This window comes from Triturus cristatus, chromosome 11 (genome assembly GCF_964204655.1).
Source record: "Triturus cristatus chromosome 11, aTriCri1.1, whole genome shotgun sequence".
NCBI classification, from domain to species: Eukaryota; Metazoa; Chordata; class Amphibia; order Caudata; family Salamandridae; genus Triturus; species Triturus cristatus.
Window position 1 is genome coordinate 581,287,068 of NC_140594.1, and position 72,089 is coordinate 581,359,156.

A 72,089-nucleotide genomic window follows, 5' to 3' on the forward strand; every position below is an offset into this window, starting at 1 on the left:
TGGTTGCAGAGGACTCCCAGCAGTGGACAGAGATATGGGGGGGGTGTACATCATCATCAGATGACCACACCTACATGGAGGTATGGACGCATCTTTAACTTTGGACTATGATTTTAGAGCTATTACAACACATCACTGACAGCAGTGTCCCACTCCCAGGACAATGGATGTCTTTCACACACTGCATGACACACCACATGTGGGTGTGAGGACTTATAACACATGCATACCCACCCATGGCGGATGCAGCACTATACACACCCTGATTTCATGTCAACAGACTGTATAGTCATGTAACTGCATACAAAACAAAGATATCCAAAGGGAACACACACTGTCACGCACATCCCAGGACTGATAGGAATGTTCAGGTGCTGGTCCAGCCACCAAGATGTTGTCTCTCATGGAAGGAATAGGGTTGAATTCCACCAGATACAATGCCCACAATTGTCAGTCAGCTGCCCAAATACCCTGCATAACAAGTACCATTTGTGTGGTAGGCCGTGATTACACACATGCAAAGTGCTGAAAAGGGCCAATTTGTCCCTGAAGGCATTCCTACATACACAAAACACAAGTACAGTGACTAGCAAGGATGGCACAGACGATTCAGCAGGAGACATCGGTGAGCAGGCATGGCCATTGTTTAAGGGATCCGTCACCAACAAAGGAAATGTGGACACAGGTCAGCACAACAATTGTGCAACTGTTTGCAGGGAAGATGTCAGGTGCCACAGAGGAAGGAACACTCCTTGGGACAATGTCTCCAAACTAAATGAACACACACTACCATTGAGTCTTTGCAGAGACATTGTGATGGCACACAGATACCATGGTGCACCTCATGACCATCATACAAAAACATTTCTCAGAACACTAACACATTACCAGAACACCAACTCCAGGAGCCTCATCACCAACATCAAGTACCTGAAATGCAATAGTGTTGAGAGTAAAAAAAAAGGCTTTATTCAGCACCAAAAATAAATAAATTCAAAAGAGACTATGTACAAAGGCCAATGGCCAGTCCATTTCTCAAGTCCAAGGGTGGACGTAGGGGACCGTGTCCACCCCTACCTTGCCTGCACAAAGGAACCTCAAGGTTTGTCGACCGGGAGGGGGGCATCATCTGTGGCAGGACCAAGCACCACAGGGACAGGAGGGGGATGGGTAGGTGTGGTGGGTGCAGGGGCGGACGTCTCCACCACAGGGGGTGGGGCAGCGCCAAAGGTGGAGGTGAACTCGGCGCTGCACACTGCTGCTAGGGCCTCCATCCTAACCCCTGCACCTGAAGATACCTCAGGGCCAACGGAGGGTGTGGTGGGCGAGGGATGGGTACAGCGCTCTTGGGGGAGGGGGTGGACATGGTGGGGGACTCAACTCCTGTGCCCGGGGACTTCCTCGCCCGCTTGTGGGGTGGTGGCTCAGTGGGGGCGAGGCCCAGATCAACCATATAGGTCTCCTTGGGTGAGAGTTTGGCAGGGGAGCTAAGGGGAGTGGTTTTGGTGGAACAGGGTTGTGAGGACTGCGGACTGCGACTGTGGCTGCGTGTATGTCGTCGGCCCCCAGACCCTGAGGGTGTGCCTAAATCCCCCTGAGTGTGCGTGCCAGGAGGTGTGCGCTGTGCCTTACTTGGGGGTGTGCTGGATGTGTCTGGTGGGGTGCGTGCCCGTGACTGTCTGGGTGTGCGTTGGGCAGGCATGGGAGAGGGCAGTGTGGATGGGTCCGGGGTAGGGGGGAACAGAGCGCTGCAGGAGAGAAACTGCTGCCGTCACGGAAGAGTCCATGGACCGCAGAAACCTGCGTTGGTCAGACATCGTTGCTGACATGCCCTCCATGAACGACACCATCTGTGTGAGCAGTTTAGTGTGTCCATGGAGGACATTCAGCACCGATGCCTGCCCAACCTGCAACTGCCGCAGTATGTCAGCAGGCCCTTCACTGAGGGCAGCAGGGGTGACAGGGGCAGGGGGTGCGGTGCCTGGGCCGAAGGAGACAGGTGGGACTCTGCACGGACAGAAGGGACGGGAGCAACTGGGAGGGCGGGGATGGTAATGGAGGAGGCGGGAACAGATGTGGGGATGCTGTCAGTTGGTGTTGCAGCCTCCGCCTCCTCAGGGAGGTCAGCCTCGGACCCGTCGGCATCGTAGCTGCTCTTTCCTCCAGACAGGTCCTCCGACTGACTCCCCTCGCCCTCCGTGCCACTGGCTCCTTCTGACTCCCCAGCACTGGTGGCATTGTCGCTGGGTCCCTCCTCCAGGTCCATGGAGGTGTCTCCCTCGGTTGCGGATGATTATGCTGTGGGCAAGGAGAAGAAATCGAAATGCATCAGTCACCTGTATACATCTGACACATGAGCACAAGAGCAATTGGTCACAGTGCATATCAGGCAATGCATCATGAGTAACAGCTAGATAACTCCGCACATATGTAAGCCCTGTACTGCCCAGTTGGTAGACCCACTATGCCACTTGGACACAAGGAAAAAAGAGAACACAAAAGGCTACAACTTGAATGAGAAATAGACTGAGAAGCTAGTATCTGTGAAGCGGTGAGCACAGCAATACAATGAAGTCATGCCACCTCTTGTTTACCTTGAAAGAAACAGTAGTGGTGCACCCAACGTAAACTGACACACCTCAATACTCAAGGTGTCACCACACTCAGAGACCTGTAAGTACTTTGGAACACAAAAAGAAAAATGTTGGTACCTTGGCACTCACAATACTTTACACAATCTACATGTTTGGAATGTGCCAATTCGCCATTTCGTGAAAAGAACACTCATGTGCCTGCATGAAATATGTTGCACAAGGCAGTGCACACAAAAGTACATTTACACTGTCATTGAAGAAGCCGGCACCTTTTCTAAGAAGCCTCTGTTAGAAATTAATGGTGTTGCAGAAAGTACATATACATGGGCCCACGGAGGTCTTGATGTCTTGAGACTCGTCAGTTTGTATCACCAACAACAAAGGAGTCTCACAAAACCAAGAGCACTGTGGGAACATGTATATGGAGAATCTGCAATAACATTTAATTCTTACAGTGGCTTCTTAGAAAATGTGCCAGTGTGTTCCATGAAAGTGGAAATGTCGTTTGTTGTGCACTTCCTTGGGAGACTTTTTTCATGCAGGCACATCAGTGTTCTTAACACAAATCATCAAATTTCCACATTTAAAACATGAAGAACTGTCGACAAGTGCTGTGAGTGCCAAGGTACAATTTTTTTAGAGTAACAACTTGAATTATGTCAGTTGTCACATGGCCATCCGTCACCTGATTACACAGTTGGCTACACATATGACCTACTGCCTGTCATCTTGAGTGGCACACATGTCCACACCCAGGACAATGCATAAGCTAATGGGCCGCAATTGTGTTGATAAAAAGCCTAGCTGTACTGTGGGACACCCTCATGGCAAGCCAGAATGTACACACAGATGTCAGCACACAAAGTCCAAACAGCGTTGCATCTGAACCGCACACAGGTGCTAAAAATGTATGAGCAGGAATCATGTATTTAAAAAACTGACACAGGCTGCAAAGCACGAACATTAAGCACTGGCCAGCATCACAGGGGCACTGCACGGTGATTCTTTGTACAGCCAAGTCTCACACACAAGTCAGACCTGGCAATGAAAAATCGGGGTTGCACATGTATGCCTCTTCCGCACACCCCACCCCATGCCTGAGTCAATGTGATTGATACAGATCAAGAAGTGACACCTCTTATTCAGGGTTACAATAACTGTGCTGGAAAAATAGCTTCATTTACACAACATCACCTCGTGGGGCTGGCAACACATATTTGTGACAAACAACCATCAACAGATTGTTGTGAATAGCTACACAGGCACTGCCCAGTGTGAGTATGCACAAGCAAAATGGTGTATCCCTGTCCAGTGGACACATGTAGCACACATTGCTAAATACTAACTAGGCCAGGGAACAATGCCACAAAGGCAGACCTATGCTGAACCCACAGAGAATGTGCACAGTGTTGGATGACACACATGATTAGGAGGCCAGGGTGTCTCAGGGGACTGTAGTGGGCACACTGCTCCGTGGTCCTGGAATGAGCTGACTGTACCATGTTCAACCGTCATGGCAATATGTATATCTCCCACTCATGCACATCATGTCTGAGGCAACACATTGGTCATGTATGCTGCAAGGGTGTTCTGTTGAAAGCTCACACTCCTATGTTGAGAATCATCATCAGTGACAACAAATATGGACCTCCAACATAGTGAACAGGTCATGGCACAGGCAAGGTACCAACACAAGTCACAGACCACCCTCCCACATGATGCAGAAAGCAATGTGCACTTAGAGTTACTGGCACCCTGGATGACCATGTGCAAATGTGATTACACACAGACCAGGGACACATGTCAAGGAGGGGTAGGGATGAAAAAGAGCACCAGGTGACATTGGGGAACAGAAAAAGCACTGCACATATAAACTCTGGGAGTGTATCCAGGCTACAGAGCACTTCCAAAAGCTGGCGACACATAACAAGACAAACAGCCATGTACCTACCCCCTCCTTGCTGCAGTCTCTCCTGTAACTGCCTATCGAGATCAGAGAATACCACTGCCAGGACATGTTTCATGTGGGGGGTCAGGCATCGGCGGCCGCCGTGGGGGCGAGGACTGTCGAGCCCCAGCTGGACCCGGGCGATCCGCCGGGTCCAGCACCGGATGTCCTGCCACATCTTGCGGACCTGTGGCAGCTGCCGACTACGCTCCCCCTCAGATCTCACGGCCCTGACGATGTCTTTCCAGATCACCCCCTTCTCAGAGGCAGTTACCTGCCAGGATGACAAAGTGACACAACATCAATACACCTGCTCCATGTCCCAGAGACACACATTTGAACATCATTGAAATGTTGAACAGGGCATAGGATGCAGACAGGAATTACATCATACACAATAAGAAATTGGCCTGTGTTCAAGCCCCAATGCACTACATGGCATTGAAAGTCAACAGGTTGGCATGAGGGGTGCGACACACTCACTGATCATGCCACACACTGTGCAGCACATGCAACAGCAGGCTGAAGGCCAGCACGTGCCAAGCAGTCACATGTCTCACTCCACTGACGCAGGAGTGGGTGGTGAGCGCACTCGTTTTTAAGTGTACTGAAATTACAGTCTCAGCTTTCGTCTTCGCAAGTACACATGTTATGTTTGATTACTTTGTATTTAGACATCTTTATTTAGACGAACAAACTGACAACGGACATTTCCTTGGAATACTACACAAATACGCTCCGCTTTCCCACAATCTTCTCATTATTATTTAAGGGACACATTCTTTATTGAGGTATTTTCATTGAAGATAACCCCTTTTTTGGATTATCTTATCACACTTTCCCACAGTACTTCATTAACACAGACCCCGATTTTCTATGTCGGTTCTTCGAGCCGACAGCACCTTAGTCCTTTTTTAGTGTTTATTAAACACGTCGTCACGCACGATATCCCGGTTTTTAAAAAAGACCAGGAAGTACACTTCCGAATGAGAGTGGTTGCGGATACAGACGCTGTCTATCAATCTTTCGGCTCGGTAAGGTTGCTATACTCAATCTAATCTTCTGAATTTACCGACACTAGTATTACATTCTGGTAATTGGTCGTACTATTTCATTTCATTTTTTCAGACCCCTTACGGGCTTCGGTCGACACCAACTCTGTTACGAGTTCTCTAAACGTTATTTGGCTTCGCTTCAACACGTACTATCCAAAATAGGTGAGCTATGTTCTTTGGCTATACGTTTACCAGCTACCGTTCATTACTGCTCATATTTTTCAAACCTATTCAGTTAACATTCAGTTCTCATCAACCTTATAGATTTCGATTATCAACGTGAAACGAATGCAAAGTAACACAAACACAAATCAGGTATGATATGGAATTTCAATGCTTTTAAATAGAACCCTGCATAATATGAGGGATCAGTTCTCTTTATCTCTTCTTATACTGTTTCTGTAGAGACTGAACACGTGAACTCCAGAAACTTGATTACATTTCTAAAGGTATCGTATACCATTTTTCAGCCACACTAGTCACTTTGGTGTGGGGAGCACATTCCACCATAAGCTCTAACGTAATTCTGTGGTCTTGCAACACGCAGATCCTGAAATTCTCCTTTCTTTCTTACAGCTTACCCCTGACGAAGGGACTCAGGCGTCCCGAAATGCATTGGGTGTTTAAAAAGCTTTTTTGGTTCTTAATTTTTGTTTAAACAAGTGTTTATCTGAACACATATTCATTGATGATGTTCATTGTATAAAATATGGAAATGTAAATTGAAAGATTGCATATGATTTTTGAGAATTGTATATGGAAATTGCATAAAACGAATGAAAGAATTTCACAGCAGTGCACATTGTAGTCCTAGTAATTTCTGCACTAGGCCACATCTTTCAGTCACTCCACTGACGCACCATCAGCATACTAGACAGACACACCCAAGCACAGATCACTCGCCTGTCATTGACAACAGCGGATGCATCCTCACTCTGCACATGTGCCACTTGCCAGTAGGGTGTCACAGGTGTCATGCTAGCTCTGCAAGTCAGACACACAGCACGGCTTACTTGTCACATCAGATGGGTTGATCTGTTGCCTCCTCCATGCAGCTGTGGTGCAACACTTCACATAGACACTCACCCACATGACAAGGAACATTCACACACATCAATGTCCATGAGGTCGTACACATCATTTGGACACTCTCACCACAGGGCCACACAACTCATACACATCTGTGGGTACAGTCACCTGTCACACCGGGGGGACCACTGAATCACCTCAGGACAATAGGAAAAAAAAACAACAAGGATTTGCCAGGCTGAAAGTGTCATGCACTATGCAGTGAAAGTCACAGTAAGCACAATGCTAGTGAGGAGTGCACACAGGAACTACATCATGCTCTGCATGAGAGACATCAGCATGTCCACCCCCCTGGGACCCACTCTAAACAACATTGCATGTCTGTCCCACCTGGACGCAATATTGACAGTCACACAACAGGTGCATAGGCAAAGGTAGTGGACTCAGCACTCACCTGCTCCCCTGGTCTCCCATACAGCTTGGTGTACTGTGGGAGGAGGACGTCCAGCAAGGCCCGATTCTCCTCCTGGGTGAATGGCTGGGCCCTCTCCACAGTACGTGACATGGTCCAGAGGAAGCAGAGACAGCAGCATTGCGGTCGACTGGAAAATTGTGCAGGCAAGTGCCCTCTCATGGGTTCTGGCTGCCTTATATCTGTCTTGCTGAGGGGCATTCATTTAGAGGAGTACATAGTGATTGGTCAGACTCCTTCGCATCCTACGTTTACTCCAATCCCTTTAAACATACACCAATGACTTTAAACATACACCAATTCGCATCGTTCAGATTTTGAGCATCATGTCAAGTCAACAACCACACTTTGCAACATTGTATTTGGTGGCCAACTGACTGTTCCAGGACACATGATCGACACTTTTCAACTGAAAACTCTGTCTCCATGACAACCAGCATGCATTTAGGGCCCCCTATGTAATTTAGAAATCCACACACTGGTACAGTGCGTTTCACACGTACCCCTACGGCACAAGTACAATGGTGAAACGAAGCATACACATGCGATGATAGCGGGTGTACGCTGCGTTTCACACGTACCCCTACGGCACAAGTACAATGGTGAAACGAAGCGTACACACGCGATGATAGCGGGTGTACGGTGCGTTTCACACGTACCCCTACGGCACAAGTACAATGGTGAAACAAAACGTACACACGCAATGACAGCGGGTGTACGGTGCGTTTCACACGTACGGGTACGCACTGGTTCACACATACGGGTACGCACTAGTAGTACAGTGCGTTTGACACCTACGGGTACACACTAGTTTACACGTACGGGTACGCACTAGTAGTACAGTGCGTTTGACACCTACGGGTACGCACTAGTTCACACGTACGGGTACGCACTAGTAGTACAGTGCGTTTGACGCCTACGGGTACGCACTGGTTCACATGTATGGGTACGCACTAGTAGTACAGTGCGTTTGACACCTACGGGTACGCATTTCACAGGCTTACAATGGGAATACAGGCGCACACATGCCAGGAATGGAGGGCTATGAGTCGCACAAGGATGTCCATCAAGTACTTGTCATTGCATACTGTCATGTGCAGGCCCTAGGTGTGGCAGCCAGTGATATTGCACAGGTCATCTCATCTAGTTGCACAATTGATGTGTGATGACCTGTGTACACATGTCATGTGTGATGGGGCACTATGTGGCACACATCACCTTGCCACTTGCCACGTGTGTCTGTAGTCCAACTGTGTCATGCACAGCAGCAATGGGATGGCACAGTCATCACCACCCGCACCTGTCTCCTGATGCAAGGGACAGGGACACTCCATCGATCTGCGTGCCCCTTTGTGACTATGTCAGGTGTGTGTCATGTGTTCCCATGAGCTTGATGTCAGTGTTCCGTCAACTGCATATACTGTTGGTGCATCCAACATGGGTCTGTGTGGAGATGGGCATGGGACACATCTATGCACACCATGCCACATGTGGATTTCCACCGCTGTAGGGTCTGTGTGCATCGGACATCATATTTTCCCAGTCATACATGTCTGCGTTGTCTCAATGGCTGTGTATTTCTCTTGTCACAGGTACCCCTTCATCGCTATGTGTTTGATATGTACATTTGACATTCCTTGTGACCTGTGCGTGTGCCTTGCAGTCAGCTGTGTGGATGAGATGACATCCTTCCAATACAGCTATGTGGTTGTGTGTCACTCCGGTGATATCTGAGGCTCTTCACTCAGACTGGCCACCAACTCATTTCAGGGCATGTCATGTAGACTTGACAATCAACAGGTGTATCTGGCTTTTTGTAGGAGTGCCAGCAAGCTGGCATATGTGTCCTGTATGTATTGCACACACCCGACTCCATAGTTACCTGATGTGTATTAGCAGTGTAGCACGTGCTATGTTCATTGACATTAATATTGGCAGACTCTCAATCTTCATTCTTACAAACAATGTCTTGCAGGGCACCGCCTGTCCCAAGACCAATGCCAGACTTGGGTGCCATGAGGGAACGTGCCTGCATCCGATGTTACAGATTCACTCAACAGTTGATTGAGGACTTGACCGACAGGCTGGCACCACACCTCCAACCGCGACACAGGTATCCTACTGCGCTGACCCCAAAGATGAAGGTGATGGCAGCCCTACATTTTTTTGCCACAGGTACGTTTCAATTCACCATAGCTGATGTTGGTGGCATGTCACAGACAATGTTCAGCCATGTCCTGCGTGATGTTTTAGCAACCATGTTAGAGCACCTTGATGAATTTCACATTTCCTACTCCTGAGGAGTTGACAGATGTTAAGGGTGATTTCTATGCCCTGGGAGGGATGCCCCATGTAATTGGGTCCATTGATGGTACACATGTGGCTTTGGTACCACCACAGGCACAGGAACAAGCCTATCGCAATAGAAAACATTACCACTCGATAAATGCCCTTGTGGTGTGTCTTGCTAACATGCTGATTTGCCATGTCTGTGCATGTTTTCCAGGATCAGCACACAATGCATACATCATGAGGCGTAGCAGGGTGCCACAAATGATGCTGCGGCTGCACAACGAACGAGCATGTCTTGTTGGTGGGTATACTCTGTTTGTCCTGTGTGTTGCGGTATCTTTGGCTGTTACAGCATCTCCTGACCCACTTTTTTACATGACGTTTCCATGTAGGGGACTCTGGATATCCCAACATGCCATGGCTAATGACACTTCTCCGCAACCCAAGAACAGCTGCAGATCACAGGTACAACTATGCACATGGGCAGACCAGGTGAGTGATTGAGAGGACGTTTGGACTCCTGAAGAACCAATTCCGGTGCCTGGAAAAGACAGGCGGGTCCCTCCCTTATGCCCCGGAGAAGGTCTGCCGAATCTTCCTCGTGTGCTGCATGCTGCACAACATGGCAGTTGAGAAGGCAGTGCCACTCATCCTGGATCCGGATGAGCAGGAACATCCACCCGTGGAGGATCAAGGGCTTGCTCACGAGGCTAGTGATGAGGAGGAGGAGGAGGATGATATCTAGAGTCAGCTCATACGCAACTTCTTCTCATAATGGTGAGTCACTGGGTATGAGTGTGCAAGCTTGTAGCATTGAGTGGCATGTGTTGCAATGTGTGTGCCCAGCTGACTGAATGCAAAGTGACTTCGATGTGTGTTCTGATGTGTCACTCGAGTGATGATGTCATGCCACACAGTTTTGCGGAGAGACTTTCTTTGAAATTGACATGTGTCCAACATTGTTCATGTTTTGTAAATGTCCATTTGTGCGGCGAGAATTGTTTTAGGTGACTTATTGTGTGTCTGTCATTCCCAGGTTTTTGCGCCTCTTGTCTGCTCGTGTCATCTTTGTCCTCCTGCTATTCCTCATGAGCATTGCAACGTGTGCTGAATCAGCGTTCCATGCACGGACATGTGGAAATGTCAGTTTGGGTAAGGATAGCAGCAAGGCTTTTTGGTGGTGGTGCGGGTTGGGAATGTGTGGGCCTGCTTCTGTGCATGTTGTGGTACCATGCATACATGTCTTCTCACCATGGAGCATATAACATGTAGCATCACTCCCATGACATGATAGTCACCCTTCTTGACTGTCATCTGTAGAGGAGTGTGGCGTCTGATGAAGGCATCAATGTGTGTAAACCTTGCCTCTGAAACATTGCGGATGCTACGGGTGGACATAGTGTGGGGCATCACAACAACAGGCTGTATGGGGAATTGCAGCCTCTCCGTGTACAGCAGGATGTGTTTGGCTCATCCCCTTGACTTGTATGCCAGTTCATTGGGATTGACATAATCTGTGTCGTGAAGGGGGGGTCCAGCGTATGTCCCACATGTTCTGTCAACTGACCTGTGAGTCTGTTCACATGGATGCATTTCCCTTTGTGTGTGTATGTGGAATAAAGGTGTTAAGCACAATCCAAAGTGCCTCATCTCTGTCACTGCAGCTCTCTTGCCAGTTTGCATGCGTCATCTATGGCATACTTGTCAAATATTGAGCATATGTGTATGTGTACTTCGGCAACATGCATGCAGTTCTTCATGGCTAATTATATCTATTGTGCATGAAGTCCCTGGTTGTGTATGTATTTGTGCAGGTTGCTCCCCACAACGGGACGTGAACACATGCTGATGGTGTGTCTCCTGTGCGCAGCTCCGCATTTTGTTGCCTGACCCTGTGACCATCGTTTTTGGTGATTGGTCATACACTTTCTCGTTGTGACCCATGAGTTACCTGACACTCCTTTCTTTACATACACCTGTTGCACTGTGCCTTTCTGACCTCCTTGTCTTACGCCTGCTGCTGCGTCACCTGCGGCACCGCCCCGCCGAGTGCCCTGATTCTGCAACCCACACGCCTCCAAAATGCTCCTCCCTTCCCCCCTCCACCCATTCTTAATGCAGTCAGCAGCTTGTCTGTGCCACTGTTGCGCCAACGCCGTGCCAAAGGCAGGACCGTCTGCGCCTGCAACGTGCACAGTGCCCGAGCCTCTGGTCTTTGCATGACCCACGTCACACAACAGGCTCATGCTGCAGCAAAACTACAAGCAATGTCCTCCACACAATCATCCGCCTGCTATCAGGCAACCCCTAAGCGCACACACGATACCTTTGCATGCTGAGTGTGCAACTCAAACTGCCTACACAGCGCTGACCAGCCTACCAGACCCTGTCAGAACAACCAGGTCATGTGCCTCCTACTCCACACCCGCTCCGTCCACCAGCACGCCATTGGACTCTGTTACCTCCTCAACACAACAGGCCCACACATCACCTTCATGACAGTAACCTGGACATAAGCATCCTCAGCACACGACTTCTTCATTGCCATCTCAGACGGATACAAGATCACCCGCAGGGATGGCACCAACAATCCCGGAGGATGAATTGCAATTTATTCACAAGTACACCCTCAGAGTCACAAATCCGGGTTTGCAGCAACTCCCTGGCAACCCTCAGAGTAACACTCATCTACAGATCTCCAGGCCTACATCCACAATTGCGCTAAGCCATCAACACGTACATCTGCACGCACGCCCTCACCTCCACAGGCTACATGTGGCTGGGGACCAGTAACTTCTGGCTGAAGGCACACCACCATCCATCATTGGTCCATCAACATTTTAATTGACGTCTTCGACAAGCAACACACTGCCCCACACCCTGCTAACCATCCCCCAAATATGCTTGATGTAAGTCACCACAGACAAGCTATGTGGGACACTCAAAACAACACCACCGCAACACTCTGAAACCTCACGCACTGGATCAGCAACTGATCCAACAATCTTGCAACATTGACGGACTTTCCTGTGAAGCACAACAATAGTTAAGGCACCTGGGACACGGCAGACCTACTGGACTCCTACAGATGTAGCTGGACTCTTGTGCACACCTTGCAACACAAAGAGCCATCATTTACCTTACAGGCCTGGAAAAGTCTCCATGACCCCCCTCTCCACCATCACATGCGCACACGACCTCATCATCATCTCGTATGCCATTCACACCCAGCTGCTCCTCAAACTCACCAAAGAGCCAGCCATTGCCAGATCCAAACTTCAAGAAGGCATGAGATCCGTTGACGAATGGATGGACATCAGCCACCTGAGGCTGGACTTGGACCGGACTGAAGTCATCATCTCACGATTGTCCCCTTACGGCTGTGTCAACTCCTTGTGTCCTACTGGTCTGGGCACCACACCAGCACCCAGTGGCCACGCATGCAAGCTGGTGTTCATCATGGACCCATCGCTGACAATTACCATGCAACTCACCACCATCTGTACCTCATGCTGCAACACCCTCCGCATGCTGCAAATGATCCACAGATAGATCCACTGCAAGGCAAGACAGACCGTCCCCCAGGTCCACGACACCAGCCGGCTCAACTACAGCACCGGCCTCTATGTAGAACAACAGCAAAACTGCAGGAGAAGTTGTCCACATCCAGGGTGCATCCGCACACCTCATCTTCAACATCCCCAGCCACATCACCGTCCACCTGAGATAGCTAGAATGCCTCACTGTCTGCTGCAGGATCACCTTCAGACTCCTCAACCACACTCAGGAGGCAGTCCACAACCCCAGACCCAAAACAAACCTTGGACGTCTGTCATCCAACACCCAGTTGGCCCAATTCCGTGCAGCCCACCTTGCCCTGGTCACCATTCATCACATCCACATAAACACTGCATGCAGGAGATAGTTCTCCCACCTCGCCAAACAGACCTGGGACTCACTCCCCGGGCACATCAACATGACCCATGACCTCTACACCTTCATGATACTCTGGCAAATTGGTCTGTCTGAGCAGTATTGCGAGCCCCCCCTCAGCAGCTTGAGGCCATCACGGGTGAGTATTGGGCTCCATGTCTGTATTTGGTGATACATTGCGACACATGTGTGTCATTGACTGGTCTCAGATCCAAGTGTATGGATGGCTGGAGTTAGTTCAACACTCAGGCATACTTTGACATCTCCCCACACGTATGTTGTGGACTCATGCTAAATGACTGCAACATAAAATTTCACGTATTAATTATTTAATTATAGCTCTGTGGCATGATTTGTGCACTGAAAAAGGTGCAATGCAGGGACCATAGAATCCAAAGTTCACAGGGGGAGATGGGATCCTTGCCATTTGAAGTCATCAGAGTCCAGACCACAGTGTTTGGCATCATTAGACAGACTGTGACCAGCAGGTCCATGTAGCAGATGATGTCAGTCAATGAGGTGATGCTGTCGCACATGAAGGCCAGGTGCCAGGCCAGGTGACCTGGGAGATGTGGATGGTCCGCTGCCTCTCACGGTCTTTTCCGCGGACGACCCACCTTCCTCCGGGGACCCTCAGATGCAGGCCTTGACGATGCTTGGGACGCTCCATCGGACGAATCCTCCTCCTCCTCCTCCTCCTCCCTCCCTGTGGCTGGTGGTGGTCTTTGCCTGGTGGCACAGGGAGGGTTGCCCATGTTGTCGGCGATCCGACGGAGTGAATGGCTTATGTCCCTTTGCACCGCCAGGAGCTCAGCCAGTCTTGCCTCCATCCGTCCTTGGTGTTCTTGTTGACTGGCGTGTTGCTCGGCCTGCTGGTTCTTGATCTCTGTGAGGGTCACCACTACCTGGCTGAACTCCCTGGTGTCACGCCGGTATGCCTCCATGATGTTGTGTATGTGTGACATACTGCTCCCTTCAGCTAGCTGGTCAGGTTCTCGCCTCCGCCTGCCTCCACTCCCACCACCCCTGCCCACACGAGCCTGGCCTGCCGTTGTGGGCACATCGGGACTACGGGACCCCTGAGGGATGGCAGTGGTGTTGTCTGCCTCCTCCTGGGTGCCCGGTGCTCCTTGTCCCTCCTGGTCAGACTGGCTCAGTTGTTCACTGCGGGCAGGGCTCCTCGGTGTCTACTGGGATGTGGCAGGAATGGGGGTGGTGGTTGTCACAGATGGTCCTGAACCAGGTTCTGCAGGGGCTTGGACACCAGAGTGTCCAGGTCGGTCGGGGTCATCCGCGGAATGTTGAGAGGCGTCGCTGCCGGTGGGATCAGGTTCCTCCAGGGCCAGGGACTGTGAATCTTTACCCCCATTGTTGGGGGTAGATTCATCACGTTGCCCTGTGTGTGAGAGACAGACAATGTTAATGCTGTTTCACGCAACATACATGTATCATACACATTCAAGTTGGCACTGTGCCTCCAGGTAGTTGTATGTGCCTAGCATTCTCTTCAATATTCACTTGTGGATGGGTATGTTGCGGGGGACAGATTGATATGTTCTCCTGAGTCTTTGACATGTAGATTTTTGGCTGGGATGCTTCTTCAGCTATGTATTGGTGTTGTTGTGTTACATGTCCATTGTGACAGTGGGTAAATCCATTGCCTGTCCCGGGGGTGTCTGCTTGTGTAAGGGGTGTGTGTGACAGGGCCTGCTGGTGGGTGTAGTGTGATTTGGCAGTGGGGCTCCCAGGTGATGTAGCTGTCCCCCCATGGAGCATGCTGCCATGACAGTGAGTGTGAGTTCCTGTGCTAGATATCTGACCTTGTTGTCTTGGTGTTTGTGTTTGCACTGGTCACAGGAGGGCCTTGTGCTGCCTACACCCGGGCCGAGTGTGAGCTATCTTGTCAGTACTTTCCCAATCCCTGTGCATTGCGCATGGTGCATGGGTATGTACCTGGGCCATATGGGATGAGGGCAATTGTGTCTGATTTGGAGTTCAACAATGTGTTTTGTGCCACCCACCCTCCCAGCATACCGGACATCCATTCTTGGGTTGCTGCTTCATGTAGCATAGGACATAGCATGGCCTTGCTTTCTCAATGGAGCATACACATGTTAGTGGCATTAGGGTTATTTTTTACTGTGGTTCTGGCCGGTGAGGGCTTGGGGGTATTTGCGTGCATTTGGTGTAGTTGGGGTGTGGATGCCATTACCCCCATGTTACCTAAGTTGTTTGTGTACTCACCAGGCTCTGGAAGTCCTTGCAGTCCATGTACTTCTACCGGCGGAAGCAGGGCCATCACCTTCTCCTCCCAGGGATGGAAATGTACTGGTCTGCGGGGAGCACCACCTCCAGTGATGTTGTTCTGGGCGTAGTCATCATTCATTTTGCGCTTGACCGCCCTCCGTAGATCGTACCACCTGGCTTGGCATTCATTCCTGGTCCTTCTGATGGGTGCAACAGCATTCACCCTATCGACAATCCTTTGCCACAGGCGTGATTTTTCAGCTATGCTGGTCTGTCTGACCAATGTTCCAAACAGCTGTGGCTCGACTCTGATGACTTTATTGACAAGGATCTCCAGCTCCTCCCTTGTGAACTTTGGATTCTTGTCTACGGGCATGGTGTGGGGTGAGGGTGTGGATGGTTGTGGGTGTGTGGGTCTGAATGTGACGGTGTGGGTGTGAATGTGAAGATGGGGTATGTGTGAAGGAGGTTGTTTGACGGTGTATATCTTAAGGTGGATGGGTGCAGTTGTTGGTGTGTGCTCTCTAGCTGCAGTGAGTCTGTTGCAAAGGCTCATGGTTTGTGTGTGTGGGCCCTTTTTATTGGTCCAATTGTGGGTGGGCCTCAGTTTGAATTTTTGGTGGGTGTGTTATAAGGGGTGACTCTGTTTGCCTGTTTGGATGTGTCCAGGTCAGTCATTTCCATTTTTAGTGCACTGTAGACGTGTTTTGTGGTGTTGTGCGAGTCGAATAGACCCTCCTTGTGCTGTTTTACAGTGTCCGTGGTTCAGTACGGTACAGGGGTATGAGTCGTACAGGCACACACCCCCATGCGTTGTGTATGTATGGTGCATACACGGCCATTGCTATGTACGGTGCGTACACCGCCATAGCATATGTACAGTGTGTACACCTCCATTCCTATGTACGGTGCGTACACCGACATTGCTATGTACGGTGCGTACACCGCCATTGCTATGTACTGTGCGTACACCGCCATTGCATATGTACGGTGCGTACACCGCCATTGCTATGTACGGTGCGTACACGGCCATTGCTATGTACGGTGCGTACACCGCCATTGCATATGTACGGTGTGTACACCGCCATTGCTATGTACGGTGGGTACACCGACATTGCGTATGTACGGTGCGTACACCGACATTGCGTATGTACAATGCGTACACCCACATTGCGTATGTACGGTGCGTACACCGACATTGCGTATGTACGGTGCGTACACCGACATTGCATTTGTACAAGTCATTCCCCGTGTACGGGACGTTTTCCGTACGAATCATAAATCGGAAAGCCGGTCCGGATCGTACTTGTATGCTCGGACTGTCTTTTTACGATTCGTACGGAAAAGTGTCCGGGTCCGTCTCGTACAACTTTTTCCGCTACGATTCGTACGGATCGGTCCCATCCGTATGTACTTTTTCACGTACGAATCGTACTTCACGGGTCGGACGTGACTTGTACGATTCGTACGGGAAAAAATACGGATACGAGTCGTACGGGAGAATAAAATACAGGATCGGAATCGACCCCATAGTCTTGCAAGTAAGTGGATAATTCCCTTGGGAGCCCCAAGATTAAGTAAAGTAGGCCACAGGATTGTGTAATCAACTAAATCAAAACGCACTGCTAAGATCTGCGAAACTTAAGTATAGTCTCCCTTCTGTTCAAATTAAACAATTTCTAGAACGGTGGGCAATGATTTCTAATCGTTGCTCCCGTGACTATATGATGCTGATTGTTAAAACAGCAAAAGAAGTAATTGAGCAACTAGCCGCTGAAATTCTAGATCTTGAAAATAAAATCAAAGCCTCAAGTACAATAGAGACAGCTAAAAAGAAACTGGAGGAAATAGACAAAGATCTGTCCTCTTACACTGAATACCTGACTAAACGTAAAGTGGAGAAACTGAGAAAGGATATTAGATATTTCAGCAAGGAAGGTACATACCCATATTTAGCTGAACAATTTTACAATCAAGCTGGAGGTATGCAATATGAAACGGCAATAAATAGAACACCGTATGCCAGTAAGAAAGTCATTACTTTCTCAGATACATCTGACTCAGATCAGGAAGAACTATCAGGGAATCAAGAATACAGAGAGGATGGATTCAATGCAGGTAGACCACAAGGGAGACAGTCTTCTTTTTTAGGGAGGCGTTTCTCCAGACGCAACAATTGGAGACCGCGTTATCAACCGCGTTTCCCCAGATCACAATTTCAACCGAGATTCCAGGGCAATCCAATGATGGATTACGACCAATATCTAGTAACCCGGAATGCACAATACTGGAGGGAGTAAATACTCTACCTGTATTTAATCTAAGTAATACATCTCTGTCTGATCCAACAATTGCTCTTTTGTCAAAAGGATTAACGTTTGCACCGCATTCAGGCCTCAACAAATTTGAGCTATTTAGGGATCTCGTAGCGCTTTTCAGAAAGATAAGATTGAAGGTATTTTTTTCAGACACAGATGTACAAGAAGCCACTCTAAATCGATCTGGCCTTGCACCACAATCGCTCTTTACACCTACATTAGAACAACTTCCACCTGAAATAGCGGTATTTGAAAAAGTGGTATACAATAAAGTTCTAAATATCACAAAGCATGTGCCTGCAACACCCTTCAATTTAAATCAACAGGAATATGCAGCAATGCAAACCCTCAAACAGACCCCAGCCCTTACAATTAAGGCATGTGATAAAGGAGGGGGTATTGTTGTGTATGATACTCCCGGGTATATCTTAAAGATTAATCAAATGTTGGGAGACACACGGTATTACTGTGCTATTACCAGAGATCCCACAGCTCAAATAGCTAAACAAATACTAAAAATAACCAACAGGGCACTGAAAAATGGAGATATATGCATGAAGGAATGGACTTTCCTTAATAAAGAAAAACCCAGAATGGCTAGCATCTATGGCATACCAAAGGTACATAAGAACGCTAGGGATCCTCCATTACGACCGATAGTAACTACTATCGGTTCAATAACGGAACCATTAGCTAAATACGTAGATGCTATATTATGCAAGCATATTCCCAAAACTCCGGCATTTGTAAAAGATACTAGACATATTATCAATTTACTAGAAAACACTCCTTTCTGCACAGACACCCAATATATGGTCACTATGGACATAGAGGCCCTATATAGTAATATTCCCATTGAAGGAGCTCTTTCATCTGTACACTGGTTCATTCAGGCCTACAATATTGAATGCCCATCTGTTTTTGTACTGGAATGCCTCAAGATTGTACTAGAGGATAATGTGTTTGAATTCAACCAACAATTGTATAAACAGAATCGGGGAGTCAGTATGGGGGCATCTTGTGCCCCCACTGTAGCTAACATCTATATGACCTTCTTTGAAAAGAAATTCATCTATAACGAAATAGCACCATTTTATGAATCCGTAACCAATTGGTCGCGGTTCATTGATGATGTTTTTTTTTGTTTGGTCTGACACATATGAAAAATTGCTAGAATTCATTGAGTGGATTAATTTATGTGAAAATAACATCAGCTTCACCCATAACATCAGCTCTCATCAAGTGGAATTTTTGGACATCATCATCAAGCATCACATGGGAGTTTTAACAGTTGTGTTGTTCACTAAATCCACCGCTAGGAACACACTACTGCATTATGATAGCTTTCACCCTAAGACCCAAAAAGACAACATACCGTTTGGAGAATTCTTACGCCTCAGGCGTAACTGTACAAACATTCAGGATTTTGACGAGAAATCTGAGATTATGAAGAAAAAGTTTAGAGTCAGAGGCTACCCAAACAAAATTGTACGGGATGCCTATAAGCGGGCACGCTATTATGACAGGCAACATTTATTAACAAATGTAAAGGCCAAAACAAATCCACCTTTGGTCTTTGCGACACGACATTCCATGTTGAATGCAAGAATTCGCCAAGCGGTATGCTCAAGCTGGCATATACTAAATGTGGACAAATCCAAACAAAGGGAGACAATATCTAAACCACTATTTGCATACAGGCGTAACAAAAGCTTGAAAGATCACATAGTCCACTCAAGGATGAAAAATGAGACTAGCCTGACTCAAACAAATCTTGAAGGCTCAAAAAAAGTGGTGGGAAATTTCAAATGTACATCATGTAAATCATGCTCAATGGCTATTGAAGCATCTACATTTACATTCAATGGCGTTAACATCTCCCCAAACACACTGAACAATTGTAAATCCACTAATGTTGTCTATTTGATTATATGTCCATGCCACATGGGATATGTGGGAGAAACAGGGAGAGCTTTCCATGTTAGACTAACAGAACATAGATCTGCTATCAGAACGCAGAAAACATCAGCACCCATGGTGCAACATTTTGTAGATTTGGGACACACAGCGGAAGACATCCAGTGGTATATTTTGGAAAATGTTTTGCCACGAGCAGGTATACAGACCGACAAAACTAGAAAAATGAGGGAAGTGTATTGGATGTTTATCCTTAATACAGTGATATCAGGGTTAAACTTAGAAATTCCCTGGGACCAAGCCATAAAAAATAATGGATAATATTTATTTATCCATGATGACTAATCTCCCTTGTTATTTGATACGGTACCGGATAGATCCAATTTGCACCTTAAACTGTGATAAGATATACTGAGATATTTGGGTCTGTTTGAGGAACAATAATTTAAGATAAACTAAAAAGATAAAGACAAGTCGATAAAACTCACGACTAGTCTAAATCTAATCGGTATAACTTTTGAACGCTCATACTCAATAAGTTACGCTTGAACGTTATTATAATAAACTACGCAGTCTCTTAAATGCCCATAAATATTCCAGCAAGGCAACTAGATTCATTTATTGCTGTATCATGGCGTCTAGTTCTCTAACATCCATAATCAGTTTAACATGGTAGTGAGTTTGATTAACCACTCCATCATGGCGCTACTTTAGCTAACATTGTCTGGTGCACTATAAGTCCTATTTTTTTAATATTCCAGCAAGGCAACTAGATTCATTTATTGCTGTATCATGGCGTCTAATTCTCTAACATCCATAATCAGTTTAACATGGTAGTGAGTTTGATTAACCACTCCATCATGGCGCTACTTTAGCTAACATTGTCTGGTGCACTATAAGTCCTATTTTTTTGTCAATGACCGGTAGAATACACGCAAAACTCCAACCCGGCTTTTTATTGGTTCTAGCTCCAAGGTGCCGACGAGATACGTAAAAGAATCACATGTCCAGACAATTTGCATAAATAGATCTATGGCGTAACCAATTAGTTAACCGCTGAATCCAATGAAGGTGCACAACATGTGAGAGAAAAGGTATGTTGAATACAGGCTCTTAGCGAGAGTGCCGAGACGTGAATTTGAAATTAAACTACTCCTAGGTTTGGGCAGGTTTGAATACTAGAGTGAATTCAGAACAGGTCGTGAAATGTTAGAAGCCTTATGGGTATTAAGACGCAACCTGTTAACCATACCGTTTTCAAAGTTTGGGGACGTTTAAAAATGAAATTTCCATTGAGACATGACCTTGAAATGCTCTCAGTGAGAGTGCTGAGACGTGAATTCGATATTGTTACATTCTCAGGTTTGGGCAGGTTTGAAAACTAGAGTAAATTCAGAACAGGTCGTGAAATGTTATAAGTCTAATGGATATTAATACGCAACCTGTAAACCATACCGTTTACTAAGTTTGGAGGATGTTTAAAAACGAAATTTCCATTTAGACATGACCTTGAGATGCGAAAGGCTAAAAACACTACAATCGTAAACACGGGTGTTCAATTGCAATTTGTAAATCGAGCAGCCTTAGATCTTGATAAGGGATTAACACTTAAATCCAATCGAGTAATGAATTGACACGCTACATGTCAAATAGATCTAGACTTTTAGCGTCATTAAGTCCCACAAATGGCTACCATTTGGAGTCATTTTATTTACCAAAAAAAAGCTGGGGAGGATATTCTCATTGTACAACCACCTAGTTAGAATATTGATACATACTAGCTTAACCCAATTATGTAATATATGGCATTAATTAAAATACATATATTCATGTCACCAACTAGGAGGATGGAATAGACCATTAACCGCAGAAGAACAGATTTGGTCACAAAATACGATAAAATCAAAAAGAGTCACCTGGGGTAAATAACAACATAAAACGAACTAAGGTATGTACATTTGAAATATAAAGGTAAATCAATAAGATAATAATTGAAAGTCAGTAGCAATTGAAAGGATGCTTTGCAGATAGTATGCAGATGTATAAATCGAAATGTTGTATATTAGTTTGAACAACACGATCTTTCAGAACTGATATCAGTTGTAAATATATAAATATAGTTAATGAGATAATTACTGGTTACAGCATTAGGAATATCGTGTAGCTCTTAAAAGCAGGCTTGATCTTTAATTTATCTTCATTTTACTGGAGACAGTAAAAGATATATGTACATATATTTAAACCCCTAGATCCAACTGCTCCTATGAAGATAGGATATAACTGGCCACCCTAGGCGTAATACATTTCATATTGAGAGCCATATTGACGTCCTGAGTACCGTCCCACAAAAGTGAGTGATCCTTGTAAAAATCGTTGTCATATTACAACTATAGCATATTATTCAGTAGCCTGTTTATAATATACATATGTATCTTTCCTTTCTTTAAATTAGTCATGGTTCACACTATTGTCAAGTGGAACAACACAATTTGAAGCGTACGGACAAATTGAAGTTAAGAACGTGAACGATTACTGACAAGAGGGTTAGTACAATACACTTCTATTAGATATATTAAAAAGAGCAGACTTTTGTTACAAGATAGATTACACACGTAGAGGTACATTACGATTTAGGTGGTTGTAGAGCTTGAATAAAAAATAATTGGGCCCCGAACTCCACGTTTAGAAATAACTGAAAATATTTATCCGCTAGAATAACTTCATGCAAATCCTATTGGTAAATCCTTCTTCTGCCAGCAGGAGTGAACATTGTCAGTATGGTTTCAGAGACCTAGGACAGGATATGTTAATTCACACTTAATCAATACCTTTTAGGTAATGTCAATGAACAGTGATTGCTATATTAACTCCCAATTATGCAATTTTGGTTTTAATCAATATATGTTTTTTTGTTTTTGTTATTGATTTCCATATGTAGTGTAAATTCAGAGCGGGTTCCTGACGAAGGCCTAGCCGAAACGCGTTGTGTCATTCGACCGCCTATATGTCAACCAATCACCTATAAAACCAAGTGTCAAGTGATGGCTTAAAATGTTGAATTATATTCATAGAATATGAAATTTGATGAAAGAAATAATTTTGCACTACTTTGTTGTTAATTACTGACCCTCCTAGGATTAGTGAGGATTAAACACAGTCCAATAAGTTTGAAAGAATTGTGGCAATATAGGCATGCACTGTAAATTTATTATGAAAAATTAATCATGTTTAAACTACAATTCAATTTATTGGTATCCATGAATGTAACTGTTGATTAAGAAAATAATTTATTCCGTTTTAAAAAAAAGGAAAAAAAGATTGAAAATGAAAAATTTTGAAGAAAAACTTTTTGCATTAATTAAAAAAAGATATATTATAAACATATCAATTTGTTTGTTCTTACTAAATTGAGATATATGTTTGTCAGGCATGCGTAATCATGTTTATGTAATTTGAAATATTTCTTGTTCAATTGGGAGTTGATTTGCGACTATTGTGCACTACACACTGTGCCCGGTGTTCACTTTTTTCACATTAGTCTCCCTTCTGTGGCAGCCGTATATTTGCCTATTAACATTACTAAATTGATACATTGTTCAACTGCACCTAATCCTTTTCTGAAGCCTCATTGTGCTGGTGAAAGTATATTCTTTCCCTTTACCCATTCCTTCAGGCGTACTAATAAAACTTTGCTCATCACTATGACCGATGAATCTAAAAGAGATATTGGTCTATAATGTTTGGCTTCCGACTTGTTATCCTTTTTAAAAATAGAAACAATGACGGATTGGCCCCACGAAGGGGAAATGTACTCAATCACGGCTAAGCTAAAAACTCTTGTAAGAATTGGCCCCCATAAACTGACTTTAGCTTTAAATACATCTACGGGGATACCATCTGGGCCTGGGGCATTGCCTCCCCTACTTCCCCTCAGTCCTTCCTGCACGTCTCCCAATGTGATATTCAGGGGTATGACTTGCCACTTATTATGTGGTAAGTTTTGTATTGCACATCCCTCAGGTCCCAAAGGGTTAAAAATGCTCGTAAAATGTGACACCCAGGCTTCTCATGTGACATGGGATAACAATTCGGGTAGTGAATCGTTCTTTAAAAATGACATGTTCACTGTTTCTCAGAAAAGCGTATTATTTGCTGTATCTGCTGCCAGGGATAATTTATCCCATGCTAACTCTTGCAGCTCCCTTTTCCTCGTCTCAAGGACAGATTTATAATTACATCATAGGTTTTTAATTAATTCATTGTCTCTAATCTTACAATGTAATGCTTGTTTCAGTTGCTCTAAAGCCTCGGTGCAAGTATGATCAAACCACCCCTTTCTTCCCCTTCCTCCTATCTTGGGATGAGCCATTAGAATCCTATTAATGGTAACATTAATTTTAACAAAATTATCAATCTTTGTGCTAGGGTCTTCCTCCTCGTTAAGACAGTAAATAATCTCTTTATTGCATTTTAAGACAATGTCGTGTATAACTTTTGAGGTTCCACTCCCTTCCATTTGATACGGGTGCCATTAGGTTTGTAAGGGGCAATGTTGGTTATAATACTTTGTGGCATTTTTCCATTTGTACCTCAAAATTTGAATGTCATAATAATACAATTGTGAGCACTCAATGACAGTTGGGTAACCAGCGGAGTGGCACACATAAAGATAATACTAGACGAAACTGAAACATGGTCAATGATCGCGACAGCATTTCTACCAGTAAAAGTTGGTATAAAATCCCCATCAGTATCCCGAGCACACTGCATTAGTTCTAAGTCATATTTGGCAATCATTGAATTTAAAGCTTCCCCGTATCCATTATGTGGGAAATGTATACGATCATCCCCTTTATCATTCCGAAACCCGCAAACTTGTGTAGCAGACATTGGACATATTTGGGTATTAAAATCTCCAGCCCATATAAGTACCATATCATTATTAATAACACCTAGGAATGTATCAAGCCCTTTATCCAGCTCATTTACAACTCTACTCCTGGTGGGATCAAACACATTATTATGGTAGTTCACCACAACTACATCCTTCCATTCTTTACAGTGCAACCATACAATCTGGGAATGTGCTCCTATTGTAACAATTCTTTTGACACATGCCGGTAGTTTATTGGAGATGAGAATCAGAAGCCCCTCTTTTATCTTCCAGCGGGAGATGGTACAGCCTATAGCCAATAAGTCGAAAACCCTTCTATATATGTATTGGGTCGGAACACCAGGTTTCCTGTAGGCAGATCAAATCAAGCTTGTCAATAAAAGCATGCCATCTTAGTGAGTCTCGTTTATTCATAAACCCAGCAATGTTCCATGTTGCTATTTTGTAACTATTTTCTATTCTAATCCCCAGGAGATCAGTAAAGGTATCACAGTTACTTTTGGCATCCCAGTTGTATTATTTAAGTTGATAGAAACATTCCCTATAGTTGCAGCATCTTCTAGTGTCTGTTCAGGAGGATCAGTTTTAGCTTGCGGATCCACACAGCAATCTACAATCCCACCTCCATTGGTGTAAATATCAATGCGGGGGGGATAGTCACCCTTTTGTCAATCATTATCCTGTAGAGTACTCAGGGCCTGAAATCTATTTGAAACTGGTAATGTGTATTGACAATCGATTGTCATGTTAAGAATCATTAGTATTAGACTACGCTCATCTACCCTCCTTTGGGTCAACCTTAGGTGCCTATAGAAAAAACCAAGAGGTAAAATTGATATATTTTGGTCATACTGACTAGGTGAACCTGCTCTCTCTAGGGCACAGCTTTCCAAACTGTGTGTCGCGACACGGCACTGTGTCGCCTCCTATGTGTGGGTGTGTCGCGGCGTGACACGATGAGGTCTGCGTGCCGGGCTGATACTAGGGGAATGCGAACTACCGTCTTAAGCCTGAGTAAGGACAAGGATGATGTAGGACGTGCATGCAAGGCGGAGCAGCGGAGCTCAAAGCACAGAAGCCCATCATAAAGGCTAAAGCGGCGAGGAAAGTAACCCATGCACCGTCACTACCAGATGCTGAAAGACAATTAACTAAGTCCTATAATCCACACAAAGCATTACAAGAATACAGTCCAAGTTTTTCAAGCAGGCCTCGATAAGATAGCACTGCACAATGCACTGGCAATTACACCTGGGGGAATAAAACTTGCATGTTACCCATCCCTACACTACCTGTGTGTTTGTGTTAGTAGGTTGTGTTTTGTTAGCATGTCGTATGTGTGTGTCGGCACACTTTTTCGTTTTTGCTAGTTCATGTTTGTTTGATTCAGGCATTTCTTTGAGAGTTTTTGAGCATGTTTGTGGGGATAATTTTTATGTCAGGTACTTTATTTCCCTGCACTTGCCCGGATGCATTGGCCTCTGTATGTGTGTTTGCGTCTGTGAGTGTGTGTTTTTTGTATGCGCATCTGCCCATGTGTGTGCACTGATTTGTGTATTTTAACTCTCTCTGTGCATGTTCCTGTGTTCTGTGTATGCGCGTTCGGTTGTGTTTCTTTTTGTGTTCTTGTTTCATATCGGAATTTTCTGTGCATGTGTTTGCACCGGTTTGTACTGTGTGCTCCTGGGACCATGTCTGGTTACATTCATGTTTAGGCTTTCCAACCTGCATTTATTTGCCTTCCTGTTTTTTTAATTTCTGAACAGTTTTCTTTGTGTGCGAGTTGTTGTTGAGTGTGTTTGTCTGCCTGCGAGGGTTTCTGTGTTTGTTTTGCGTATTTTTCACAGCTGTGTGCGAGTTTAAAGCCAGTTGTATTTTAAACATCTAGCAGGGCAGACCTGGTTACAGTTACTTGAGGGTGTACTGTCAGAAGTGCAGGTGCTTCTGGTTTTGTTTTGGGGTGCTCCCGGAGAGTTTCTCTCGTTTCAGCATTGTGTGTTTGCAGAGCAGGATATGACAGACATACTGAAAGACTAATATCGAATGATTTACTTCATTCCTCTGACCCATTAATACGCTTCAGCTATGAGCCTTACTGTACAGACCCTCCAGGATTTCGCAACTTCGCGATTTGCAAATAAATCGCGAAATCCGCAGTTTTGTAAAAATACAGCGATTTTTACAAAACTGCCAGCGAAATTTGGAAAATTTAGAGGATGTATAAATAGAACAGTGTTGAGCTGGGGTGGTGCAGGGTTTGCAGTGACGTGAGAGTGGCTGGAGACTTCAGAAAACACTCCTCCAGTGAGCAAGTAACAATCAGCCAGCAGCAAAGCAGCCATTCGAACCGGACGAAATGTTTCAGTCACAATACACCTTTCACTTTTAAAAGAACCAAATAACCGCGGATATACAATGTTTACCTTCTTTATAAACCTGCTGCTTATTGCGAGACCTATCTTTTTTAACCTCTTCAGTGCCCATGACGAGATAGTCTCGTCATGGAGCACGGTTGCGCTGTGCCCATGACGAGACTATCTCGTCATGAACCCCACCCACTAGTGCAACGCCCGGCACAGGAGGGGGAAAGGGCGTGGCACTGAAGGGGTTAAACTGATGGGAATGTGGATAGAATATATGTCCTTGCAAAAGTATTTCAAACAGATATGTTACACACATGTCAGCCATTCTAACAAAAACACTGTTTTCTTTTTCAACATTTTCTTAGTCTGCGCCACAAGTTTTTAAAGGGTATTATTAATAAAAAAATATATTTAGATTCATTGCATTTATTTAGGATTACGAACTAGGGGAGAAGCAATGTGATATAACCTGCAATTTTCAGAATGCAACCAAATTTCAGTGTCTATTCACACGTCATAAATAATGGTAAACATTGCAGTATTTGTAGTATTTCGAGAGGGTCACTTCAGTTACACAACTCAAAATCATTACAGTTTTTCACTGACTCCAGGGGGAAGAGCTATGTTACAAACAAACAAGCTTAAACCTGGAGAAGAATAAATGTGCGCACTCAGGGTCTCATTTATAGGGAATTGGCACAGGGCAGCACTGCAAGTCTTCTTGCTGCGCTGCCCTACGCCAATGTGAAAGGGCAGGTCTTTCCCCCTGCACTGGCGCACAAATTGCAGCCTAGCGCCATCACAGGCACCCTTGCACCATGGTGCAAAGGTGTCTGTGTTGCATACAGGATTGTTTATGTGCAGGAAGAGGCACCTTCTTACATTAAAAACAATCCAGAGAGGCCTTTTTCCTCTTCCTATGTTTGCTGGAAAAAATGGGGGTATAGGATAAGATATTGCAGAGAGATGTAAAAGGTAATTGGATCAGCCACTAATATCCTGTGCCCTAGGGTGCCTGAGGAAGAGGTGTCCTGCCTCACGGATCCGGGAGGCAGCGGTGCCCCGAAAGGGGTGCATTCATGGGCACGATGTTAGGACATGGAGCTGTGCTTCCGCAGAGCTGCAGACACTTTAAACATGCCTATTGCAAAGTGGAATACTCTGCTAAAACAGTTTCCATTGATTTCAGGTTGAAAATGAATGATTATGGGTAAAATAAAGTGCCTCAAAAATGAAGCTAAATTTCCATAATTGTGCCGTAAAATTTCCATATTTATGCCACTAAATTTCCATATTTGTGCAGCTAGATTTGCTAATCCATGCTGCAATATCCTGGGGGGTCTAACTGTATGCTGGATTGAGATGTTTTTTTCTGTTAAGTAAATGCTTTGTTTATATTTCTGACTTTCAAAATTGGTTGATATTCCAGCTCTGTGTTTACTGCTTACTCTTCTAGTGTACATTCATTGTCATATGGCTGGGTCTGAACTGAGGTGGCGAAGTGAGCTAAAGAATGTTGATGGATTCAACCTAGATCTGTGCCTGGGGGTGAGTGTCCGTACATTTTCAGCGCTCCGTTCACCATCTCCTTGTGTTAGCTTTATGGTTTTATATGCCAATCTTAAGTCCTATGATATTATTGACTAGATTAGAACTAGATTCTTGAAAGATGGCAGCCATTATTTTCAACACAGCTTGGGCAACAGTTTGATTTCCCAAACATTTTAGAGGTTTCAGAAACGTGGTCCTTCAACTCAATTAGAAGTTCCCATGGGCAATATTGGCGTTGTTCTTCCGCCTTCAATGGTATGTTTTCCACGTGCCGCACTGCTACCTCATTTAGGTTGCCTGTCTGATCCAGTCAAAAAGGCTTCAGTGTCGTAGCAGAGCGATATGTGGTTGTTTATGTGACTATCTCTTGATTGCTTCCAGTTCAAATAAGTAGATTAAAAATGAGACATCAATTTGTTTTTTTAGGAAAGTAAGCAATCTAGTGTGGTGGGGATGACCATGGCATAGAAATGTAAGGGCCTTCTGATAAAGGATGAAATGTAACTGTGGGTTCTGGACAGCTCACTTGGCATCCTGAGTCTGGCCGAGCCAGTGTCAATGCAGTTATTACTTCTGTCCCATCTTATGCTGAGAGCTCTGATTTCACATGATTATCTGCTACTCAAATCCTAAAATGTTACTAGCGAGAATGAAGACTGTAAGCAAGGCGTAAGATTGTTAAACTACGTATCTCATGTTCTTCCTATCCTTAGATTTCCACATTTCTTCATTTTCCCGGAAGGCAAACAGAAACTCAAAATGGATAAGTTTATAATTAGGAGGCGAAAAGCTGGTGAGAATGACGTTTGTGAAGAACAAAATGTAGCAGCTATTGAGCAAAGTACCTAAGAATCAACTGAATGGTCTGTCTCTGTACGTAAGAAGTGTTAAGGGAAAATCGCCAATCCTCGTTTATATAATAAAGCTTATATGAAACTGGGGTTCACATTTTCTGGTAATGAAAACCATCCTTGTCCCCAGTGTTTAGTTTGTGGGGAAATACTTGCAAATTAAAGTATGGTACCAAATAAATTAAAATGCCATTTTACCACAAAACACAGCCATTTGTCAGAAAAACCAGTAGAATACTTTATTGAGCTTGCAAAATCTATAAGGAAGCAGTCTGCATCATTCACAAAGAGAATGAAAACATCAGAGAAAGCTCAAAAGGCAAGTTACTTGGTTGCTCAAATAATTGCCAAAAACAATGAACCACACACTGTTGTCGAAACCACCATAAGGCAATCTTGCTGTGCTATTGTTCGAACAATGTTTGGGCCAGAGTTTGAGATAGAAGTTAATAAGATTCCTTTGGCAGATAACACAATTGGAACACGGATTCAAGATATGTCTGCTATCGTTAAGCTGCAAATGAAGGATATTTTTCAAGACGACAATATGATCTTTACATTGCAACTAGACGAATCAACAGATGTCAGTGGGTTAGCCCAATTACTAGTTTTTATACGTTTCATTTGTACTGAGAATTATTGAGCAATTCCTGTGTTGCCTAGAACTTCCATTGAGAACTAGAGGTGAGGATATATTTCAAACTTTAGATTGCTTTATGAAGGAAAATAATTTGCGCTGGTTAAATTGTGTCGGGATATGCACGGATGGTGCACCCTCAATGGTTGGCTCAACAAAAGGTTTTATAGCTTTAGGAAAGAAAGAAAATAAAAATATCATATTTACTCATTGCATTTTACAACACGAGGCAATAGTCTCGCAAACCATTGGAAATGAATTAAGGAAAGTTATGGACAAAGTGATTCAAATGGTCAATTACATTAAAAGCAGACCTCTTAATTCAAGAATATTTGCTCATATTTGTTGGGGCAAGGTATAAAAAGCTCCTAATGCACACAGAGGTTTGTTGGCTCTCAAGAGGTTGCATGCTTTGTCGTGTATACGAATTGCGGGAAATGATGCTTAAACTTTTTGAGGAAAATCAGCAACACGAATTCTGCGATCTAATTCAAAACAAACTTTGGTGCACAAAATTGGCACATCTTGCTAACATATTTGAACATTTGAATAAAATTAACACCAGTATGCAAGGAAAAGGAGAAAATATCTTAACAGCAGTAGATACCTTTTGTGCTTTGAGAGAAAAAAATTAAATTTGGGAAAGGAAAGTGAAAGAAGGCAGTTTCTAAATGTTTCCCAAAACTGATGAGTGCCAGCTGAAATGTGATATCAGCCCACTGATTGTTGACCATTTAACATTGCTCGGAGAGAAAGTTTATCATTACTTCCCAAATGTTGAAATCCAAGACTATGACTGGATCAGATATCCATTTCTTTCAACTGCAACTGGGAACTTTTCCCTTACTGAAGAAGAAGAATTAGCTGAAATAAAAAAAATGATCGAAGTATGTTAATGATGCATGAAGAGGGGGATTTAGACAGCTTTTGGATTCGTGTTACAAAAATGCATCCAAACATAGGTAAAAAAGGGTTAACAATTCTCTTGCAGTTTTCTACTACATACATTTGTGAAGTATCCTTTTCAACGATGACAAACTTAAAGACACTGAAACGTGTATGCTTGAAAATGCTTGATGATGAAATGAGAGTGTCTTTATCTAACATTTAACCAAATATTGACCAGCTGTGTTCATCCTATCAACCTCATATATCTCATTAAAATAGTAAGACAAATGATGTTGTTTTTATTAAAATGTTGTAATTGTTGTGCTATGAGAGACAAAATAGCAATTTGGAAAAGCAAAGTGAAAGAAGGGAATTTTTAAATGTTTTCCAAAACTGCTGAGTGCTCGCTGAAATGTGATATCAGCCCGCTGATTGTTGACCATTTAACATTGCTCGGAGAGAACATTCATTATTACTTGCCTAATGTCGAAATCTAAAGACTATGATTGCATCAAAAATCCATTTCTTTCAACTGCCACTGGGAACTTTTCACTTTCTGAAGAAGAATGAGAAATAAAAAATGACACTGAAACGTGGAAGCTTGAAAATGCTTAATGACGAAAGGAGAGTGTCTTTAATATTCCTCCAAATATTGACCAGCTGTGTTCATCCTATCAACCTCATTCATCTCAATAAAATAGTAAGTGTTGTTGTTTTTATTCAAAGCTTTGAATTCTTGCACATATTTACATATTGTTACTCATAAAGGCCAACATGTTTTGGAAATGTATGTGTGTTATATTTCAAAGCATATATTTATTTTACAAATCAATGAGAAGTTTTCATGAGATGTTGTGTCCCCATACATTTTGATATTTACAATTTCTATAACATATGTATTGGTCCTTATCTCTTATATGCAGGTAATTTTACCTCAAAGTGCTGAATGGGAAAACATATGACTCATCTTATTTTCTTTTGGCTTTTGGGGCGCTGCGCTGAGGAGAGCGGTCCCACCTGAGTTCAATGCGCAGGGACCGGTTTATAAGTTGCATGATTGTTTTACCACTCACAATTCCCCCTTCCTGAACGGATTTTTGTATAACTCATATTCAGCAAGGCAGCAGGCGGACTTTGGGCATGGTTGAAAGGGTTGGCAGTGCACGCACCCTCCCGGCAGATAGACAGTTTTGCCAGTCACTGTCTTTGTTAAAACAGATTCACAATTGCTTTATTAACCTTCCTGCTTTCTCAAATTTGCTTTAAAATGCACCATTTGCCCACTCTTTTTTCAAAATGTTCTCGGGAAGAGAACCCCCGCGAACCTCCCTAGTTTGTTCGGGCTCGCTCTCTGCGCTCACTCGCTAAACTGCATTACTGTGTCACTAAACGTTGCATTTCTAAAAAGTGTGTCACCAACATGGAAAGTTTGGAAAGCTATGCTCTAGGGTATTTCTGACCCATCTAGGGTTTTTTAACCCCTTGCATGCTCATGACGGAACCACTCCGTCATGAGCCACGGGCGCCGTGTGCTCATGATGGAGTGGTTCCGTCATGCTGCGGCCGTTGGCGGCCGCTCCGCCCACGCGGCGCTGTTTCCCCGCCTGTGCGGGCGATCAACGCAAGTGGGCGGAGTCGTGACGGAACCACGCCGTCATGAGCACAGCTCGCCCGTGACTCATGACGGCGTGGTTCCGTCATATGCATAGCGGCGCCGCGCTCACCCCAAACCCCCCCAGCGCCGCGGCGGAATTCGCGCCGCAGCGAAGGGGTTAAATTAATAATGATACAGTCTACTCTATGTGTCTTCCGTAGAGGGCCTATCCAGCACACTCTTTGCGTTAGCAATATTTGATCAGCTCCTGTCACCGGATATCCGCAGTTCTTCTGCTATCATAAGTCTCCTTCTGTCCTGGGTATAGTGGGGGACATTAACCATGACGGCCACATAGGGGCAGCATTCCGGTGATAGGTTTATAGGTGCATCTATCCTACCATAATTGGCCCTAGTGTCTTTCCTCTCCCTAATAATAGTAGGTAATTGTTCTGAATCAGGCCTATACATGCTAACTTTCTCAGCACAATTAGCTGCTGACTGCAGTCTTAAGGTGGGATCGTTAACTGGGATAGGTCTCCCCTTTTTATTCGCGAAATTTCTCAAATCATTTATACTTCTTGACTATTCCCTTTCCCTTTCCGTCTCTTTACTGGTTACAATTCCTGAAGGGACAGTAATATGTGGCATTGGATCATTTGCCCCCACCCTCGGTACACCCTTCTCCTTTTCTTTATTAGTACTTATTGTTTTGAGTGTACTGTTAATCTTGGTTACTTCATCGGATAGTTTATTTAATTTATCACTAATCAGGGCTAGCAACTCCTCTATTTTAGTTATAATAGTGCTGGAGCAGAGTTTTCAGTTTGAAAATTCTGGGGCTTTTGAAGCTCTGGCATGTCTATTTGTTGTACTAATTCATTAATAATTAATAATTAATTATTTGTCTTGTGCAAGTGCGTTTATATTAATCAATCCGTTTGTTTAAACAAGAGAGGGTTACACGTGAGTGTGCTTAAATGTGCTGACTGATAATAATGCGTGTGTAAAATGTGTTTTCATGTTTAAACGTTGCTATGTGCTGTTTATTTTTGAGCACAAAACGCTTTTGAATTAATGCTTTTCTATGTTGCAAGTGCTAGATAAATGCATACACATAAGGGTATTAGTGGGGTTAACACTGTTTAATCACTATGCTGTAGTAACGTTGTTTTTGTCTCTTTTAATTAAGATGGTCTATTAAGGCCTATGTTGGCCTGAGAAAGGAGGCTGAATAGTGAGCCTGGCTGTGATTATAATTTGAAAGCTGAGACGAGGGAGACCCCTGCTGGAAATGGTCCTGAAGCTAACTGACCATGGTCCTTGTCGAGAAACTTTCCATGAGGACAGCAGCAGTTTTTGGGAAGTCTCCAAGAGAAGTGAAAGTGTCCTTGGCAGCCTTGGGAAACAAAGGAGCCTTAGAGAGAAGCTCTGAACTGTGGCTCGATGGCCGAGGAGAAGCAGGATAATTGTGATACATGTTTTATTTTCTTGGTTCCTGTTCCGTAGTTTTCGCTATGTGTATTTTTCCTGAGCGGAGATTCTCAAATGTAGCAATGTTACATCCTTTCCTTCTCGCTCTGCTCAGCAAGTCCGGCGGACATTACAGCTTTTTCTATGTTTCTAATGTATCTTTCTATTGTTTAGAGTATTATAAGATGTTAGCCTAGAGAGGGTCTTTTGCCACTTGCCATTTTGCCTTTGCCGCGTATCGAATCTGCGTTGCTGAGGATTGATGCTGACGGGACTTCGTCTTGAGAGACATTTACCGAGAGACTTGTCCTGACCCGTTCTGACACTTAGCTAGAATAGGTAACTATGAGAAATGATTTACTCTGATTGATTTTCTTGACTAATTTTAGATAAAGCAATATAATTTTAAATATGGTGTTGGATATTCTTTCTTGTCAATTATTGGGTTTGCATTATTGATTATTGTTGTATATATTGTATAGGTTATGCTTAGGGACAGTCACAAAAACCAGGTCTTATCGACCTCGATATAGATGCAGGGTGTTCAGGAGCGTTTCCCTTCCACAGGTTTATTGCTGGAAAAGTATTTGAGCGTATGTTAGTGAAATGGGCCCTAGCGTATGATGTATGCATGTGCGTGTAACTGTGAGATTATTTTATCCGTGGTAGTGAGAATATTGTACACACCCTGATCTCTATCAATAGTTGATGTAACATGTTCCATTTGTAAATTCAGAGACGTATCTTGATCAATTATACTTTTATTTGCAGGCCTCGGGCAGCTCTCAGGGTTGGACCTTTCATACTTTTATTACCACCCTACGTTACTATCTTTCCCCCTCTCCTTATCTTGGGTTTGGGTGATCTATTCGGCGTATGAGTACAAAGGGGGGCAAATTGCGTTTGTGATTCTAGCTCTAACACTCTTTCCGATACTTCAGAAGCTCCCTGGCTCTCTGTATGTATTAGTTCCTCCAGTATGTCACCTCCTACTGTTATTAGCCCATGAAATTGGTGAGAGAATTCGTGAGCACACAGTGGATTGGCAGAGTAAGAAAGTAGATGAGATCCTGAGACATGCAAAATACTTCAGTGATGAAATTGAAGCAAAACAAAGAAAGCTGAAAGAGAACGCAATGTGGGCACAAGTGAAAGTTGCGGAGAGACAGGAAGCACAGTTAGTGGAACAAGCGAATAATCCAGGAAATAATGCAGGGAATAGACCCAGATATGCAGGGAAAGGAAAAGGAAGTCTTGAGGAAGCGAAGAAAAAGTTCCCTTGTCACAACTGTGGCCAATTGGGGCATTGGAGATCGGAGTGTCCTAATCCACCATTAGTGAGTAATGAGAGTAAAACTTTAAATCAACAGGTGCAGAACCAGAACGAAGGAAATAATCAACAACAGCAACAACAGAAAGTTGTGAGACAGCAGAGTCAAGAGCCAAAACCGCCCTTGCCGCAGAATAGAGGGTTACAAAAGTATAATCAGGATTCAGGATTCTACAATGATGAGCAGGTAAACAAACCAAGACGTTCTAACAAAGTACAGCAGTACTTGTTAAAGAGTGAAGGGAGTGAGTCTGAGGGTGATTATTGACGGTGCCGAGGAGAGGAAGAAGAGTGCATACTTGGTGCAACTCTAGAAATAGACCAGGCAGGACCATTTGTGGATGGGAAAATAAATGAGGAGAGTGTTACTTTTTTGGTAGACACAGGTGCGACAAGATCAACTGTCAGGTCAACAGATGTTAGAAATCTTCCTCTCTCGGATGAAGCAATCCAAGTAGTTGGTGTAGCCAATACACAAATCAAAACACGTCTTACTGAACCGGTAAGAGTACAGATAGGGAAATTTTCAGACATGCACAGATTCATTGTCTGTGACACGAGTCCAGTGAACCTATTGGGTAGGGACTTGTTGTGTAAGATGAACTGCACAATTTTTTGTACACCGGATGGAATAGCCTTTGAGACACCAGATGAAGATGCTTTGTACCGAGTGACTCTAGAAAATAGAGAAAGTGAGTTAATTGGTGCATTTGCTGTGTTTAATCCGGAGGATTTGCCTCAAGAGCTGAGAGACACAGTGAAAAGGACAGTTTGGGATTTTACTGGAGAGGATGTGGGATTGATGAATAATGTAGATCCAGTGAAAATTGCAGTAAAAGAGGGAATCACATATCCTAACATTCCTCAATACAAAATGACACCAGAAATAATTGAAGGGATAACTCCTATAATTGAGAAAATGATTCAGCAAGGAGTCCTGAGAGAACTACTGAGTAGTCCGTGTAATTCACCGATAATGGGACTAAAAAAGCCCAATGGGAAATTTAGGATCGTACAGGATTTGAGAAAAGTTAATCAAATTGTGGTGGCATGTTGTCCTATTGTGCCAAATCCATAAGTGATCCTGTATCAAATTCCACATGATGCTGAGTGGTATACAGTGATTGATTTGTGTCATGCGTTCTTTTCAATTCCATTACATCATGATAGCCAGCCGATTTTTGCATTTAGATTTGGCCAGCATATCTTAGCATGGTGTCGAATCCCACAGGGGTATACGGAGAGTCCTTCGATATTCAATCAGTTATTGAAAAAATCGTTGGAGAGTTTGATCATGCCTGAGAGTTCAGTGTTAGTGCAGTACATTGATGACCTATTAGTGGCATCAAAAACACGTGAAGCTTGTGAAGTAGATACTATAGCTTTACTGAATCATCTGGCAGATGGAGGGTTAAAGGTATCTCCAGCCAAATTACAGTTTTGCAAGAAAGAGGTGCATTATCTTGGACATAATATTGAAAAGGGTCTGAGAAAAGTGACTACTGACAGGATCAGAATAATCAGAGAAATGAAAGCTCCAAAGACCCAGAGAGAAGTGAGAATGTTCCTGGGTATGGTGGGTTATTGTCGTCAGTGGATAATTAATTTTTCCCTAATAGCAAAGCCACTGATTAAACTGACAAAAAGTGAAATGACGGATCCATTGGATCTAGATGCAGAACAAATGGCAGCATTTGATGAGCTCAAAAGTAAAATGTGTGAGGCTCCAGCTTTGGGTATGCCTGACTATGAGAAAGAATTTGAGCTGTACTGCAGTGAGAGAAATGGATGTGCACTTTCAGTGTTAATTCAGAAACATGGATTACTGAGAAGGCCTATTGCGTACTTCTCATCGACACTTGACCCTGTAGCTGTGGGTTTACCAGGTTGTCTGAAATCTGTGGCTGCAACATGCAGGAGTCTGGAACAAAGTGAAGGAATCATAATGGGATATCCTGTAAGGGTATTCGTACCTTGTCGTCAATGGCAAGGATGTATCATGGCCAGGGACATTTGGGGAGGGACGCGATGGTTAGGTCGTTCAAGCAGACCTGGTACAATGCAAAGTTCAGGACAATTGCAGAAATTATCTGTCAGAGGTGTTTAGTTTGTCAGCAATTTAACACTGGGAAAAAGACAGTGGTGAGTCTGGGAACAATAGGCAGAGAAGGAGGTCCTTTTACAAGAATGCAAATTGATTTCATTGAAATGCCCCAAGTAAACAGACTGAGGTATGTTCTAGTGGTAGTCTGTTTGTTTTCAAGGTGGGTGGAAGCTTACCCGACTAGAAGAAATGATGGATTAACAGTGGCAAAGTTACTGTTAAGGGAGTTGATTCCTAGGTACGGGTTTCCAGTCTGATAGAGGTGGACACTTTCAAAATGAGCTTATGGGTTTGATTTGTGAAGCATTGAAAATACAGCAGAAGCTACATTGTGCATACCGACCAGAGGCTTCTGGTGTGGTTGAGCAGATTAATGGCACAATCAAGAATAGGATTGGAAAAATGTGCTTAGCCACTGGCATGAAATGGCCAGATGTTTTGCCTCTAGTTCTGATGACTATGAGATCTACTCCAGATAGAACTACTGGTTTGAGTCCGCACGAGATAATCATGGGACGTGCTATGCGCCATGCATTCGTGCCTGTCAATAAGTTGGTGACAATAACTGATGACATGATTTTGGATTACTGTAAAGGCCTGGCTGACGCAGTTAATTCTGTGTTTCACCAGGTTGGAGAAGAAGCTACCACACTTGAGAAGAAGCAAGCCCATGATCTGAGTCCAGGAGACTGGGTGAGGATAAAATTCACAGAAGAAGAAATTGCTTGATTCCAAGGTGGGGAAGGCCAAGACAAGTTATTCTGACTACGACGACTGCAGTAAAGTGTGCTGGAGTGAAGCACTGGGTACATGCAAGTCATACTCTGAGAGTTCCAAATCCGAAAGAAGGGACTGGTAAAGAGTATTTTGAAGAGTCAGATTCCAGTGATGACGAAGAAACAGAATCAGTGGGGAAAGAAGTAGGAAGAGCTTCGAATGAACCACTGCGAGTATCAGAGAGGAGATCAAATTCTGTAAGAGAGCCTGAGGTTTCAAACAGCAGTGAAGGAAAAAGAAAAGAAAAAAGAAATCACACAGAGACTACTCCTGAATCGGAAGAGGAGGAGATTGAAGAACCACTTGAGATTATACTTGAAGAAGTAGGGTCAGAAAAAGATAGAGAGGGACAGATTGCGGAAGACCCCCGAGGAGGTGTAGGGAACATTCTTGATGAGCCAGGTGAAGGGACAAGTAGACAGCAAGAAGATTGCGTGTCGGAGATTCGAGGAGGGACAGGAGTAGGGAAGTCTCAAACAGTGGTGAAAAAATCTGTGGAAAAGAAGAGAGCTGCTGGAAAGCGGAAACAAGAGGCACTTGAAACAGATGATGAAGATGAACAAACAGAGGGTCGAGTTCTGAGAAAGAGAACTTGGATCGGAGAGAGAAGTAATAAAGAAATAAAGCCGAATAAGGTGTTAAGAGGAGATCGTTGGCCTAACAACAGAGTTAAGAGGCTGAGATACAAAATAATAAGAGCAAATACATCGAAAGCTGAACAAGTGAATGAAGTTTCGAGTCAAAGTTCAAAAGCTGAAGGAGAAGAATCAAAGGAGTCAAACGAACCAGTGGAAATTAAAAGAGTAAGAAGACCCAACCAAAAGTACAGATCACCGGAATGGTCTTATGTGGCACTGTCTGAAGGAGGAAAAGAAGAAGCAGTGACTCGAGATAATCCGGAAGAGATCTTGAGAGAAGTGGTTGAGGAAGATACTGGTGAAATTCTGAAAGTACTCTTGACTGACATTGGAGAAGAGTCGAGTACTGAGGATTTTGATGTTGGAGATCTAATACAATTTGATGTTGAAGAAATTGAAGTGAAGAATGACAAGTATCCAAACTGAATGAAAGAAGGATTCACTTGGATTAAGTGAACGAAGAGATCATTTGGATAAACTGAAAGCTGAGGAATTGCTGAAGAATTGAAATTGAAAAGTTCAAACAGTAGTGGAGTAGTAGAGGCTAAACTAAAATGGCTAACATAGAGGATAATAGAAATAGATGTGCTTTTCTTAAGAGGTGGTGTAGGATGTGCTGCTGCTGTACTGGATTATTAATGCTTCTATGGGGTGTTTTAGTTTTATTAGTTACTTTTAAAGTAGAGTTTGAGATGCATACAGAGAATGTGACAAATGTAGAGAAGAATTCACAAAAAGTAGTTCCAATTAGAATTAGTAATGCTTACACACACAAAGATAGGTCAATTAATAACTTTTCTAGTAATGTTTTTTCGAAACTGTTATATGAATATGTGAAGACAATGGAAGTAAGGGATTGCTACGTCTGTATGCAATTACCTGCATCCGTTTCAGAGGGTGTTACTTATCATCATTTACCAGCTACATATGGTATTTCCTGTAGTATTTTAAGTAGTGTTTTTTATTTGTTAGGGAAAGTAGATTATAAGATGTCTAACAGAGATAGTATTTTTGGGCACTTGCCAATGAACAAAGAGCTGAATCCAGCTAAAGAAGCTAACACTTTTGGTGAGATTTTTATTGAAGAAAAAGGATTAACATTAGATTACATTTTTAAGAATAATTTAACTTGCAGTTTGAAAGGAGAGGAGAAAGCTTTCCTGGATATGGTAGAAGAAAGGAGATTGAACATGCATGAGAAAGCAGGAAAATATAAAGTGAGTGAGACAATTTGGGACATTGAGATGGGAAAAGAGTTGAAGAATGGGGCTAGTCCAACTTTAGCTCTAGATGCACCACAGAAGGGTAAACTTTGTATTACAAGAAGGAAATCCCAATATGATACATATTTTGTCGGGACTAGTGAGTGCCATGATACATACTTCATTGCAACAGGTTGGGGTTTCAGAGGTGGAGAAGATACGATTTTTCCAGGAGTATATTATGTTTGTGGGAATAAGGCTTATTACAAGTTGCCTGACCATTGGTATGGCACATGTTATGTGGGCCTAGTTTTTCCAAAGATTTTTCATATAGATAAAGTAACAGATGTAGAAGATATTAACTTACTAATGCGTTTTAAGAGAGAAACTTGGTCTGAAATAGTGGGTGATATTTTTGGGGTTTTGATTCCAGCAGTGGGAATTTCTTTGAATGCTTATGGAATTCGGAAACTGTCCACAGTGGTTGATCGCTTATCGACAAATACCGCTGGAGGGTTTCTTTTGGTGAATACGGAATTAAGTGCCGTACGTGCCATGTCTATGAAAAATCGACTTGCCCTTGATATTCTATTGGCCAAGGAGGGTGGAGTCTGTGGAATGCTGAAAGTTCAACATTGTTGCACTTACATTCCAGACGAAAGCAAAGACCTAAAGGTCTATATCAAAAATATTACTGATTTGCATGAAGAATTAGTACCACTTGAAGCTGAGAGTTTGTGGACTAAAACAGCTAATAAAATGATAGCTGTTAAGGATTTTATTGCAAAGATAGGTAGTACTATTATAGGTAGAATATTGTTTCCCTTGTCTTGTATAATTGTGGCTTTATTAATAATAAGATTGGTGTGTGTGTGTGTTGTAAAAACAGGGGAGGGAGGAAGAAATTGAATAAAGAAAAGAAAAACAAGAGGTTGAAGAGGGAACCTCAAGAAATTGAACTAGAAGAATTGAGGGAGAGTGTTTACTTAGAGACAAAAAGGGATGATGAAAGAGTGACTGGTGTTTAATGTTGTGTATAGGGGAAAAGACATTTCCAATTTCTCCTAAAATGGGACTAAATTTTCACGAATTTTTTTTTGGGGTTTATTTGGTGATAAAATCACCAAAGGGGGGATTGCTGGAGCAGAGTTTTCAGTTTGAAAATTCTGGGGCTTTTGAAGCTCTGGCATGTCTATTCGTTGTACTAATTCATTAATAATTAATAATTAATTATTTGTCTTGTGCAAGTGCGTTTATATTAATCAATCCGTTTGTTTAAACAAGAGAGGGTTACACGTGAGTGTGCTTAAATGTGCTGACTGATAATAATGCGTGTGTAAAATGTGTTTTCATGTTTAAACGTTGCTATGTGCTGTTTATTTTTGAGCACAAAACGCTTTTGAATTAATGCTTTTCTATGTTGCAAGTGCTAGATAAATGCATACACATAAGGGTATTAGTGGGGTTAACACTGTTTAATCACTATACTGTAGTAACGTTGTTTTTGTCTCTTTTAATTAAGATGGTCTATTAAGGCCTATGTTGGCCTGAGAAAGGAGGCTGAATAGTGAGCCTGGCTGTGATTATAATTTGAAAGCTGAGACGAGGGAGACCCCTGCTGGAAATGGTCCTGAAGCTAACTGACCATGGTCCTTGTCGAGAAACTTTCCATGAGGACAGCAGCAGTTTTTGGGAAGTCTCCAAGAGAAGTGAAAGTGTCCTTGGCAGCCTTGGGAAACAAAGGAGCCTTAGAGAGAAGCTCTGAACTGTGGCTCGATGGCCGAGGAGAAGCAGGATAATTGTGATACATGTTTTATTTTCTTGGTTCCTGTTCCGTAGTTTTCGCTATGTGTATTTTTCCTGAGCGGAGATTCTCAAATGTAGCAATGTTACATCCTTTCCTTCTCGCTCTGCTCAGCAAGTCCGGCGGACATTACAGCTTTTTCTATGTTTCTAATGTATCTTTCTATTGTTTAGAGTATTATAAGATGTTAGCCTAGAGAGGGTCTTTTGCCACTTGCCATTTTGCCTTTGCCGCGTATCGAATCTGCGTTGCTGAGGATTGATGCTGACGGGACTTCGTCTTGAGAGACATTTACCGAGAGACTTGTCCTGACCCGTTCTGACACTTAGCTAGAATAGGTAACTATGAGAAATGATTTACTCTGATTGATTTTCTTGACTAATTTTAGATAAAGCAATATAATTTTAAATATGGTGTTGGATATTCTTTCTTGTCAATTATTGGGTTTGCATTATTGATTATTGTTGTATATATTGTATAGGTTATGCTTAGGGACAGTCACAAAAACCAGGTCTTATCGACCTCGATATAGATGCAGGGTGTTCAGGAGCGTTTCCCTTCCACAGGTTTATTGCTGGAAAAGTATTTGAGCGTATGTTAGTGAAATGGGCCCTAGCGTATGATGTATGCATGTGCGTGTAACTGTGAGATTATTTTATCCGTGGTAGTGAGAATATTGTACACACCCTGATCTCTATCAATAGTTGATGTAACATGTTCCATTTGTAAATTCAGAGACGTATCTTGATCAATTATACTTTTATTTGCAGGCCTCGGGCAGCTCTCAGGGTTGGACCTTTCATACTTTTATTACCACCCTACGTTACTATCTTTCCCCCTCTCCTTATCTTGGGTTTGGGTGATCTATTCGGCGTATGAGTACAAAGGGGGGCAAATTGCGTTTGTGATTCTAGCTCTAACACTCTTTCCGATACTTCAGAAGCTCCCTGGCTCTCTGTATGTATTAGTTCCTCCAGTATGTCACCTCCTACTGTTATTAGCCCATTACCATCTCCTAATTGCCCCTCTGCCGCCATTCCTAGGCCAATTCAGAGGCGGCGCTTGGTCCTATGCATCTCGTCTGAGATTGCACTAACTGCACGTACGAGGAATGAATCAACAGTAGCGCATGGTGTATTAGTCACAGTGCTTTTTGCAGGTGCTTTCCTTTCTACTATTCTTGGGCCGTACAAGTAGGTGTAAACAAGGATACGTGCAATTGCTAAAGTGCAGATACAAATGCAGGATAAAAATATCTATTAGAATTCTATAACAATAAAACAGTCTAACTCAAGTGGTGTGGTTCCTATAGTGGACTATAATATAAATAAATGCCAAAAGGCAAGCCAAAATAGGACAAGAAAGGTAAAGATGTCCTTAGGTTATTGTCCCAGTAGTTTATTCTCAGCTAATAGTGTTCGTGATATCCTAGGGCTGCCGGATTATCCTGTATACTCCGCTTATAATGCTTTAGATAGTTTTCCTATTTCCACTGATAGTGCCGGTGACTCTACTGTATTTGAGCAATAGTCCACCTGCGAGGCGCTACATCGACAGGAAGTTTTATCGTATGTCCGTACCTTATTTCCTTATGTCCACCATCAATCTTTTAGGCTCGGGCGTACCAGGGGTGCACCCAGGAGCCAGAATCAAGAGGGCGGGCCCAGCCCAGCCTTCAACGGCCGTGGACAGGCGCAGACGAACCCGGCCTTGGCCCAGGCTTTGCTTGGGCGCAGCCCGGGCCCGCCCGCACGCTTCCTGCACTGCATGAGGCTCTGGTCGTCTTTATGTGCCTCCAGGCACAGCAATCAGCGTTGCCAGCTCACAGGCCACGAGGAATGGCGGGATATGGAGCCACCCCAAAGGCCGGTGGAGCGAGTCGTTCTCCCGCACTTCGGGAGGCTCTGGTCATTTTTATGCGCCTCCAAGCGCAGCAATCAGCGTTGGCGGCTCACAGGCTGCAGGAAATGGTGGGATATAGAGTCCCCCCAAAGACCGGTGCAACAAGTCGTTCTCTTGTGCTGCGGGAGTCTTTGGTCATTTTTATGCACCTCCAGGCGCAACAATCAGCGTTGGCGGCTCACGGGCTGTGAGGAATGGCGTGATATGGAGTCCCCCGGAAGGCAGGTGCTGCGAGTCATTCTCCAGCATTGCGGGAGGCTCTGGTCGTTTTTATGCGCCTCCGGGCACAGCAATCAGCGTTGGCAGCTCACGGGCTGCGAGAAATGGCGGGATATGGAGTCTCCCAAAGGCCGGTGCTGCGAGTCATTCTCTGACATACTCATGTTGGAATGCAAACTGGCATTTCATGCATCACAAAGCTGAGCGCCTGTGTGCTAATGAAGATAGCCCATAGGGATACATTGCAATTTATCAGGGCTTGTGAAAGTGATAGACAGAGAGGGCGGAGCAAAATTATCCTGTGGTAACGGGAGCTCCTCATCATACGCTTGTGAATCAAGTGTGAGTCGCCTGGTGTGCTCAGGAGGTGAAGTCCTGGAGCTATTGAGCTCTGGGGAAAAGAAAATGATGGAAATTATCCTGATTTACACATTACAGGAAAGAGTACTGAAGTGCTCCTGCTCTCATCCGTCCAAGTGAAAGCAGTGGAAGACACCGTCCCGTCCCCAGCCCAAAAGAGGGTACTGGAAGTGACTTTATTGAATTGAAATTTTATTTATATTGTATTGTATTGTAATTGCATTTATATAGCACTTACTACGAGGCGTCGAAGCACTTTTTCGGCGAGTAGCATGTTACTCCAGAACCCATAATGGATTACTGATGAATTAGTATAGTGAAAATATGAAAGTAATTTGAGCGGTGGATATGTTAGTCAGTTATTTGGATTCAGAACGATAGTGGAGGGAAAAAGAGGGGAAAAGGGTTGCATTTATATAGCGCTTGCTACCCTTAATGGGGTGTTGAAGCCCTATTTCGGCGAGTAGCATGCTACTTTGGAACCCATAAAGGATGAGTGGTGGATATGTTAGTTATTTGGATTGAGAAAGAGAGTGGAGGGATAGAGAAGGGTAAACGGTTTGCATTTATATTGAGCTTGCTACCCCTGATTGGGCGTTGAAATGCTTTTTTGGCGAGTAGCACGCTACTCTGGAACACACATATATATTTATATATAATAATAATAATAATACCGATATTTATATAGCGCGAACAGCTACCTCGCAAGGAGGTGTCCCGGCGCTGAGTGATCACTTTTCCAGACAGAATGGGAGGAGAAAGGGGAGGGAGTGTTTAGTTATTCTGGGAAAAGAGCCAAGTCTTTAGCTGCCTCTTAAAACTGGCTTCCGTTGGAGCCAATTGGATGTTGGCCGGTAGAGCGTTCCAGAGTGTCGCCGTGCAGGCAGAGAAGGATCTGCCTCCAAGTCTGGCTCTCCTGGCGCGGGGGATAGCAAGCTGGTGTCGTGAATTAGAGCGCAAGCATCTCTCCTGATAGTATCTGGGGAGTCTAAGCTTTAAATAGTTGGGACAGGTCCCCTTTTGGGCTCTAAACGCCAGAGTTAGAGCTTTAAACTTGATTCTGCAGGCTACAGGGAGCCAATGCAGATCGCGCAAGTGCGGAGAGACATGCTGTTTAAAAGGGATGTTTTTTAGCAGTCTCGCAGCCGCGTTCTGCACGATCTGCAATCGTTGCACCAGATATTTGGGTAGGCCAAGGTAGAGGCCGTTTGCGTAGTCCAGTCTGGAAGTGACTGTAGCATGGACCACCGTCTTGCGACAGTCTTCAGGCAGAAGGGACAGAAATTTGCGTAGGTTTCTTAGTTTATGGAGACAGCACGCAGAGACCTGCTGTATATGTGGAGAGAAGGAAAGACTCTCATCCCATCTTACTCCCAGATTTTTCGCATTAGTGCTGAATAGAGGAGGGAAACCCATTTCGGAGGGCCACCACAGGCTTGGGGGGGGCCGAGTATGTTTGCCAAAGAAGATGACCTCCGTCTTACTCGCATTCAGTTTGAGTTTGTTTGCATTCATCTAATTGGCAACATCTCGCAAGCATCCCTTCATATTGCTGAAGGCTGCCTCTGAAACATCCGAGAAGGGGAAAATTAGTTGTGTGTCATCGGCGTATGAAATCGCCTTGACGCCCCATTTAGCAATAAGAGAAAAGAGTGGAGCCAGATAAATATTAAAAAGTAATGGACTGAGGGCCGAGCCCTGAGGGACACCACACCAGAGGGGTTTGGGTTTTGAAGAAAGGGGGCCCAAGGCTACTTTCTGGGTACGATCAGTGAGATAAGACTGTAGCCAGCCCAGAGCCTTATCTTCCAGGCCTGTGTTTTTTAGCCTTAACAGTAGCCTCCCATGATCCACAGTATCAAAAGCGGCAGATAGATCCAGGAGCACCAACATAGCCGATGCTCCTGAATCTAAAGACCACCTGATCAGCTCAGCCACTTCTATCAGAGCGGTCTCGGTGCTAAAGCCCGCCCTGAAACCTGACTGGGTTTCATGCAGTATGTCTCTTTCTTCTATAAACCTGTTTAGTTGGCGTTGTATCAGTTTTTCGAGCATTTTGCCGGGGGCTGCCAACAGGGAGATTGGCCGGAGATTGCTAAGATCATCCGGGGCACCGTTTGGTTTCTTTTTTAAAGGCAGGAGTGTGGCATGTTTCCAACAATCGGGGAATAGACCTGTTGCAATAGATGTGTTCCAGATATGTAACAGTGAGGTGGTAATTGAGTCCGACATCATTTTCCAGAGCTTGGGCGGGCATGGGTCATCAGGAGCCCCTGATTTACATTTTTGTAGTTCCCTTTTGGCCTCGGCGAGGGAAATAGGGTGGAATTGAGCTAAGGCGGGGAGGGATGCCACATTATCATTTGTGTCGGACATGATTGTGGGCTCGGGACTGGTGAAGGTGTCGTAGACTTTCTCGATCTTTTTATCAAAAAAGACCGAGATGTCCTCGCAGAGTTTCTCCGACGGAGTCACTTCAGTTTCAATTGCACGAGGTTTAAAAAAGGATTGAACAATTTTAAAAACTTCTTTGCTAGATTGCTCAGCTTGCTGAATGGAGGACACAAAGAACAATTGTTTTGCTTTTTTTATGGATTTGTGGAAAACACGCAAGGCTTCTTTGTAGCAAATTTTTGCTGATATGGAATAGTTTATCCGCCAGAGACGCTCTAGTTTTTTGCAATGACTTTTTTCAGCCAATAGCTCAGTCGAGAACCATGGGGCCGAAGGGGATTCTCTGCGTGATGTAGCGATTTTTGCAGGCGCGATGGTATCCAACGTATTACCTATCCAAAGATTTAGAGCCACAGCGTCCGTGTTCACATCTAATGACAGAGTTGGAGTAGTAGCTGAGAGAGCAGGGCAGAGAGTCTCTGCTGATATATTAACCCAGTTTCTGCGAACATAGGATCGTCTCCCTTTTGTCTGGTGGTGGGAGGGGAGGGAGAAAGAAAAAGGGATTAAAAAGTGATCCGTCCAAAGCAATGGTTGTGCGGTTTTAGCTGAACAGTCTGGGATATTGGAAAATATCAGGTCCAACGTGTGGCCTGCCTTGTGCGTTGGTTCCGAGATAATTTGGAATAGATTCGCTGCTTCCAGTGTAGAAATAAGTTGGGTGGCTAGGGGGCAGTCTGGACTGTCAATGTGAACATTAAAATCGCCAACTGCAATAAAATGGGGGTGAACTATTGAGCTTTGGACTATAAGGTCCATCAGTTCGGCGGTATAGTTGGTATGGCAATCCGGAGGCCGATAGATAATCAGGCCGGCTAGGGACAAATGGGGGTTTATTTGAAAGCAGAAATGAAGCCCCTCAATGCCTGGGATGGAGGTAGGCGTTGAGGATGACAGTGTATATTTGTCTTTAAAAATAATCGCTACCCCACCACCCTTTTTATCATTTTCTCTGTTTGAGACGCTCATTTTGTAGCCTGGTGGGACAGCCAGTGAGATAGAAGCTACACTATCCACAGACAGCCATGTTTCTGTAAGAAATAGGGCGTCCCAATCGGAGTCCTCTAGTAGCAGCCAGATATCATCCGCATGCCTAGGGAGGGATCTGCAATTTAGTAGGGCGGCTTTAATAGTAATATCAGGGTAGTTAATCGGGGAGCCTGTTTTAGAATTTAAAAATACTGTTTTAGGGGGCGGAACGTCGCGAAGTGTCTTGTAGCACACCGGACATGATCGCGGTGGTGTAACGTTGGCCAGGTCATACCTGAGCGCATGACAGTGATTGTCTGTATTCAGAGCTAGTAATGCAGACCTAGACCAAACAATCCGCGTAGCGTCCCTACTCTTACCTACAGCGTGGCTGGCGCAGGTCGCGGTCCCGTCGCGGACGGGCGCAGACGGGCTTGCCTTAGGCGCGCCTTTGGCGCGCAAACGGCGCCCCCGCTGCGCCCGTCCGCTGCGCTTCCGGAATATACACATATTTTATAGTGGCGGGAGATGTAGTGAAGGGGGCGTGGCCTCACAAAAGGGGCGTGACCTCAATCGACGCCAGGAATGGCGGCAGCGCTAAACTCCGCTGTGCACCTCTCGACGAGGAGTTGAGAGCCCTGTACTAAAGTGCCACGAGGAGATAAGTGGTGAACACAAGGTAAATGTGACTCTCAAATAGTTTTAAAAAGGTTTTAAAAAAATAGTATTAGAAACACCCTCCCGGCTTCCGCCTCAGGAGACCTAGAAAAGCAATTAACCGGCGCTTGTAGTCAGCGACCTTATATATGCTCCGAGGTTGTTGTTTTGCTTCGGTAAGGGGGCGTGGCCTCACAAAAGGGGCGTGGCCTCAATCGACGCCAGGAATGGCGGCAGCGCTAAACTCCGCTGTGCACCTCTCGACGAGGAGTTGAGAGCCCTGTACTAAAGTGCCACGAGGAGATAAGTGGTGAACACAAGGTAAATGTGACTCTCAAATAGTTTTAAAAAGGTTTTAAAAAAATAGTATTAGAAACACCCTCCCGGCTTCCGCCTCAGGAGACCTAGAAAAGCAATTAACCGGCGCTTGTAGTCAGCGACCTTATATATGCTCCGAGGTTGTTGTTTTGCTTCGGTAAGGGGGCGTGGCCTCACAAAAGGGGCGTGGCCTCAATCGACGCCAGGAATGGCGGCAGCGCTAAACTCCGCTGTGCACCTCTCGACGAGGAGTTGAGAGCCCTGTACTAAAGTGCCACGAGGAGATAAGTGGTGAACACAAGGTAAATGTGACTCTCAAATAGTTTTAAAAAGGTTTTAAAAAAATAGTATTAGAAACACCCTCCCGGCTTCCGCCTCAGGAGACCTAGAAAAGCAATTAGAGATAGATATATATATATTATCTACTGGCAGTCGCCAGTAGATAGTTATAGTTAGGACCGAGTTCCCATAGGAAATCTGAAAATTCTATTTTGAATAACTTTGGCGCTGGTTGACTTATCTTCATGAAATTTTCAAAACTAATGGGGCGCTCTGCTCAGCTCCTACCCTGAAAGTCTCGGGGTGATTCGTCAAGCGGGGGCTGAGAAAAAAGGGGGGTCCCAAAACGCGTTTTCCCCATGCATTTTCCCATAGGACCTTTAGTCGAAGGTACAACCCGAACGGCTGAAGAGAATTACTTGAAATTCAGCAAAGAGGTAGTCCTCAGGTCAGGCATGTGCCTTTTGCTTAAATGGTATAAATCCGTTCAGTAGTTCCTGAGAAAATCAAAAGTAAGAACACATATATATCTGGGCGGAGCCTAACCACACATCTCATTGTGAGATCTGATTGGCTGTCAGCACTTCATCCAAGAAGTGTTGGCAGCCATCTTGGGACAAATATACATGATAGCACCTCATTAAAAAGCATTGCAGTTAATAGAAGGTTTTAAGACTTTAGTTACATTATAAATCATTTGTTGATGGTACCATACTCATTTTAGGAATTGTGGTGTGTTCTAAGGTGATTTTACCATGTGAAAAAGCCTTCTGCTGTGATATCATGAATCATGTTTGAGAGAAAACTATTTTCTCATGCTTTTCCCACAGAGGTTTGGAAGGTGATCTATAAGCTAACTGAGAGCATATTTTCTGTAAATTCACATTATCTTTCTTAGTCATGTGAGAATGAAGTCTGACATTCTCAGTAAAACATGTACATCCAACAAGGGCAGAGACTGTCAGTTGATTCCTTTGTGTTCTACTGCAGCTTCCCAGAGTGTTCTAAAGAACAACTAGAGCGCTAACAGTCCTACTTATGACAAACGTGTGGCACACCTGAAGCCATCTTGGTTGGAATAAAGTGGTAATTCTTAAAACATTTAATTTAAAAAGGAACACAATGAGGGGGTTCATTTTGCCATAGAAAGTATGATTAGTGCTGCAGAAAGAAAAATTAGGGCACATTTTGAGTGACTTCTCAAATCCTCTTCTATTTCATTAAAAAATTCTGACATGCAGACTGAAACATGCACTTTCAATACCAGCAGCAGACTTCCTTGGTGAGCAGTAGCTTTACTACAGTGATCTAATAAGCAACTAGAGTGCTAACATTCTGAATTTATGGCAAATATGTGACACATCTGAATGCCTTCTTGATGGAATAAAAGTAAAAAACTTAAAGTATTTCCTACTGAGGAGACTGTAGTAAATGAGGAAATTAGGAAACATCATAACAAATAAGTCTCCCAAAATGGCCACCAGAGACAAAAGAGCCCAAATGTAGCCCAAATATCACCCAGATGTAGCCCAAGTATAGCCCAATGACAGAATGTCCCAGAGTGTTCTAACGAACAACTAGAGCGCTAACAGTCTTACTTATGACAAAAGTATGGCACACCTGAAGCCATCTTGATTGGAATAAAGTGGTAACACTTAAAACATTTAATTTACAAAGGAACAAAATGAGGGGGTTCATTTTGCCATAGAAATTATGATTAGTTCTGAAGAAAGAAAAAATAGGGCACATTTTGACTTCTCAAATCCTCTTCTATTTCATAAACAAATTCTGACATGCAGACTGAAACATGCACTTTGAATACCAGCAGCAGACTTCCCTGGTGAGCAGTAGTTTTACTACAGTGATCTAATGAGCAACTAGAGTGCTAACTTTCAGAATGTATGGCAAATGTGTGACATATCTGAATACCTTCTTGATGGAATCAAAGTAAAAAACTGAAAGCATTTCCTACGGAGGAGACTGCAGTAAATAAGGAAATTAGGAAACATCATAACAAATAAATCTCCCAAGATTGCCACCAGACACAAAAGAGCCTAAATGCAGCACAAATATCACCCAGATGTAGCCCACATGTAGCCCAATGACAGAAGTGTGCAAAACACTTATTTTTTGTGTATTTGCAGTTTTATATAGTGCAGACTTGTCAGGTATTGGAATGCTTTACATGAGCATTGGTTACATCACACAAGATCAAATTCATTTTGGTTGTAGACATGGGGAGATTAAGTGATTTGACCACAATCACAGAATGTTGAGCTGAAGCAGAAACTCCAACCTGGGGCCCCAGTTGCAAAGTCTGCAGCTCTGGAAGTAACACCACATCCTCTCGCCAAGGTGCAACATTTAATCAAGTGGTCAACTGGATAAAAAAACATAAAGATTACAAATAATTTAAAAGTTCTTTGTCGCTATTTGAAAACTCAAAAAATATGTCCTCATTTTAGTTTTTTAGAGCACTAACCATAATTTTGATGCAAATAAGACCCTCTCATATATGTAATTTCTAAAAGAAATACTTTAGGTATTACAGTTTTGATTACATCAAGATGACGTCAGGCGTTCCACACTTTTGTAATAAATTTAGAATGTTAGCAATCTAGTTGTTCATTGGGATACTGTTGAGAGGCAGAGGCCAGGGGCACGGACTCTGAAAATTGAAGGCAGATAGGAGAGTGCAGAGGCAACAATTTGACCACACTGGGCAGGCAGGAAGGGCAGTGGCAGCACAACAGACTATGGAGGGCAGTGGAAAGGGGGGCAGGGGCAACAAACCAACAATACAGGACTGGCAAGAGAGGTTGTGGCAGTATAATAGACCATTGTGGGCAGAAGGAAGAGGCAGTGGTAGTACAACCATACATGCCAACAGACCCGTTTCAGCCAGGAAACGTCCAATGTTTTTAAGCTCAAATGGGCTTTATTTTATCTGTCTCCTGTCTACAATCTCCTCTTTTTCAATGTAACTCAAAGGGGAAAATCAGTACCCCAGTTGTTTTTCAAAATCTCCCTCTTACCAAGTTCAAAATGTTCGCAAGTATGGTACATTGAATCATGGTAGGCAGGAGGAATTGGGGTAGGGACATGGACTCGGATAACAGAGGACAGGAGGGACATGGAGAGGTGCACCACACTGACCCTACAGGGCAGGCATCAGGGCTTGCAGCAGCACAATACACCACACAGCTCATGTGAGACGGGAGTGCAGCACAACAATCCATAGAAAGCAATAGGGAGGGGACAGGACCATGCACATGGACAACAGAGAACAGATGGGAAAGAGGCAATGGTAGCTAGCTGACCATAATGGACAGACAGGAGAGAAAGCTGCAGCATAACAGACCATAAACGGCAGGAGGGACGGATCAGGGGCATTACAATGGAACAGACAAGCCAGGAGGGAGGGAATAGGGGTCTGCACATGGAAAGAGAGGGCTGGGGGCAAGGTGGCAGGGCAGGAGCAGCAAGATGACCATGGAGGTCAGGCAGGATGGGCACTAGAAACAAGACACACCATGGAGAGCAACAATGAGACTATGGTGGCATACACACAGACCATGGAGGGAAGGTGGGAGGGGGTCAGGGGCAGCTAGCTGACCACAGAGGGAAGGTGGGAGGGGCCATGGCAGCACAGAAGACCATGCATGGCAAGCGGGAGGGTTAGTGGCAGCACAATGGCTATGATGGGCAAGAAGGAGGGTGCAGGGGCATGCACAAAGGACCATGGAGGATAGAAGGGAGGGTCAGGACCTGGGCACAGACAAGAGAGTTCAGGTGAAGGGGCCTCACAACAGACCGCGCGGGGCAGGCAGGAGGAGCAGTTGCAGCACAACAGATCAGGGAGGGCAGAAGGGTGTGGCAGTAAAATGGACCATGGAGGACAGGAGGAAGGGGATAGGGGCATGGCATGTGGACAGGAAGGGTGGAGGTGGCAGGGACAGGTTACAGTCATCTGACAATACTAGGCAGGTGGGAGGGGAGTGGCAGCTCAACAGAACACTCAGAGTAGATATGAGTGGCAGGTCCATGGAACATAGTGGGCAAAAAGGATGGAGCAGGGGCATGCACAAAGACATTGGAGGGCAGGGGGAAGGAGAATAGGGGCAGCAAGCTAAGCACAGAGGCTAAGCAGGAGGTCAATGATGGGCCATAGAATTGGGCAATGGAGGGCAGGAGGAGTGGACTGGTACATCATGCTAAATGGAGGGCAGTGGCAGCACATCAGACCATGCATGGCAGGAGGGAGGAGGCTAGTCCATGGATTCAGACAACAGAGGATAAGGAGGAGGTGGATGGGGCAGCAAGCTAACTGTTCAGAGAAGGTGGGTATTAGGAACTTTATTGTTTTTAAAATGTGTGTCTGTGCGAACTACTTAAAATATGAACAAGTATGCAGCATAATCTCACTTTTATTCAGGAAGAAGAGGACGTTTGTGACTGTGACTCCGGGCTCACTTGGCAGAAACATCCCCTGACCCTCCACCCCCATCGCAAAATGTAATGCCCGTGAAAAGGGTAGGTGGACGCAGTGTTATATAGAACATAGTCCTGAGAGCACGATTGAAAATGAAAACTAGATGTAGTATATGGTATAAACTATGCACCAAAAAGTGTTATATAAGATGAACCGGGCGTGAAATATAATATGCAATACATTGTGCGCAATGACAGATTCATTGGAGAGCGCGAGATAGCACAGGCACTAGCGCGTGCTATGCGATATGCGCCTTGGAGTGTAATATGCACAGGGCAGTGTTGTGTAACATAACTAGTCTCTAAAGTTGTAATATAAAATATGTGCTGGGGAGTGTAACGTTGCATATGCACTGTGACAAAGATATGGATCCCAGATTGTAATATGTATGGCATAGCTCTGTGCGTTATAACATACACATCGAGGAAGGCACGTTAGATGGGGCAATATAACCTGTGCGAAGGCAAGTGTGGCATGACATATTCACGGGGTGGTGTTACAGTGCACACGGGCTAGAGAGTGTCATAGCATACGCACTAGCTGGTGGAATACAACACAGAGCTGTGAGGCAATTGGCGGGCACTGGTGGGTGTAACACAGCATTGGGCTCAGCCAGGAGCATGCTGTGACTCTCAAGTGAGGTTCGTCTCCTTTCCAGAGAGTAAAATAAAAAGTATTACACATCCGGCGGTGGATGTGTTTTTTATTAACCGTGAGGGGGGTTTCTTGCATAGTTTGGTTGTATTTAAGTCAAAACCCCTTTGTAAATTGATACTTGTATAGCGCACTACTCACCCGCAAGGGTCTCAAGGCGCTTGTACGAATACCGCTGTGAAACCCATCCTGGCTTTCCCTGTGAGGTGTCCACTCCTGGGCACCCCCAAGGTGGAGGCCAGGCATCCTTAGCGTTGTGGGGGCCGTTGTGGAGATTATGCAAGCTATTGCAGAGTGGGACTCCATGATTGGAATAGGCACCGAGGCGAGAAATATCAGGTCCATGGAATTTTGAGCCCAAGACCAGCTGAGGCGGGGAATTGAACCCTGGTCCCAGGCCAGACCTCTGCATCAGGGTCTGCTGCTCTAACCATTGAGCCACACTTCTCCACCTTTGAATGGCTTGGTGTGCGTGTATATTAAATGTGCTCGTCAATAGCTACCCATGTTTGTATAAATAAACAACAAGGGTGTCTACTTGGAGAGTACCCACCGGCGGGGGCGCCGGGATTAGGCACGGTAGGGCGTCAGACACGTCAGAGCTTCACTAGCGGTGTAAATACATTCCATGTGGATTCATTCTATGCATAGTCGCCTTTTAATGAATATCACGCAAATCGTCATGGTGATTGGTACATACGGTTTGTCCAGCATGTCCTAGGTGTTTCTATAAATATATATATTTTTAAAATATTAAAAAACAAAGGCCGGCCCTGGGGAATGGGGTCCCCGGAGCCATAAGTGGCCTGAGGAGGGGGGCAACGCAGCCCCCTCCTAAAGAATTTAAATTAAAAAAAGGCCATGACCCGGAGGTTGGGGTCCCCGGGGCCGATTAAGGCCTTCGGAGGGCCAAATTAATTTTTTTAAACAAAATAAATTAGGGTGCAGGCCCTGGGGGATGGGGTCCCCAGGGCCAGTAAATTAGAAAAAGAAGGGGGGCCACACAGCCCTCCTTCTAAAAAAAATAAAAAAAATAAAAGACCGGCATTGCGCTGGAGGCCACGCCCCCTCCTTGCAGCACTCTGCAAACGCGCCCCCTGGCCAGTTGTAAGTTGGGGAATTAATTCCCCTTCAATACTGAGGGTCCCTGAGGGCCAACTAGCCCAACAGGTATCTCCAGTGTGCGCCAGAGAGCTGCGTTGCAGACAGGTGTTCTGAGGCCACGCCCCTTTTTACACCTCTATGCAACGCAGCTCTGTGGCGCTTACTGGAGGTACCTTGTGGGCTAGTTTGACCCTAGGGACCCTTAGGATTCAAGGGGACTTAATCTCTCAACTTAGAACGGCCACAGGGCGCGTTTACACAGTGGTAAAGGGAGGGGACGGGGCCTGAGGTGACGTATGCAAACACGCCCTGTGGCGCGTTTTAAGTTGGGGAAATAATTCCCTTTCAATCCTGAGGGACCCTGGGGGCCAACTAGCCCACCAGGTGCTTCCAGTAAGTGCCACTGCTCTGCGTTGCAGAGAGGTGGTGCAGGCCGTGCCCCTTTTTACACCTCTCTGCAATGGCGCTTACTGGACGTACCTGGTGGGCTATTTTGCCCCTAGGGATCCTCAGGATTCAAGGGGACTTAATCTCCCAACTTAAAAAACGGCCACAGGGCATGTTTACACAGTGGGGAAGGAAGGGGACGGGGCCTGAGGTGACGTGTGCAAACACGCTCTATGGCACGTTTTAAGTTGGGGAAATAATTCCCCTTCAATCCTGAGGGCCCCTGGGGGCTAACTAGCCCACCAGGTGCTTCCAGTAAGCGCCACTGAGCTGCGTTGCAGAGAGGTGGTCCAGGCCGTGCCACTTTTTAGACCTCTCTGCAACGCAGCTCTGTGGCGCATACTGGAGGTACCTAGTGGGCTAGTTGGACCCTAGGGACCCTCAGGATTCAAATGAACTTAATCTCCCAACTAAAAACGGCCACAGGGCGTGTTTACACAGTGGTGAAGGGAGGGGACGGGGCCTGAGTTAACGTGTGCAAACCAGCCCTGTGGTGCGTTTGAAGTTGGGGAAATAATTCCCCTTCAATCCTGAGGGACCCTGGGGGCCAACTAGCCCACCAGGTGCTTCCAGTAAGCAACACTCCGCTGCGTTGCAGAAAGGTGGTCTAGGCCGTGCCCCTTTTTACATCTCTCTGCAACGCAGCTCTGTGGCGCTTACTGGAGGTACCTAGTGGTCTAGTTGGATGCTAGGGACCCTCAGGATTCAAGGGGACTTAATCTCCCTACTTAAAACGGCCACAGGGCGTGTTTACACAGTGGGGAAGTGAGGGGACGGGGCCTGAGGTGACGTGTGCAAACACGCCCTATGGCGCGTTTTAAGAGGTAGTTTTAATCCCCCGCCCTATTATATACTAGGGGCTTACAGAGGAGGTCATGCTGATCACAGGGGGACCCCAACGCATAGTGTTCCCTAGTGTATGTAGGTGTTTTCACTGTATTCTGAGTGTCTTTTAACATAGCACTGGCTCTACGACTGGTTAGTCAGACTCAGTTACCACCAGTATCCGTCTGAAAAAGTTGAGGGTACAGGATGATTTTGAAACAAGGCTTCTTTCTGCTCTTCTGTTTGTTCTTTCTGCACGTTATCCTTCTTCCTGCACTTTTCTTCGTCTTTGAGGACTTCTGTTGCTTCTTTCTGCATTACTTTTTTTCTTTCTGTGCGTTTTTTCTTCTTTCTTCACATGTCCTATCTCTGTAGGCATAGTTAGAAATTAGCATTTAAAAAACCTTTGAAATTCACTGAAAAAAACACAGGTTTCAGGCACGTTATAGTTAGGAATTAGCATTTAAAAAACCTTAGAAATTCACTGAAAAAACATAGGTTTCAGGGGCGTTATAGTTAGCTGGACTTTTCACTCGTACAAAACCATTGAAATTCCCCCGTTATAGTTAGTTCAGCTAACTATAACTCGCGCGCCCGCAATGCACTGCTGATGACGTCACATATTACATCACTCATGACATGGTCAGTGACATCACTCATGACATCACTGATGACATCTCAAATGACATCACTAATGACATCACTGATGACATCATCCTTGTGATAGAGTGGCAGACTTCCTCTTCCCCTAATATAACCTTTGATACACACATTCAAAAATAGAAACTACAATGTTCAAAACAATGGACAAACCAATACCAGTTACAACAACCTATTCAGTAATTCTAAGATCCACATACACATCCACTCATTCACCAACAGTCCTATACAGTCACTCATACATGTACTCACTCATCATATGTACTCACACACCTATACATCATGTTACACAACACCACTCATCCATGGAGTTACTCACACACATAGTCACTCATGCTAATAAAGAATCAAACATCCATTTACTTGCATATCTAGTTATACACACACCACCACACTTACTTCTACAGAAACTTACACATACTTAGTCTTTTAAACAATCACTTATAGAAACACATACTTATTCATACAGGAACTATTTCAATCTCTCACTCTCACATATACTCACTTATATACACCAATAGTCACATATACTAGTTTAAAACATATGTAGTTACTCATAAAGACACTATTGAGACAGTCTATCACTCACTAACACACCCATGCACACACTCATCCACCCATACAGTCCTGCACACATGCTGTCTTCAACACATACAAACAGTGAGTCACTCATTAATGCACCTATGCACTACGTAATACCCCCCACCGAACCATACAGGCACTCAGACACTCATACTGATACTCAAAAAACCAACTAATAACCTATATAGACACTCATGTAGCTACTCACCAACCCATGCAGCCACTTATACACAAAGTGAGAGACTGATACAGATATTTATTCACTGAAAAAACCATAGGTTTCACACATGTTATAGTTAGCTGTACATTTTACTGATAAAAAACCAATGAAATTCCCCCGTTATAGTTACTGTAGGCAACTATAACTCACGCGACCGCAATCCTCTGCTGATGCTAATACTGTATTTAGACACTTATTTGCCCATGTCTTCTTCCATTAAATTTTAGCTATACATATATTACAAATATTTTTTTTTCATAAAGACACATGTCATCAGCAGAGGATTACGGTTGCGTGAGTTATAGTTGCCTACAGTAACTATAACGGGGGAATTTCATTGGTTTTTATCAGTAAAATGTACAGCTAACTATAACATGTGTGAAACCTATGGTTTTTTCAGTGAATTTGCAAGGTTTTTTAAATGCTAATTCCTAACTATAACGTGTGTGAAACCTATGGTTTTTTCAGTGAATTTGTACGTTTTTTTTAAATGCTAACTTACTTTGCGCCATTCGTGGCGTGTGCGCCCACTTAACGCAGTTCGTTCCGTGCGCGCACGGTGCGCTTCGCGCACCGTGCGCGCACAGTGAGCACGCGGTGCGCTTCGCGCACCGCGCGCCCACTTTACGCAGTTAGTGCCATGCACGCACGGTGGTCACGCGGTGCGCTGCGCGCACCGCGTGCCCACATTATGCGAGATGGGCCATGTACGCACGATGCGCTTCGCGCACCGTGTGCACATGGGGGACATATTATGCGCATCGTTGTGAAATGTTTTGTTTATTAATTTCAATTATTTCATAAGCCATGCACAAATGGTGCCCTTCGGGCACCATTTGCACATGGGGTGGGGAGAGTGTGGATACGGTAAGCGCAATCGGCGATTTTTTATGCTGCCCTACTCAGAGTGCGAGAGAGAAAATGGCGGCCGCCGCTTCCTGGTTTCGGCCGATTCGAATGTTTACTAAGATCTAAGAGCCAATCAGAATCGCGCTCGCGCACGTCACCGTACGCGTACGGTAAGCGCACCGTAAGCGCACCGTAAGCTGGCTCAGATATATATATTGATTTAAAGGCTATTTTCTCAGAATCTACTGAACAGATTTACACCAAACCTACAAAAGGCACTTCCTTGACCTGAGGACTACCTCTCTGCCAAATTTCAAGTAATTCTGTTCAGCCGTTCGGGCTGTAGCTGTGTCTAAAGGTCCTATGGAAAAATGCATGGGAAAAACGCGTTTTGGGACCCCCCTTTTATCTCAGCCCCCGCTTGAAGAAACCCCCCGAGACTTTCAGGGTAGGAGCGGAGCGTAGCGCCCCACCTATTTTGAAAAATTCGCGAGGATTCGTCGACCGGCGCAAAAGTTATTCAAAATAGAATGTTGCGGATTTCCTATGGAAACAGGGTCCTAACTATAACTACCTACTGGCGACCGCCAGTAGGTAATATATATATATATATATCAACTCAGTTCGCGAGTCTCTCTGCCACTAATGGCGGCCGGCTTGAGCGAGGGCGCGAGTCCTCTAAATATATCACCAATTCTTTTGTGTCGACGAAAAAGATGCTTGAGCCCAATTCCATTCACGCAAAGTGATTTATTACAGCATGTGGCAAGCCAAACTTTATTACAGCATGTGGCAAGCCAAACGCGTTTGGCTTGCCACATGCTGTAATAAATCCCTTTGCGTAAATGGTACCTGGGTGAGTACAATACTGCACCTCCCGAAAACATTATGTGACCATAAACTGGTACTTCTTGCTCTGCACCTACCCAACTACACACCTCTCCCCTTCATATGGTGCTTCAATGCCAAGGCCTTGCTATACCCACTCTACAAATCCACGATACACGCTGCAATAGAAGAATATTTTCAACTAAACGGAAACTCTGTGCAAGATGCCAGTTTGGTATGGGAGGCTTTTAAAGCTACTATACGTGGCATATGTATCAGTACAAATGCGGAAATATTGCAAGATATCCGCACTCAACTGCAAAAATGTGAAGATAAACTCTGGCAATTAGAAACAAACGCACACACAATGCAGCCACACTAGGTGAAATAAAAGAAGCGCTATCCGAATAGCAGGAATTTGTTGAAAGTGAGGTTAAATATCTGTCACAGCGCCAGATAGCCAGAGCATATGGGGAGGGAGGCAGATCGGGGCGCAAACTGGTGCAAAAGATATGCAACACGCAGATTAGCAAATACTGGGAGGAAATAACAGAAACACTGAGCCATAAGTTGGAAACCAAAATAGAATGCTCGGTGCCAGTTTGCCTCTTGGGCATAGTAAAACACCTACGATCTAGTAAACACAAGCTGTGTGTCATAACACTACTACTGGCGAAAAGGCGAGTCTCCATTCACTGGGACAGTAAGCGCTCCCCTAGCAGAAAAAATGGTTAATAGATATGGCATATTGCAGAAACACTTTGCAAACGTATGAAGAGGAGCTCTCAACAATGTCCAGGCCTAAAGAATATTGGATACCCCTAATGGATTACTTAAGATTGAATCCAGATCTGTTCTCAAACCCTACGATGTAAACAAATTTGCTCTGAATGTATAACAAAGAGAAATGTATTGTATTGTACTGTATTTTACGCACATGTATATCAACTGCGCCGCCAAGTAGTGTACTACATTCACCTGGGATGTTAGTGTTATGTTATGTATTGTTTGTTTTCTGCAGATCATAAGAGTAAAAAAAAGAATGTCTTTGTCTAGTGCTACAGAGAGTGTGAGTCCCTCTTAGGCTGGCACTATAGAGAGTGTGACCCTCTTCGTCTAGTGCTACAGAGAGTGTGCGCCCTTCTTAGGCTGATGCAATAGAGAGTGTGATCTTCCTCATCTAGTGAGCTAGAGAGTGTGCGTCTTTCTTAGGCTGGCACTATAGGGAGTGTGGCCCTCTTCGTCTAGTGCTACAGAGAGTTTGCGTCCTTCTTAGGCTGGCACTATAGAGAGTGTGACCCTCTTTGTCTAGTGCTACAGAGAGTGTGCACCCTTCTTAGGCCGATGCTATAGAGAGTGTGCGCCCTTCTTAGGCTGCCACTATAGAGAGTGTGACCGTCTTTGTCTAGTGCTACAGAGAGCGATTGTCCTTCTCAGGCTGGCGCTATAGAGAGTGTGACCGTCTTTGTCTAGTGCTCCAGAGAGCGTGTGTCCTTCTTAGGCTGGCACTATAGAGAGTGTGACCCTCTTCGTCTAATGCTACAGAGAGCGTGTGTCCTTCTTAGGCTGGCGCTATAGAGAGTGTGACCGTCTTTGTCTAGTGCTACAGAGAGTGTGCGCCCTTCTTAGGCTGGTGCTATAGAGAGTGTGACCCTCTTCGTCTAGTGCTACAGATGGTGTGCGTTCTTCTTAGGGAGGCACTATAGAGAGTGTGACTCTCTTCGTCTAGTGCTACAGAGAGTGAGCGCCCTTCTTAGGCTGGTGCTATAGAGAGTGTGGCCATCTTCGTCTAATGCTACAGAGAGTGTGCGTCTTTCTTAGGCTGGCACTATAGACATTGTGACTCTCTTCGTCTAGTGCTACAGAGAGTGTGCGCCCTTGTTAGGCTGATGCAATAGAGAGCGTGATCTTCCTCATCTAGTGATCTAGAGAGTGTGCGTCCTTCTTAGGCTGGCACTATAGGGAGTGTGGCCCTCTTTGTCTAGTGCTACAGGGAGCGTGTGTCCTTCTTAGGCTGTCACTATAGAGAGTGTGACCCTCTTCGTCTAGTGCTACCGAGAGTGTGCGTCCTTCTTAGGCTGGCACTATAGAGAGTGTGACTCTCTTCGTCTAGTGCTACAGAGAGTGTGCGCCCTTCTTAGGCTGATGCAATAGAGGGTGTGATCATCTTTGTCTAGTACTAGAGAGAGTGTTGACCCTTCTTTGGCTGACACTATAGAGTGTAACCCTCTTCATCTAGTGCTACAGAGAGTGTGAGTCCCTCTTAGGCTGGCACTATAGAGAGTGTGACCCTCTCCGTCTAGTAATACAGGGAGTGTGCGCCCTTCTTAGGCTAATGCAATAGAGAGTGTGATGTTCCTCATCTAGTGATCTAGCGAGTGTGCGTCCTTCTTAGGCTGGCACTATAGAGAGTGTGACTCTCTTCGTCTAGTACTACAGAGAGTGTGCGCCCTTCTTAGGCCGATGCTATAGAGAGTGTTATCTTACTCATCTAGTGATCTAGAGAGTGTGCGCCCTTCTTCTGCTGGCACCATAGAGAGTGTGACCCTCTTCGTCTAGTGCTACAGAGAGTGTGCGCCCTTCTTAGATTGGTGCTATAGAGAGTGTGACCCTCTTCGTCTAGTGCTACAGAGAGTGTGCGTCCTTCTTAGGCTGGCACTATAGAGAGTGTTGCTCTCTTCGTCTAGTGCTACAGAGAGTGTGCGCCCTTCTTAGGCCGATGCTATAGAGAGTGTGATCTTCCTCATCTAGTGATCTAGAGAGTGTGCGTCCTTCTTAGGCTGGCACTATAGGGAGTGTGGCCCTCTTCGTCTAGTGTTACAGAGAGTGTGTGTCCTTCTTAGGCTGGCACTATAGAGAGTGTGACCCTCTTTGTCTAGTGCTACAGAGAGTGTGTGTCCTTCTTAGGCTGGCACTATAGGGAGTGTGACCGTCTTCGCCTAGTGCTACAGAGAGTGTGCGTCTTCTTAGGCTGGCGCTATAGAGAGTGTGACCCTCTTCGTCTAGTGCTACAGAGAGTGTGCTCCCTTCTTAGGCTGGCGCTATAGAGAGTGTGAACGTCTTTGTCTAGTGCTACAGAGAGCGTGTGTCCTTCTTAGGCTGGCACTATACAGAGTGTGACTCTCTTCGTCTAGTGCTCTAGAGAGTGTGAGTCCTTCTTCAGCTGGCATTATAGAGAGTGTGACTCTTCGTCTAGTGCTACAGAGAGTGTGCGCCCTTCTTAGGCTGGTGCTATAGAGAGTGTGACCCTCTTCGTCTAGTGCTACAGAGTATGCGCCCTTCTTAGGCTGGCACTATAGAGAGTGTGACTCTCTTCGTCTAGTGCTACAGAGCGTGCGCCCTTCTTAGGCTGGCGCTATAGAGAGTGTGACCCTCTTCATCTAGTGCTACAGAGAGTGTGCGCACTTCTTAGGCCGATGCTATAGAGGGTGTGCGCCCTTCTTAGGCTGGCGCTATAGAGAGTGTGACCCTCTTCATCTAGTGCTACAGAGCGTGCGCCCTTCTTAGGCTGGCGCTATAGAGAGTGTGACCCTCTTCATCTAGTGCTACAGAGAGTGTGCGCACTTCTTAGGCCGATGCTATAGAGAGTGTGCGCCCTTCTTAGGCTTGCGCTATAGAGAGTGTGACCCTCTTCATCTAGTGCTACAGAGTGTGCGCCCTTCTTAGGCTGGCGCTATAGAGAGTGTGACCTTCTTCATCTAGTGCTACAGAGAGTGTGAGTCCTTCTTATGCTGGTGCTATAGAGAATGTGACCCTCTCCGTCTAGTGCTACAGGGAGTGTGCGCCCTTCTGAAGCTGCCGTTGTACAGACTGTGTGCTTAGGCCAGTACTTTGGAAAGTGTACCCTTCTGTGATGGTGCTGTCAGAAAGTGTACCACCGAGGACGGTGCTATGGAGACTGTGCCCCTGTGCACTATGCAGTGCACACTATGAAGGGTGTTCATTTTGGTGCAGTCTTACAAACTACCTTCCCTCTCAATAACATGCTGCTCCAGGAGAGTCTTTTGCCCAGGGTTGAAATTGTGTTTCTTTCTATCCTCTTGTTGTCTCTACTTCACACACAAAAAACAAAGGTGTCAGACTTTAAGGACTCCTTGGGGACACTCACCCCAGCAGTGCAGGAAGTGTCATGTGCCCTAATATAGTCCTGTGGAATTGGCCCTTTTTAGCCTCTTTTAGGAATTAAAAACACTCAAAATTAGGATCCAGAGTGTCCCTCGCAGCCCTGGCCCTGGTGCCACTGCACCTGCTGCACCATTGACAGCTACGCTCCTGAGTGACCCTCCACATCTGGAACTGGACGTAATGAGCCTGATTAAGTATTGGGCTGTCAGGTAAAATCTTTTCATTTCAGGTGAAAATGCATTATTAGGTGGAGAATCCAAGAGTGGAATTTCCACTTGCACCTAGACAACAAGTTGGGGACGAATCCATTTGTGGATTTCCCTTTGAATTTAGAAATTACCTCTAAGAATCAGGAGCTGTTTCCATTACAACCCAGCGCTGACTCAGGCCCAGAGAAGGCTTGAATTCTGCGACAGGGAGTGCCCCTGGGTACTTTTATTAAACTCCTCTAAGCGTAATAAATCTAACAATTGCGTGACAGGCTGTAACCTCTGAAATATTCGACGGCTTGGGATAAGGCGGGCATATGTAACCTTGGGGGTAAATTGGAACGTTTTCCAATAAGCCTTGGAAGGCTAAAGACGTCTTGGGGAGCTATGCCCATGCGAGGTGGCAGCCTTCCAAGCGAGTGCGTCTAACTCTTCCTTCCAACCTCCCCGTCACGCCGAATCTCCCGCCGGCTCGCTTCGGACAGTCGTACGCCGCAGTGCGCCTCTCACCTGGTGCCAAGCGTTGGCATGCCGACAGAGCCATCGTTCTCTGCGGGCGCAGCTGGCATCTCTGTGCTCTGTTCTGCTGAAGGCCTGACGGCGCTCACTGACCTCATGGGACCTCACTAGTTCAGCACTCTCTGGATTTTGGAGGCCGCTTCTTTCCAAAAGTCCGTCATCGATGACCTTTAGCTCAGTGAAGCAAGCATCAGTCGCAAGTACGACCCACTCCCCGGTTCCATCTTCTCTCGCTCTTGTCCGAGTGACGACTCCGTCGCCAAGATGCCTCGGTCCCCGTCGCCTCGCTCTTTGGCTCAAGGACCGGCTTTACTGGTCACGCGCACACGAACTCGAGGGCATAGCTGTCATTGGTGCAAGATGCATTGGCTCCAGGGCGTTAAGGCCTTACACGCCCCCATAACTCATGATATGGCTTTATTTTAATAGCCAACCAGTGTACAGGGGGGCACATTTCCCTGGTTTGCACCAGGTTCCTTTACAGGGTTGTTCCAGGGATCTATTGGCTCGCTGGTAGGGGAAGTAACATAACATAACATGTGTATTTGTAAAGCGCACGTTCACCCCAGCAACGGGGCATCTTGCCGCTGAATAACAGATGTATATTGTTACCCAACTCAATGGTACTCATTTTATCGACCTCAAATGGATGAAAGGCTGAGTGGACCCTACCTACCTACCTCATCCACTCAGTCTTCATCACCCTATGTCCTTAATTTAGAGCGGAGCGTGGCCATCTTTCAGGTTACCCTTTCTCGATCACTATAGAAACGTGCGTCATCACCACTCGGCCCTTATCTCAGAGGATGCAAGAGACCAATCCTCTCAATTCGCCCAGAGCCATCATGCATGTTTCCATGGGGATGTGTAACTTCGAACCGTGGCTGGGTATAGATCTTGCACAAAACCAATAATCTTATAGAAATGTAAATAAATATCTGAGAGCTGCTCCAGGGAACAAAAGGGAAACAGCCACCTATGTCCCAATATTCCTCCGTTACTAGAAGTACTCAGAGGATAAATACTACACAAAATATTGTTCCCGAGCAAAAAGCAAATAAACATTTAAACATCTGGCATCAGAACCAATCCAATAAAATTTCAGTCCAATATATAATCAGATGGTGTCCTTCTTTATTTTCTTTTTTTCTCAAAGCTTCTCCGCGTGGTCATTTAACATTAGCTCACAATAACACATTGGCATGGATGTTGTAGCCAAAATGTAGCCGGTAGCCAACACGTGTTTCGTCTTGGGTAAGTGGCCCAGCGACTTCCTCAGGGCTCGGTTAGACTGTAGCTCCAATCAAGGCGTCTAGTAATATAGGTTCATTATGTATCGGAAAAGGAGAGTACTCCCGTCGTCATCGATGACGACGGGAGTACTCTCCTTTTCCGATAACGATGACCATCACCCATTCACAGATGCATATGGATGCTTTTAAATATGTTCAGGTCTCAGCTCAGGCACAGACTCTCCCCGTTAATTTGTAAGCTTGACCACCTGTACAAAACTTTTACATTAATGCTATTTTTAGAAAAGGCAGCCCGAAGATTCCTTGTTGTATACACAGAGAGGTCTGCCAAAAATTGCTGATTTCTTTCCGTTTCACTGCACGCTGCAGTGAGATTTCCATTTACACATTTTTTTATTTATTTAAATGAGATGTGTCATTAAATCCCAAAGTTTTCTACAGGTTTGCAAACTAACAAAATAAAGGGAAGAGCCAAGCCCTGAAAATATTTAACAGGTAAACTCTACACCAAACATCATGTACATATGATAACATCTCTACAAAACTCAAAAAGTTTATTTCTTTAACATGTGGAAACTTTGTCATTAGTACATCACATTATAGCACTACTTTGAGACGTACTTTAAACATGAACCATGAGTGAACTAAGAGGCAAGACAATTTTCATGTAAACCGTTTATGTGCCCCAGGTTATTATAAAGCAACATTGTAATCTATTAAATCAAACATAGGTTTTTTAACAACTGTTTTTCTGAACTCACATACTTGGAAGTGCTTTCTTATGTGATAATGAATAAAAAAAGAGTTTTGCTAAAATAAAATATTTGCCTAAGATCACACAATTTAAGCGGGGAAGCCATGATTAATTCAGGTTTTCTGATGTCACTTTGTACAAATCAAGCAGTAAATGGGTACCTATTTGACATTCCTTATGTTACAGCTTTCCTCTTACCCCCATGTGCACTTCACAGCAGTTTTTTTATAGCAGGAACAAACCCGAAGGTATTGCAGCAAGTTACCTGTGCACTAGTTACATTCCTTCTACAAGGTCAACATTTATTGTTAATAGGTATGGGTTGATTAAGGGGGCCGCCACCACGGTGGTCACAATGCCTATCTTTTGCATTCCGTTGGGTGCTGCTGGCTGCAGCTCACGCCGCAATGCAAAAAGGAGATACATTACATATTCCTCCACTATGTGGCAGGCACCATGCGGTGCCTACCACATGGTGCAGGGATATGTAGGGGGCCCCTATGGTGCCCCCCACAACCCACAGCTTAGGGCAAGGGGGTAGAGGGGCCTGCTACGGGCCCCCAAAGTCCCTTTCTGTCTGCCTTTTCATGGCGGGTTACCTACCATGAAAAGGCGGGCAGAAAGGGACATCATAATCCCTACGGCGGTGCCTGGCAGGCACAGCCAACATTGTACAGAATTGGATGTACCTCCGACGCACCGGCGGACTCAAGGAGCCCGTCAGATGTGTGGGGGTCAGTCTTTCCGACTGCCAACCATCCATCCGCCATGGTAATATGGCGGGGGGATTACATAGTTCCGATGGAGGTGGGACCGCCATCGTCACCGTAATATCGGCCCCTGTGTGATTTGCCCAGAATCACAGAAGGTTGAGGCAGGCTCACTGGTTTTGTTTGCTGAAATCCAGCTTTGGGCATTGCCCATGCAGGCAGCAAGCGGTGCCAGTGGGAACAGTAGTTTGTGTCAGTAGGATAAGTGGTCAGGGTACCCTAAAATAAGTGGCATTTTTACCTACACACACACACACACACATATATATATATATATATATATATATATATATATATATATATATATATATATATATATATATATATATTATATACTGGCGGTCGCCAGTTGATAGTTACAGTTAGGACCTATTTTCCATAGGAAACATGCAACATTCTATTTGGAATAACTTTGGCGCCGATTGACGAATCTTTGCGAAATTTTCAAAACTTTTGGCCAGCTCCGGTCCGCTCCTATCCTGAAAGTCTCAGGATGATTCGTGTAGCGGGGGCCGAGAAAAAAGGGGGGTCCCAAAACATATTTTCCCCATGCAATTTCCCATAGGACCTTTAGCCGCAGCTACAGCCCGAACTGCTGAACGGAATTACACCAAATTTGGCAAGAGGTAGTCCTTAGTTCAGACTCGTGCCTTTTGCTTAAATGGTGTAAATCCGTTCAGTAGTTCCTAAGAAAATGACATTTAAAAGTACATATATGTCTATGGCCTCGGAGAGTCCGCATACCCTAAGCGTAGCCTAAGCGCACCCTGCCGTGCACGAGCTGTATTCTAATTGGCTGTCAACACTCCAAATCAGGAAGTGTTGGCAGCCATCTTGTGCCTCGGTAGAACCGAGGCACAAGAAATCAGCAAAAGAAACGCGAAAAATGCAAAAAGAGGGCAGGGTAGAAACACCCTGACCCCCTAGGCCTGCTCAGGGGGTCCCACAAGGACCCGCAGGGCCCAAAAAAGCATTTAAAACAAAAAACGGCGAGATTCGCGCACCCAGCGCGTATTTCGGCTGAACATTTAAAAAAACTGACACACTTCTTTGGTAATTGGCCCCCGGGGGGCCAATTCCCGGGGGCAATAGTTATGTAAAGGGGGGCCCAAAGGGGCCCCCAGCCCCAGGGACCGCCACCCCCCGGGGCTTATTTCAATTGTGGGGGGGCTCTCAGGCCACCCCAGCCCTGGGGACTGCCACCCACCGGGGCTTCTTAATATTTGTTGGGGGGGCTCTCAGGCCCCAACAGCCCCGGGGACCGCCACCCCGGGGCTTCTTAATATTCGTTGGGGGGGCTCTCAGACCCCCCACACGCCCCGGGGACCGCCACCTCCCCGGGGCCCTAAATATGTAAATTGGGGGATCGTGATGGACCCCCAGCCCCGGAGACCACCACCCACAGGGGCTTTGAAACAGGTGGGAGGGGGGCCGCGCGGCCCCCCTCCTGGAGCCCTTGATGGCCCTGGGGACCGCCACCCCCCAGGGCCGGCTCCTGCAGTGTCCCGGGGTTCTCACTCCCGGGACACTGCCGTTTGCAGTGACACGGCGGGAGCCTCCCGGCTCCCACCCTGTCATTGCAAACTGCTTTGCTATTTGGAAGAGAGAGCAGGAAACCTGCTTTCTCTTCCAAACAGCAAAGCAGATTGCTTTTCCACATGGGGAGCAGCATGTTAGCTGCTCCCCATGTGGAAAAGCAATGCCGGCTCCTGCAGGAAGCGGGGAGCCAGCTGGGACCGTGCGGGGATTGGGGACCCCCCCACGGCCCACAACGGAGTGGGACAGCCCCGGGGGATGGGGTCCCCGGGGCTATTAGTGGCCCGGGAGGGGGGCCACGCGGCCCCCCTCACCAAAATGATTTTTTTTCTTTTTTTAAATAAAAAATAAAAAAGGGCCGGCCCGCGGATGGGGTCCCTAGGGCCATAAGTGGCCACAGGAGGGGGGCAAGGCAGTCCCATCGAATTTTTTTTTTTTTTTTTTTAAAAGGCCCATGCCCCGGGGGATGGGGTCCCCGGGGCAGATTTTGGCCTCAGGAGTGGGGCCACGCGGCCCCCTTCCCAATGATTTAGTATAAAAAAGAAAATTGGGGGCAGGCCCTGGGGGATGAGGTCCCCAGGGCCAAAAAATTTGAAAAAGAAGGGGGGGGGGGGGCTACACAGCCCCCTTCTAAAAAAAAAATAATTAAAAAAACAGGATCGCGGACAGAGGCCACGCCCCCTCATTGCACCACTCTGCAAACGCACCCCCTGGCACGTTTGCAGAGGGGGATCAAATTCCCCTTGAATACTGGGGGTCCCTGGGGTCCAACTAGCCCACCAGGTACCTCCAGTATGCGCCAGGGAGCTGCAATGCAGAGAGGTGTTCTGAGGCCATGCCCCTTTTTACACCTCTCTGCAACGCAGCTCTGTGGCGCTTACTGGAGGTAGCTGGTGGGCTAGTTGCACCCCAGGGACCCTCAGTATTCAAGAGGAGTTAATCCCCCAACTTAAAACGCGCCACGGGGCGCGTTTGCACAGTGGTGAAGGGAGGGGGCGGGGCCTGAGTTCACATGTGTGCAAACACGCCCTGTGGCGCGGTTTAAGTTGGGGAATTAATTCCTTGTCAATACTGAGGGTCCCTGGGGGCCAACTAGCTCACCAGGTACCTCCAGTAAGCGCCACGGAGATGCGTTGCAGAGTGTTGTAAAAAGGGGCATGGCCTCTAAACACCTCTCGGCAACGCAGCCTCCTGGTGCATAGTGGAGGTACCTGGTGGATTGCGTTCAGAGGCCACGCCCCTTTTTACACCTCCCTGCAACACAGCTCTGTGACACTTACTAGAGGTACCTAGTGGGCTAGTTTGACTTTAGGATTGAAGGGGACTTAATCTCTCAACTTAGAATGGTGACAGGGCGCGTTTACACAGTGGTGAAGGGAGGGGACGGGGCCTGACGTGATGTGTGCAAACACGCCCTGTGGCGCGTTTTAAGTTAGGGAAAAAATTCCACTTCAAACCTGAGGGGCCATGGGGGCCAAGTAGACCACCAGGTGCTTCCAGGAAGCGCCACTGTGCTGCGTTGCAGAGAGGTGGTGCAGGCCGTGCCCCTTTTTACATCTCTCTGCTACGCAGCTCTGTGGCGCTTACTGGATGTACTGCGAATTTCGATTTACTCACCTGTTATCAGGAGAGACCTCAGTGCTGCATCTTTGAGCCCAGTACTGATCCTGAAAAGTAATTCTAACCATACTTACCAGTAACTTGAATTTCCTTCTATAGGCTAACATTGACTGGTTTCACTTGGAAAATTGTTCTAAGTGTGGAGTTTTGGAACTTTTAAATATTCACCTAAAATCATCCGAACAACGAATTCCGATTTACTCACCTGTTATCAGGAGAGAACCCAGTGCTGCATCTTTTAGCCCAGCACTGATCCTGAAAAGTAATTTTAACCGTACTTACCAGTAACTTGTATTTCCTTCCATAGGAATCCATTCTCTGGTTTTCACCTGAAAAGTTTCTAAGTGTCTATTTTCACAAACTAAAAATATTCCTAAAAAATCGCCTGTATGACTTAAACGAATTCTTTCAACTGTTTACAGGAGATGCACCAGTGCTGGATCCAGGATCCACCACTGAGTAAGAAAAAGTAACGATAACACTACTTACCTGCAAAGTGAATTTCCTCCCTTAGGATAACATTGGTGATTCTATGTGAAAAAGTTTGTGGCAACTTTTAAAATACAATAATATTCCCTAAAAATCACTAGTGTAACCAAAACGCTTTTACTCAACTGTTTACAGGAGATGTCCCAGGACTGAATCTAGGATCCAGTCCTGTGGTTAGAAAAGTAATCCATAAAGTAACTAATTCCATTTAACTAGAAATTCATATTGAGCTCAATGTTGCATTGTGTCTGCAATTGTGTTGCTCATTTCAACAACTGTAACTACTGTACTTAAAAGTCTATTGCCTATTTGCAAAGTATTTAAACTAAAGTAACTCATTCTGAGAAAGTATCATTTGTAATGTAATGTATAATGTAATTATAATGTAATTTAAATTTAAAAGAATCTAAAAATAAATAGTTTACAAAAATGTAGTAAATCAGTATAAAAAAATAAATATAACAATTAATACATTTAAAAATTGTCATTTACAAAACCTTTGAAATTCACTGAAAAAAACATAGGTTTCAGAAATGTTAGAGCTAGGAATTAGCATTTAAAAAACCTTTGAAATTCACTGAAAAAACCATAGGTTTCAGACATGTTATAGTTAGGAATTAGCATTTAAAAAACCTTAGAAATTCTCTGAAAAAACCATAGGTTTCAGGGGTGTTATAGTTAGCAGGACATTTCACTCGTACAAAACCATTGAAATTCCTCCGTTATAGTTAGTTCAGCTAACTATAAATCGCGCACCCGCAATCCACTGCTGATCATGTCACATATCACATAATTCATGACATGGTCAGTGACATCACTGATGACATCACTGATGATATCTCAAATGACATCACTGATGACATCACTAATGACATCATCCACGTGACAATCTGATACACCTCAACATACACTAGTATAACCTTTCAACACTCATTATAAAATATGGAGTAGCATATTTGAAACCATTGACACACCAATACAAGTTTCTAAAAACCCACTCAGTGATTCCTACATCTACACACACATCTAAACACTTACCTATAAATTCACTCATACATGCTAACAAAGATCAATAGAACAATAT